The sequence below is a fragment of the Stegostoma tigrinum genome, chromosome 16, assembly GCF_030684315.1.
Source record: "Stegostoma tigrinum isolate sSteTig4 chromosome 16, sSteTig4.hap1, whole genome shotgun sequence".
Lineage (NCBI taxonomy): Eukaryota > Metazoa > Chordata > Chondrichthyes > Orectolobiformes > Stegostomatidae > Stegostoma > Stegostoma tigrinum.
Window position 1 is genome coordinate 40,848,844 of NC_081369.1, and position 72,089 is coordinate 40,920,932.

The 72,089-nt window shown below is 39.5% G+C and overlaps 3 protein-coding genes across 10 annotated transcripts; 1 reads left to right on the top strand and 2 right to left on the bottom strand.

The window, feature by feature from the left end:
* Nucleotides 1-489: 489 nt before the first annotated feature.
* On the bottom strand, nt 490-33,504 carry atxn1l (ataxin 1-like). 5 transcript variants are annotated; one of them, XM_048546455.2, is made up of 7 exons: nt 33,350-33,504; nt 24,157-24,255; nt 19,232-19,349; nt 18,681-18,754; nt 16,442-16,488; nt 8,874-10,719; nt 490-7,079 (listed from the first exon to the last, which is right to left on the bottom strand). In XM_048546455.2, exons 6-7 carry the CDS (start codon nt 10,617-10,619, stop codon nt 6,582-6,584), a joined length of 2,244 nt encoding a protein of 747 aa, XP_048402412.1. In that variant the 5' UTR covers nt 10,620-10,719; nt 16,442-16,488; nt 18,681-18,754; nt 19,232-19,349; nt 24,157-24,255; nt 33,350-33,504; the 3' UTR covers nt 490-6,581. The 5 variants fall into 5 exon arrangements, with proteins under 5 accessions (XP_048402412.1, XP_048402411.1, XP_048402410.1 ...); XM_048546454.2 differs by lacking the exon at nt 24,157-24,255 and having other exon boundaries at nt 19,248-19,349; XM_048546453.2 differs by lacking the exon at nt 24,157-24,255.
* A 2,056-nt stretch (nt 33,505-35,560) lies between these two features.
* nob1 (NIN1 (RPN12) binding protein 1 homolog) lies at nt 35,561-49,666 on the top strand. 3 transcript variants are annotated; one of them, XM_048547160.2, is made up of 9 exons: nt 35,561-35,655; nt 38,672-38,804; nt 41,058-41,191; nt 43,003-43,074; nt 45,255-45,440; nt 45,646-45,852; nt 46,802-46,899; nt 48,122-48,266; nt 48,993-49,666. In XM_048547160.2, the coding sequence occupies exons 1-9, from the start codon at nt 35,587-35,589 to the stop codon at nt 49,260-49,262; spliced, it is 1,314 nt and encodes a 437-aa protein (XP_048403117.2). In that variant the 5' UTR covers nt 35,561-35,586; the 3' UTR covers nt 49,263-49,666. The 3 variants fall into 3 exon arrangements, with proteins under 3 accessions (XP_048403117.2, XP_048403119.2, XP_048403118.2); XM_048547162.2 differs by having other exon boundaries at nt 45,649-45,852; XM_048547161.2 differs by having other exon boundaries at nt 45,258-45,440.
* On the bottom strand, nt 42,319-63,730 carry cog8 (component of oligomeric golgi complex 8). Of its 2 annotated transcripts, none has more exons than XM_059651732.1 (4): nt 62,808-63,730; nt 59,499-60,317; nt 55,530-55,698; nt 42,319-43,069 (listed from the first exon to the last, which is right to left on the bottom strand). In XM_059651732.1, exons 1-4 carry the CDS (start codon nt 63,348-63,350, stop codon nt 43,059-43,061), a joined length of 1,542 nt encoding a protein of 513 aa, XP_059507715.1. In that variant the 5' UTR covers nt 63,351-63,730; the 3' UTR covers nt 42,319-43,058. The 2 variants fall into 2 exon arrangements, with proteins under 2 accessions (XP_059507715.1, XP_048402461.1); XM_048546504.2 differs by lacking the exon at nt 42,319-43,069 and adding an exon at nt 53,962-55,377 and having other exon boundaries at nt 62,808-63,725.
* Nucleotides 63,731-72,089: the final 8,359 nt, after the last annotated feature.

Here is a 72,089-nt window from a genome sequence, read left to right on the forward strand (position 1 = left end):
CGTGTTATACTAGTATTGAAACAAAATTATTTATCAGAGATGGACTTATTAGACATGTACTTCTGAAATATATGGATTTAAGGCTTGTTTACATAAAATATAAATATAAACATGCAATTTGTGACAGCAATATTTGTGCTTCCTAGCGCAAATGGTGACAGACTATCATGGGGCTGTTTCTTTAAGAAATAATTTAGCACAATACTTTAGCAAAAACGTTTAGTACAACACGTTGCGGCAAGTTAGAAAGTAACCGATTAGAGAAAGAAAAGGTGCTCAATGCAAAAGAAAACAGTGAGTCGTTTCACCCTCATGTTGCAGATGATGATTAGAACAAAGAGAAAAATTGATCTGAAAAGACTAAATGGGATTAACGGCATACCCAATGACTGTGAGCAGATAATGAACCCTTTCAATAACTTCCAAGACAAAAGTAAAATGTAGAGTTTATATTATGCAGTGTATACATACCAACAAATTAATGCAATCATACATAAGTAGTTAGGCTTGACAATAAAAATACATTTTCTTTTGCAGTACACAAAATCAACATTAAACAGCATAAAAGGCCACAAAAATACAAATATACAAATCTAAAACTTTAATTTTTTTTAGAAAAAATGGTTACAAAAACACACCAAGATATAGATTAATGCTTTCAAGGATTCTGATAGGAATGCAGTAATTCTAACACTTAGAAGATGACCAATACCCATTTAACTAAAAGCAACAAAAGCAATCCTGAGTCTTTCGTTGGCCCATGCAAAACTTTTACCATGACCACTTCTACAGATAAAGCTCTGTAGTTTATACAGATAATCACTATTATGTCAGCAAATTTAATAAAAACGTACTTCACCAGCATGATAAGTATTTTGAATTTGAGTATTGATTTTAGGATAAGCCAACACAAAAGAATCATTTTCAAGCTTTGGAACAGATTCTAAACGTTCAAATTTTTATAGTGGCATTTGCAATCCATAAAATGATCACCAAATGTCACAGCTATCTAAAATTAATAGGATCCTGCATTTGAACCATTTTCCCCATGTAGCAACTGTAGGTTAATGTACATTAAACCAATTCCTATAATATTCAAAACACAATGAAAGGAAGGAATGTCTTGGTATACATGTGCTGCATCAATGAGCATTTGAAATTCCGGTACCAATTTTGACGGGTATTGATCAAATCCTACAACTAATGAGAGAGTTTAAATTCAGCAAATCTGAAATGGCATGATGGTCAATTCTGCAGCCTGAATCCATGGCTGCCACAGGTTATGCTGAGGAACCTAATTTACTGAATGCAAAACCAAATAAATCAGAGGATGCTGAAAATCTGAAATAAGAACAGAAAATGCTGTAAATACTCAGAAGGTCAGACAGAACCTCTGGAGATGCAAAAAGAGTTAACATTTTGACCAAAGGTTAACAAGACGGAGAAGCTGCTGCCTGACTTGCTGAGAATTTCTAGTACTTTGTTTTTGTTTCGATTATCAAAAACTTTGGTGTATTTGCAAGGGCTTTATTTGAAAATAATAGTCCAAGAATAGTGTGAACATAATTATAAACTCCACAGTGTTAAAAATAATAATTACTGCAAATCTTATAAAATAAAATTAAAAAATGTGCAAATCTTAAAAGCTGCAAATGGGATTCAGTATTCAAAGAGTTAACAGCCATCAGGTAGAGGGAATCTCAGCAGCCTCCCTGTCCTGGGCTGTGGGTGAATTTATTTTCCAGAAATAAATGCCAATTACGAAAGCTACTGATCAACTTCAAAAAACCCAGCTTTTGAAACAAACAGGAAATACTTCTTTCTTCCTTTCTCCCCCATTCCAGGATCTGATATATCATTTAACAATACATGTTGTCTCAGCAATCACATTTCAGAAAACCAGCTATGAAAAATTTCACTATTTTAAAATGTTTAAAATAGCATTAAATCCCCCAAGTGCTAACCCAATAGATTATTGAAACAGTCGCCATCTGTTGAACCATAGTCTTCTTGTACAGAGTATATGTTGACTAACGTTAAAATATATTTTAAGCTAATATTTTAGTTCTGTAGGTTTTAAAGACAATCTTCACTTGTGTTGAACTGCAGACTAATTAAAACGTACAAAAATTAAACCTGTCAGTATCCATTTATGAAATCTTAAACAAATAAAACAGTAATTAGTGTTACCTTTATATTCTTCACACAGGTTAAAAAAAATTGGCAAGGTGTATTAGCAAACAGATGTCTAGTTTTAAAAATCTTATTTTAGCACTTTGAATAAACTTTCCTGTTATACAGACATACATAATGTACATATTTTTGAACATTTAAACTACAAAGAATTTGTTGTAAATGTCATAAAACACTACAGACTTTTATGTGGGTAGTTTTCAAATTCAGCCAAGTTTGGCTTTTCAAAAAGGATACTGTCAGCTTTAAACATGAATACTGACCATGCTGACACACCGACACACAAACAGAGGAAAGATTTCCTACTTGTGTCTAAGTTGGATTTTTTTTTGATCAAGTAGTCTGAAAGGAATCTTTCATGCATAAAAACTTCCTATAGAACAAATATATAATACTAACATTTGTTAAAGTAACATTAAAATATATTATGCAAACAACAAATAATGTTATTAGCAGGTAAAACTTATCATTTCTATTTCTATTGGCAATTTTATGAATTTGAAAAATGTTCTGGTAAAAAAAGAACTTTCTGTCCATCTCTTCAAATGTTATCATAAATGTAGAAGAGACATTAGGTAATCCTGCACAAAAATGTATCACACCAGGTAACACATCGCAAAACAAATTAAAGTCCATTCATATCTTGTTTAGAATGCATCTTATTGGATAGGGCCTAAAGGGCTTGAAAAATCTCAGGTAGGAATCATGACGATAATGCAACTAAGTTGATATGGGATTTTGCAATCTGTGATGTAACACAAATTGATTTTAACAATCAATGTTTTAAATTACTAATGGCTGATACAGTTTCTAAAGAAAAAGTGTTAAAGCTGCAGTTACTGCGGGTAAGAATTATAAGCAATGCATTTTCTAGTCCAAGGATTAGAGTATTTGTACTGTGGGATTTGGCTTTAGCTCAGGTTTGTACTTTTGGACCCAGTGCTAGTTTACACAGGTAAAGGTCTTTTGACCTCTGTAGGCCCATAACAGCCTGCTAAAACAAAAAAACCTTTGAACTTTGGTATAAATTCTGAACCTTTAAAGTTCCCTTTTATCCTCCCCATGTCAGTTCTTAGCAAGTGCAACTTCCAAATAAACTGTAAATGTGTTTTAAGATATAAATACTGCATGATCTGGGCAGTCATTGACTTCCAGTGACAACACCAATGGTAGACATTTTTCAAAAGAGATTCCAAATACCACAGTTGACAATGGGCATTCATTCCCGGGTGACTAAATTAGTTTCAATCTAGGTATTACCAGTGTACCAGTAAACGTGCCATGCCTTGGATTGAAAGATGCTTTTTGGCACAAGAATACAGCCTTTCACCCAAGAACATGCCTTCAGAAAAGTTTTGTTTTTAAGTTGCTAAATGCTTTGTTTCAGGTTATGCTGCAAAGTAATTTAACCATGGATAAGTGGGGGAAAAGAAAATCACAGTAACATTACTGAGGATGCAACAGTTAATTTTAAAAACAGATGTCTTCTCTGGTATATTCATTAAGATGTGCAAAGTTTGATAGTTTTCACAGCTCTGTGCATGAACCTTTGCAAGTCCGGTCAGTAGTGATTAAACACATGGTGTTTCTAATAGTACTGCTCAAATACACCCATAGTTTCACAAAACGAGTAGAAGAATCACATTTAATCAACTAACATGAAGCATGTCATGCATAAATTTCTCAATATTACATTTTTAAAATTCCTGCTTCATTAATTGCATATTACGTTATGAAAAGTTGCTTGTTTTAGTTTTGGTAATTTCAGATAATTTGATGTTACTCGATTTGCTTCTGTTTAAACTGTCAAAATGCATTGATACAACTAATTACATGACAAAAGATGATGGGTATGCACAGCGATACCAAAAAGTATGTTAGGTGATCTAGTTATTAAACCTGATGTGGAGGTGCCAGTGTTGGACTGGGGTGGACAAGGTCAGAAGCCACACAATGCCAAGGAATAGTCCAAGAGATTTATCTGAAATCATAAGCTTTCAGAGCGCTGCTTCTTCGTCAGGTGGAGCAGCGCTCCAAAAGCTTGTGATTTCAATAAACCTGTTGGACTATAACATGGTGGCGCGTAACTTCTGATTTAGTTAACAAACCTATATGAAGTAAAACACCATAATAATTTAAAAGTGATAGTTGATAATACAACACACACTAAATTCTAATTCTAACATTCTTCCCACATCATCTTTGTGTAATTAATCATATTACACTAGGGTCCCTAGTCACCAAGTGAATAAAACCACACTTCAGAATAATGTACCAACTATTCTCAGAAACAGGCATTGGAATCCCTCAGGCATTCTTTACCTTTGCCTAATTTTCTCTTTATCCATTTTTTAAAAAATTACACTGTTGATTATTGCAACTTTCTATTTTACTTTCATGAACACATTAACTTTGAAGAGCAGTAGCAAATGCAATAAAACAGTCACTGCAGTATATCTCTATAAATCTGTCATGTCTATTGCAAGAAGATTTGAACCACACAGTTCAAGAGAATTATTTCAAAAATTGTGACAAATTTGGATTTTAAAAATGAATCGAAACTATGGCACAAGTTAAACTTTAAAAAAGCAAAAATGCATGCACAGAACTTGAGCACCACACTGTAAAGACAGTAGCATACCAAAAGCACACTTCTGTACAGCTTAATCAATCATTTGCTCAAGTAACTTCAATCTAACTACATGTATCAATGAGGCCAAAAGTGGATGCAATTCCATCAGATTTTTTTTGCCTACACATGAATCGCCACTAATACAGAAACATCAAATTGCTTTTCATTGCTTTAAATAGCCAATCCATTTTCAAAGTTTAACTGAAGTTTTGTTTCCCATTTCTGTTTAAAGTAATTAATTAAATCACTGTTGCATCTCAAGCTGATTTTAAATATTAAATGGAATCTTGCAAAAATAAGAAAGTGCAAAGAAAATTAAACATTAATAACGTTAAGTCTGATTTATGTGTGTGCCCTTTGGAATTGTACTAATTTGAAAGCTCTTTCTCACTACCACAGGACATCTTAAGATGACACCTCTACCGTCAAAAGACTTAGATGGGGTAATTTCAAGCATCAGTAACTTGGTACAGAGTGTGCCAGTTCTCTCACTGTCACACCAGAGTACCTAAACCTTTCATAGCTAATCTGTTTAGGCTCTTTACCTAACTTAATCTTGTTAAGAAAAAAACAAAAACCTTAAAACACCAGAACTCAGTGCTATAAAGTACTTGATCCTCTTTGAAGGTTACAAAACAATGCTCTTAAAGCATAAAAAGGAAAATTGAATTACCCTTTTGATTATGTTAATTGTATCATAAACACTTACATTATTTTAAATACCTTAAAATTTTAAACCCAGGTTAAGAAAATCAACGTATCATTTGACCATGTGTTAAATCCAGCTTACATAGGTCAATTTACTCTCTTTTGTGAGAGTAAGGATCTGTCCAATGGACATTAATAAGAAACTGGGCTATGTTTGTTAAATGTTTTGTTCAGTCATTTAGTGTCTGGGATATGCATAGTTCACTAAGGACAATATGAAAGAGTCTTTCTGGATTTAAAACCAGCAAGTCCTGTTAGTTACAAAATTAGTGCTATATCTGAAAGGGATAAATGTTTTGAGTTCAGTTTCTATGAAAATGGAGGCCACAACACACAGAAGCCGAGATCTCCTGCGAATCAACGAACCTTTGCAAATTATTTCTGAAGAATGTGCATACTTTTCTGCCTGAATGGTACCTTGTGGGCTTTCTTCAATTTCTAATTTTTGTAATTTCCTCACATATCAAAATTACATTTTTTGCTTTGCAAGTAAAATCCCCTGTAAAATAGTCCACCCTGAAATTGGTCACTATCAGTTTAACACTTAATTTACCTTAATTGTTGTCATTTGTTGAGAACAGTTAAAACTTAGTTTGTTGATTGTAAAAATGATCATGAATTTGTCATATATAATGTACTTCAAACAACATATAGCATTTTACTGTTGGGTCCTCAACAGTTCAACCTTTTCATTCTTTTATGATAACTGCACCAACCCTCAGACATAACAAGCACTGCACAGGGATAAAATAGAGAATACCAGATTATATCTAAAGTCAGAAAATGTTTTCAATATCAGAAACACAAATATTCATGTAAAATGAGCCTTGTATGGTTAGTAGCACTTTCATTTAATATTTAAGAAAAATCTGTCCTGTCACACATTCCCCATTAATGTTCCAATGGAAGATCCTATCTCTTCTGTGTTGCAAATGCATGATGAAAACTATCAAAGTATATTTCAATCAATGCATTACTGTAACTGGCATAAGGCTGTCATAGCAGACGTGAAACTGTCTCAATTTATACTCCCGCAGAGTTTATCCAATTAGTTCCCAGCGTTTGAACGTCCCTCAATTGAAAGTTTAACTTCCTGCGGTATGAAGGAAGGCCGGGAGGAAATTTTTGCCTCCTCTGATTGAAAGCCATCTCTTTGGAAATCCGGAGTGGCCCAACGATGTTGATAATTCAGTCGGCTGGGATTGCTGTCAGAGCCTGTATGCAAACATTGCATGACTGAGTCTTTTGAATGGTTTTTAACCTCAGAGTTTCTATTTATATGGATTGCGACTTCTGGAGGAGCTAAGACAATTTCAGATGTTCCCACAGTCCTTGAGTCATGAACTGAAATAGTATTGACTGGAGATGAAGGTGGCTGAGTAGAGCTCCTGCCAGATGTTTGGACGCCAAGTGATACACAGACATTACCCACCGTGAGTCTTTGACATGAAAGTCCAAAGATGTGTGCAGTACGTTCTGGGTTACAAGAGGACCAACCCTGACCAAATACAAAGAAGGGATGCTCTGTGGTGACCTCTACACTCACCTACATGGGAGAAAAATCACAATGCCTCAATCCCATTTAACACATTCACATTCATGAAATAAAAGCACAAGAGCATAAGACACAGCAGCAGAATTAGGCCATTAGGCTCATCGGGTCTGCTCCACCATTTGATCATGGCCAATATGTTTCTCAACCCCATTCTCCTGCTTTCTCCCTGTAACCCTTGAGCCCTTTATAATCAAGCACCTATCTCTGTCTTAAGTACACTGAATGATTTGAGCCCCATTGCCTTCTGAGGCATGAGTTTCACAGATTCACCACCCTCAAGCTAAAGAAAGTCCTCCTCAATTCAGTTCTAAAGAGTCATCCCTTTGTTCTGAGGCTGTGACCTTGGGTTCTAGTCTCTCCTACTAGTGGAAATATCTTCTGCACATCCATTGTATCCAGGTATCTCAATATTCTGCAAGTTTCAATCAGATACCCCCTCATCCTCTAAACTCCATTCAGTACAGACCCAGTTTCCTCAGTGACACGCCCATCATCCATGAGATGATTCTTATATAGGTCCTCTGGACGCCCGCCAACACCGGTGCATCCTTTATTAGGAATACGGGGCCCAAAACTGCTCACAATATCCCACATGTGGTCTGACCAGAGCCACATACAGCCTCAGCAGTACACTTCTTGTATTCTACCCCCCTTGAAATAAATGTTAATATTGCATCTGCCTTCCCAACTGCCAAGTGAACCTTCACATTAATCTTAAGAGAATCCTGAACGAGGACTCCCAAGTCCCTTAGTACTTCAGACTTCCAAAACTTTGCCCATTTAGAACACAGTCTACTCCTCTCTTCTTGCAATTAAAGTGTACGACTTCATACTTTCCCACATTGTATTCCATCTGCCACTTCTTGGCCCACTCGCCCAGCATGTCCAAGTCCTTCTGTAGTCTCCCGGCTTCCTTAACACTGCCTGTACCCCACCCTATCTTGGTCTCATAGCCAAACTTAGCAACAACGCCCTCAGTTCCTTTGTCCAGATTATTAATGTATAACGTGAATAGTTGTAGTCCCAACACTGGCTACTATGGAACTCTACTAGTCACTTAGAACTTTTATCTTTCTGCTGGTCAGCCAATCTTCCATTCATGCTGTTACCTTGCCCCTAACACCATCGGCTCTTGTTTTATTTAGTACATTCCTGTGTGGCACCTTGTCCAAATAGATGACATCGTCCAGCTCTCCTTTGTCTAACTTGCTCCTTACCTCCTTAAAGAATTCTAACAGCTTTCTATCAGGCATGGCCTTCCCTTGGCAAAGCCTTGCTGACTCAGCCTCATTTTACCATATAATTCCAAGTACTCTGCAATCTAAGCCTTAAGAATTGACTCTAATTTCCAAACACTGAGGTCAGGCTAACTACCTGTAATTTCCTGTCTTTCGCCATCCTCCTTTCTTAAACAGGGATGTTACGTTAGCCATTTTTGAGCCCTCTAGGACCCTCCCTGACTCCAGTGATTCCTGAAAGATCACCACCACATTCTCCACTAGCTCCTTCAGAACCCTGGGATTAACTTTGGAAATAAAAAACCATTTGCTATAGCGAAGAATTTTTTAAAACTGGTTTGACTCTATTTTACAAACGTTTTGTCTTCAAAAATGCCTAAACTCCATTGCTTCACCAATTTTATGGGACAGCACAAATGCTTGGTCTACCTGTGATATCACTGGCAACCATATTAATCAAAACAGGAATGGACTAATTCAGTGTGTAGCTTATGATCAACAATTTTTGCTTTACTAAGATTACTCTCAACTGTAATTGCAGACTCACCTTTGTTTGAGGCTCTCCTACAGAGAAATGGACGGTGACATGGCCAGGACGCTGGCCTTCAACAATGTCAATTACTGTACTGGAATCAATCTTTAACCCAGCACTAATTTCTGCACTATGCACAAAGTCCTGCGCTTGCAGGTCTTCTACACGTTTCAACTCCCCGTTTGCTAACTGGATGATTGCACCTTTCATAAAGTGTGAAGGAATGTGAGCTGGTGGGGACTGTTGGACCAGGACAGGCTGAAGGATTGGTACTGTGGATTGAGATACTGGAAGTGGAACCACTGTCTGCCTCTCAGGATGACTTTGAATTGTGGATTCTGTAGTTACAGCAATATTATTAACCAATACATCCTCCTCATGTACAGGGGTATCAATAGGCATTAATACTGGCTGCCCATTGGCTAATACTATTGTTTTATGTAAATATCCACGCTGGCCATCTAATGATTGTCTTTTGAGTCCTGTGGTAACATGTTGTTGAGCAGGCAGACATGGAGATTGTGGTAATTCTTCACTGGAGCAAAATTCTGTAATGTTTTTACCTGGAATGATTTGAGAGTGGTACTTAACTTGCTCTTGACTTTTGAATGAATTCTGTGAAGCTTTAACATTACTTAACACATCTTTTCTAACAACCACAGGACCCTGACACCCTTGAGTGCCCAAACTCCCAACTACTTGTTGGACCTCTAGATCTGTGTCGGGTGTACTCCTCTGTGCTGGAGAGATAACTTCATTTCTTGGTTCCCGGTGAGCAGAAAAGTGGGGACTGCCTCTTGGGTTTTCCATTGCTGAGGCAGAAAGCTGAGCTTCCTTTCTGCTGCCAACATAATGCGGTGCCTGAAGTTCTATAAATCTCTCATGTCGTGGTTGTCTCTCATAATTCTGATGATCTGAAGTTCCTTCACTTCGGTTTGCTGAGACATCCAATGCAGTTTCTGCAGTTTCTTTGTCTTTTGCCATTTGCAGGCTATATCTATTTTCATGACATACTTCTGGATTTTGCACTGCTGCAGAAAAAGTTGCATAGGATGGTGTTAATAGTGAAGGTTGAAAGTGCAGTGGGACCCTACCATGGGCCACGCCTTGTGAAAGGTCTGCGGTCGTTAGATGAGGCAGCGGTCCTTGTGGAGTCAAACTGTGTACAGGAGATGTTTGTGCAGGAGATGCTGTCCGCGGAGGAGGAGTGCTAGTCTCAGCCAACAAGGAAGGATACGAAACAAGTTGGGAAAGATGAGAGGTGGGGATTCCCACAGCAGATGAAATCAATGGATTTGGCAGTATCCCATGAGAAACATATGGTACTGAATATGGAGGTCCTACAAATTGTAGTGATGTGTGGGGTAGTTGGGTGTAATGAACAGGTGTGTACGGAACTCCAGGGTGCTGAATGAGTGGAGACGCAATGCTGTATGCCGATGAGAGATGTCCCATATTCACCAATGAATGTTGAGCACTTAGTGAATAGTTTGCAGAAGGTAAAGCCAATTTGTACATCATGCCATATTGATCCACTGCAACTCCTGGTGAGCTTTCACCATTATCTGCTCGGACTCCATATCTCACTGTTGTTTGGTTCTCTTCAGTGGCACTTCTTGACCAATCAGCATCACTTACAGTCGTAATGTTGGTTGGCAATGTATTATTTTTTAAGACATCCTCGCCTCCAGCACTATTCTGTAGTAATTCTCGCTTCTTTGGTGGCAGGCATTCTTGGTTGCGTTCATAAGCAGGTTTCATATTGTACTCCGGAATTTTTTTTCAGAAGTATCCCTGAAGAATGTCAGCACAAGAACAGAGATATTCTAGAACTTTCCTCAAACCATCTGCTGACAGGACCCTAATCAGTCAGAGAAGAAACAAAAAATATAAGTGACAATAAAACTATATACAAATTGCTTTGATTCCTTAAAATATATATATGACATTCTCCTCTGTGTAGGGATTTATCTTTATTGTTGCTCAGCAGACTCAAGGATGGCATTGTTAATTTTTTTTTATATTCGTTCACGGGATGAGGGTGTTGCTGGCGAGGCAGCATTTATTGCCCAGAGGGCAGTTAAGGGTCAAACACATTGCTTTGGGTCTGGAGTCACACGTAGGCCAGACCAGGTAAGGATGGCAGGATAATAAAGTGTGAAGCTGGATGAACACAGCAGGCCAAGCAGTATCTCAGGAGCACAAAAGCTGACGTTTCAGGCCTAGACCCTTCATCAGAGAAGGGGGATGGGGAGAGGGTTCTGGAATAAATAGGGAGAGAGGGGGAGGCGGACCGAAGATGGAGAGAAAAGAAGATAGGTGGAGAGGAGAGTATAGGTGGGGAGGTAGGGAGGGGGTAGGTCAGTCCAGCGAAGATGGACAGATCAAGAAGGTGGGATGAGGTTAGTAGGTAGGAAATGGAGGTGCAGCTTGAGGTGGGAGGAAGGGATGGCTGAGAGGAAGAACAGGTTAGGGAAGCAGAAACAGGCTGGGCTGGTTTTGGGATGCAGTGGGGGGAGGGGACGAACTGGCTGGATTTGGGATGCAGTGGGGGGGTGGGAGGGGAGATTTTGAAGCTGACGAAGTCCACATTGATATCATTAGGCTGCAGGGTTCCCAAGCAGAATATGAGTTGCTGTTCCTGCAACCTTCGGGTGGCATCATTGTGGCATCGCAGGAGGCCCATGATGGACGTCGTGTAAGGAATGGGAATGGAAGTTAAAATGGTTCGCGACTGGGAGGTGCAGTTGTTTATTGCGAACCGAGCGGAGGTGTTCTGCAAAGCGGTCCCCAAGCCTTCGCTTGGTTTCCCCAATGTAGAGGAAGCCACACCGGGTACAATGGATACAGTATACCACATTGGCAGATGTGCAGGTGAACCTCTGCTTAATATGGGAAGTCATCTTGGGGCCTGGGATGGGGGTGAGGGAGGAGGTGTGGGGGAAAGTGTAGCACTTCCTGCGGTTGCAGGGGAAGGTGCCGCGTGTGGTGGGTTTGGAGGGGAGTGTGGAGCGAACAAGGGAGTCACGGAGAAAGTGGTCTCTCCGGAAGGCAGACAAGGGTGGGGTTGGAAAAATGGGTGGTGGGGTCGGATTGTAGATGGCGGAGGTGTCGGAGGATGAGGCATTGTATCCGGAGGTTGGTGGGGTGGTATGTGAGAACAAGGGGGATCCTCTTGGGGCGGTTGTGGCAGGGGCGGGGGTGTGAGGGACGTGTTGCGGGAAATGCAGGAGACGCGGTCAAGGTCGTTTTTGACCACTGCAGGGGGAATGTTGTAGTACTTGAAGAACTTGGACATCTGGGATGTGCGGGAGTGGAATGCCTCAAGCTGGGAGCAGATGCGGCGGAGGCAGAGGAATTGGGAATAGGGAATGGAATGTTTGCAGGAGGGTGGGTGGGAGGACGTGTATTCCGGGTAGCTGTGGGAGTCGGTGGGCTTGAAGTGGACATCAGTTTCCAGCTGGGTACCTGAGATGGAGACTGAGAGGTCGAGGAAGGTTAGGGATGTGTTGGAGATGGCCCAGGTGAACTTGAAGTTGAGGTGGAAGGTGTTGCTGAAGTGGATGAACTGTTCGAGCTCCTCTGGGGAGCAAGAGGGGGGCGCCGATACAGTCATCAATGTAACAGAGGAAAAGGTGGGGTTCGGGGCCTGTGTAGGTGTGGAAGAGGGACTATTCCATGTAACCTACAAAGAGGCAGACATAGCTTGGGCCCATGTGGGTGCCCATGGCCACCCCCTTTGTCTGTAGGAAGTGAGAGAAATCGAAAGAGAAGTTGTTGAGGGTGAGGACGAGTTCAGATAGGCGGATGAGGGTGTCGGTGGAGGGGGACTGGTCGGGCGTGCGGGACAGGAAGAAGTGGAGGGCCTTTTCATCCGCCTCGCCGAACACGTCTTCATCCTCAACAACTTCTCTTTCGATTCCTCCCACTTCCTATTAACAAAGGGGGTGGCCATGGGTACCTGCATGGGCCCAAGCTATGCCTGCCTCTTTGTAGGTTACGTGGAACAGTCCCTCTTCCACACCTACACAGGAAAAGGTGGGGTTTGGGGCCTGTGTAGGTGTGGAAGAGGGACTGTTCCACGTAACCTACAAAGAGGCAGACATAGCTTGGGCCCATGTGGGTGCCCATGGCCACCCCCTTTGTCTGTAGGAAGTGAGAGAAATCGAAAGAGAAGTTGTTGAGGGTGAGGACGAGTTCAGATAGGCGGATGAGGGTGTCGGTGGAGGGGGACTGGTCGGGCGTGCGGGACAGGAAGAAGTGGAGGGCCTTTTCATCCGCCTCGCCGAACACGTCTTCATCCTCAACAACTTCTCTTTCGATTCCTCCCACTTCCTATTAACAAAGGGGGTGGCCATGGGTACCTGCATGGGCCCAAGCTATGCCTGCCTCTTTGTAGGTTACGTGGAACAGTCCCTCTTCCACACCTACACAGGAAAAGGTGGGGTTTGGGGCCTGTGTAGGTGTGGAAGAGGGACTGTTCCACGTAACCTACAAAGAGGCAGGCATAGCTTGGGCCCATGCAGGTACCCATGGCCACCCCCTTTGTTAATAGGAAGTGGGAGGAATCGAAAGAGAAGTTGTTGAGGATGAGGACGTGTTCGGCGAGGCGGATGAAAAGGCCCTCCACTTCTTCCTGTCCCGCACGCCCGACCAGTCCCCCTCCACCGACACCCTCATCCGCCTATCTGAACTCGTCCTCACCCTCAACAACTTCTCTTTCGATTTCTCTCACTTCCTACAGACAAAGGGGGTGGCCATGGGCACCCACATGGGCCCAAGCTATGTCTGCCTCTTTGTAGGTTACATGGAATAGTCCCTCTTCCACACCTACACAGGCCCCGAACCCCACCTTTTCCTCTGTTACATTGATGACTGTATCGGCGCCCCCCTCTTGCTCCCCAGAGGAGCTCGAACAGTTCATCCACTTCAGCAACACCTTCCACCCCAACCTCAAGTTCACCTGGGCCATCTCCAACACATCCCTAACCTTCCTCGACCTCTCAGTCTCCATCTCAGGTAACCACCTGGAAACTGATGTCCACTTCAAGCCCACCGACTCCCACAGCTATCTAGAATACACCTCCTCCCACCCACCCTCCTGCAAACATTCCATTCCCTATTCCCAATTCCTCCGCCTCCGCCCCCAGCTTGAGGCATTCCACTCCCGCACATCCCAGATGTTCAAGTTCTTCAAGGACTGCAACTTTCCCCCTGCAGTGGTCGAGAACGCCCTAGACCGCGTTTCCCGCAACACATCCCTCACACGCCGCCCCCGCCACAACCGCCCCAAGAGGATCCCCCTTGTTCTCACACACCACCCCACCAACCTCCGGATACAACGCATCATCCTCTGACACTTCCGCCATCTACAATCCGACCCCACCACCCAAGACATTTTTCCATCCCCACCCTGTCTGCCTTCCGGAAAGACCACTCTCTCCGTGACTCCCTTGTTCGCTCCACATTCCCCTCCAACCCCACCACACCCGGCACCTTTCCCTGCAACCACAGGAAGTGCTACACTTGCCCCCACACCTCCTCCCTCACCCTCATCCCAGGCCCAAGATTCTTTCCATATTAAGCAGAGGTTCACCTGCACATCTGCCAATGTGGTATACTGTATCCATTGTACCCGGTGTGACTTCCTCTACATTGGGGAAACCAAGCGGAGGCTTGGGGACCGCTTTGCAGAACACGCCTGCTCGGTTCGCAATAAACAACTGCACCTCCCAGTCGCGAACCATTTTAACTCCCCCTCCGATTCTTTAGACGACATGCCCATCATGGGCCTCCTGCGATGCCACAATAATGCCACCCGAAGGTTGCAGGAACAGCAACTCATATTCCGCTTGCGAGCCCTGCAGCCCAATGGTATCAATGTGGACTTCACCAGCTTCAAAATCTCCCCTTCCGCCAACGCATTCCAAAACCACCCCAGTTTGTCCCCTGTCCCCACTGCATCACACAACCAGCCCAGTTCTTCCCCTCCCCCCAACTGCATCCCAAAACCAGCCCAGCCTTTTTCCGCCTCCCTAACCAGTTCTTCCTCTCACCCATCCCTTCCTCCCACCTCAAGCTGCACCTCCATTTCCTACCTATTAACCTCATCCCACCTCCTTGATCTGTCCGTCTTCCCTGGACTGACCTATCCCCTCCCAACCTCCCCACCTATACTCTCCTCTCCACCTATCTTCTTTTCTCTCCATCTTCGGACCGCCTCCCCCTCTCTCCCTATTTATTCCAGAACCCTCTCCCCATCCCCCTTCTCTGATGAAGGGTCTAGGCCCGAAACATCAGCTTTTGTGCTCCTGAGATGCTGCTTGGCCTGCTGTGTTCATCCAGCATCACACTTTATTCTCTTGGATTCTCCAGCATCTGCAGTTCCCATTATCTCTGATACATTATCTGGGTTGTTGGATTAACAGTCCCACAATAATACCACTCGGCCATAGCCTCCCCATAAAAGCAGAAATTACTTTAGTCTTTTTGCAAATAAACCCATTATCAAACAAACATTCTCAAGTTGCATAAATCTCCTGGTAGAGCGAATAAGAGTTCTTGAAGCTCACCATTATAAGGATACAGAGGCAAAAAAAAAAGGAGTAGCAACAGACCTCACAGCCCCAAAATCCACCTCTGACATTCAACAAGAGCCAAACTTCTACATCAACTTGGGCCTGTTTCCACACCGTACAGATTTTATGAAATCTACGAAAATAAACTTTTTCACTCTATCCCCATATCCTTCAACTTCCCTAGTACCCAAAACTCTTGATCACAGTCTTCAAAATATTGATCAACTGATTATCCACATCTCTCTATGGAATGAAGTGAGGAAGATTCACTACTCCGCGTGGGGATATTTTTCTTCATCTCAGCCTTAAATGGCCTACCCTTTATCCTAAGATTCTCTATTCTAGATTTCCAGCAAGGGAAAAAAGCTCTCAGCGTCCATATTATCTCATACTCAAATATTTTAAAATGTTATAAGAAAATTAAATCTCACTCTTCTAAACATTAGAAAATACTGACCCATTCTACTCAATTTCTCTTCAGAGGACAGGCCTCTAATTCTAGTGAACTTCACTGCATGCCTTCTAAGGCTTCGTTCTTATCTTTTCTTGACGAGCAGATCAAATCAGTACATAGTACTCTAGGTGTGATCTCAAAGCAATTAATTGCAGAACTTTCTTACTCACATAATCCAACCCTCTGGCAGTAAAGGCTCATGTATTATTTGCTTTTTGAATTGCTTGATATACTTTCACGTTAATTCTCCATAATGTGTTTCCAAGGGTACCAAGGTGCTTACTACTACTTGTACTTATTAATCACTCACCTGTTAAAAATACTTCTTTGTTCCTTTCTTAGCCCCAGATTGGATAATTTCACACTGTAAAATCGGTGATCAATATGAACTGGGGTAAGATTCAGCACATGTAACTGCCAGGAAGTCAGAAATGAAAGTAGAAAATACTGGCAAGGGCCCAAGGGAGAATAAAATCGGGCAAACACAACAAAACTATACCAATGTCGTGTTCTGATAGAAGATTTATATGTGGAAATATAAACCAACCTACCTTCTCCTTGACACTGACAAGTTCACTCACATCACTAGCATCACTTTCTGTTTAAAAAAAATGAAAGAGATAAGCAAGGTGTTGTATTACTGAAGCCAGTTTTCAGACGAGAGGGCTGAAGAATGCCCAAAAGAAAAATTAGATACTGTTACTCTAGCTAGCATAGAGTCCAAGCAAGCCTCTTTATTTCTGGCCTTCATTGTTCCAGGGACGTCAGACTGGGAACAAGCCATAGATAATCTGCTCAGACTTGCAGACAGAATTTCTATATTTGTAGGTTCTTGCACTTTTTAAAAAAACCTTTTGTCCTCAATTTTGCTCAATTTTCTTTCTGTGGGAATTGTTTCTGTTTTTGCTACCCTATGTACCTATTTGGAATTTTTTCATGTTGTATATCTCCATTGTCCAAGCATGCGTTGAACAGCTGAGTGAAAGTGCAACTTATTAACTCCCTGTCATTGCAGCATGTGTTGCCTTTCTTCCTATCCTTGAACCAAACTCATAAAATACTCAGTTGTCTATGTATTTCCAGTTCTGATGTTGTAGTTAGTTTAAGAAACATTAACCTGTCTTTTTATTTTACAGTTGGTGGCTCTTCGGTTATGTATTTGCATTATCTGTTTTGGCTTTGGATCTCCAACATGAGCAACAAATTTTCTATGACCTGATATCACTTGATATTACCAAAAATGGAACAAGTATTGGATTCACGATTCTCTCATCTTTGTAGTTTAATAATCATATCAGGCATTACATCCAACACTGTAACCATTCCAGTCCAGAAATATATTACTTGGACAAATCAATTCTTTAGAACAGACACAAGCCCTATGGTTCCTTTAGTTTCACCAGTCTCATTTTACTTTGGTAAATATGTGAAGTAAAACCCTTTTTAATCGCTTTTTAGGGTTTAATCACTGTTTTATGTCTTCAATAAATATTTGTATCTATGGTGTTTTCCAAAATCCAGGAAAGATTTTATCCTATGCAGTCTGAATAGTAGAGAACTACTGTGTAAATCATGCGGAGATTTACACTTGTGGTATGTTTTGCAGAGGTACAGACTAAAGCGTGCAAAATAAAACTTTCGTATTAAAATTCTAGGTCTCAAGCTTCTCCCAATCTGTCAGTTTACTTTCTTGCATTAATTTTAAACGACAATACGAATGAAATTTCAGGGCTTTACCTTTCCCTGGCTGATACTGCTTGAAGGAAAATTGCTATAGTCAATAGAATGCTTCTGTTCTGTGGAAGGGTCATCAGAACCACGTTAACTCTGATTTTTCCTTCACAGATGCTGCCAGGCCTGCTGAGCTTTTACAGCAACTTCCGTTTTTGTTAATAGAATGCTTGTAAGTTGTTCACAAGAACAGGAAGTACTAGAGAAACTCATTGGACCCAAAACCTTTACCTGTTTTTTTTTCTCTCCACAGATACTGCCAGGCCTGCTAAGTTTCTCCAGCACTTCCCATTTTATTTCAAATCTCCACTACTTTGTAGAACTTCAACACAGCATGCATGCTTAAGATTAAAGTGCCAGTAAACTTGAGAGACAGTATTATTTTTCATTTTTTCAGTGGATGTGGTTTTGCTAATTATCCATCCCTACTGCCCTTGAGAAGGTTGTCATGGGCAACCTTGACAACTGAATGTCGTCCTTGGCCATTTCATAGGGCACTTAAGGCTCAGTTGTGTGACTTGAGATTGGAGTTGCACATAGGCCACAGCAATAAGGACAGCAGATTTCCTGTCTCTGGAGAACATTAGAGAACAAAAAGGATTCTGTGACAGTCTGTTAGTTGGATGATCATCATTACTCATATTGGCTTTTTATTCTAGACATATCAAATTAATTAAAATTAAATTCCTGAGTGGCTGTGGTGGGATTCAAACTCATCATCTTTGCAACATTAGTCTAGGTTAAACCAGTTTAATTTTCCAGCAATATACCGATATGCATGGCTTCTCAATGAGAGATTTAGTATCACAAAATAAATTTGAATTTTTATTAAGAAATGTATCAACATGTGATTAATTTTGTTTTAATGTGACTTTATCCCATTTTACAGTATTTTGAATGATTGTACTTTACCTACCTGCTTTTAGCAGGTTACTGTACGATAAGTAGTTGTTTTGCATTGCCTAGTTGCATTTTACCAATTAGGATTAAATTAAGCCAAAAACTTCAGTCGTCATGTCCAATCTACATATTCAACATCTAGACTGTTGAAAAAATTACCTGCGAGTGTTTCTGTGTACACTGAGTGCCCAAAATGGAGAAGGGTTGTGTTTCCGAGCACTGACATCTTTCACCTTTAATGAGCAGAAGAAAGATTAAATGCAAGTAATATTCTTTCTCAGGGCAGCACAGTAGCACAGTGGTTAGCACTACTGCCTAAAAGCACTAGAGAACTGGGTTCCATTCCAGCTCTAGGTGACTGTCTGTGTAGAGTCCGCACATTCTCCCCGTGTCAACAAGGGTTTCCTCTGGGTGTTCCAGTTTCCTCCCACAGTCCAAAGATGTGCAGGTTAGTTGGACTGGCCATGCTAAAGTGCCCATAGTGTCCAGGGATGAGCAGACTAAGTGCATTAGCCATGGAAAATGCAGCGTTACAAGGATAGAGTAGTGGTGGTGGATTTGTATGGGATGCTCTTTGGAGGGCTGGCATGGACTCAGTGGGCTGAATGGCCTGCTTCCACACTGTAGGGATTCTATAGTATGTATTTAAACAATAAGCAACACAATTTCAAGAGTTTAATGTCATATTTTATACTCAAGTTTATACTAACCAGAAGGATGAATTACCTCACATGTTACACCTTCCATAGTTTATATTTAGCTAATGTAATGGCAATCTTTCCATTATCAACTAAAGTAGTATCCAGCAAGGGCACCTCTACCTTGATCCTAAAAAGAAAAAAATAAAATGTTTCTGTTATTATAGGTGTATATTGATATGTATTGTCAGTAAAATTATAGTGAAGTATAATAGTAAATCTAAGACATTTCACTCAAATTTTGTAAAACAGTTTTGAATGCAATTCCAGAATTAATGCTTCCAAACCTTAACAGCATTTAAATCAAACAATGCTTAAGTGGTGTGATGATGGCTACATTTTTGTGTGTATCTGTATAGAGCGATTTATAACAATTTGTATTTTTGTAATGGCTTCAATATAACAAAATGTCCAAAGGAACTTCACAGAACAATATATAGCCAAATGTGATACTGTCACAAAAGGCAACATTAGGGCAGATAGCCAAAAATGTTGTCAAAGAGTCAGGGTTCAGGGATTGTTTTAAAGACAGAAGGAAATGGAGGGTTTTTCTGAGAGAATGCCTATACTCAGAGCACTGACAGGTAAAGTCACACCTGTGACAGCAATTAAAATGGGGAATTCCCAGGAGGTCAGAACTGAAGAAGCATGAGTGTCTTGGAAGGTTATCAGTCTGGAAGAAATAACAGTGCAGGGTAAGTGAGGACATGGAGAAATTTAGAATCAAGGATAAAAATTTTAATCTCAAGGCACTGCTTAACCTGGAACCAATGTAGGTCAGTCAGCAAGGGGAAAATGGATAAACAGGACTTGGTAAGAGTAAGGATATGGGGAGCAGAGTTTTAGATCACCTCAATTTACAAAACTTAGAATGTAGGAGGCCGACCAGGAGCATTTTGGAACAGTGAGCTGAGTCTATTAATGTGAGTTGCAAAATTGAAGGAGAGATTAAGGGATGACGAGAATGCAGCAAATTCAGATGAAAGAGAGCATAATGAGTTAAGCTGGAGATTGAAATCACTTGCAATGAGAGGATCTTGGTGCAAAGACTGAGGGAGAAAAGCGGTGGAGATATATCAGTTTGAAAGGGTCTGCAGTATCTCAGTGAGCAGTGGAGGCTGAGGATGTTAAATGAGAAGGGAGAGAGGTGAAACCAAGCGAGATACTGAAAGGAGGAGGAACTGCCATGCCAAAGTAATTTGTGATTATCAGTTTAAGAAACAAAGCTAATAGCATTTCCAAAAATTTGCTGCAACTGTGGAGGCTGGTGGTTAAAACTCTGGCAAACACCACAGAATTTGTATTGTTACCTTTTTTAAAAGGAAAAGCTATTTATTTAACCATTAAATTCATTGCTGAGCCTGACAGCATCTAAAAAATAAAGGAGACGGTTTCCAAGTTCAACTCTTTCTGACAAACGTCTATAAACAAAGTGTTAAAATATTTTAGATAAAATACCAGATGGAAAATACACATTTGGAATTATATCCAAGGACAGAGCTGATGAGAAAAGATGGCAGGGGGAAAAAAAAGTGGAAAATGTGGGGGAAAAAACCCCTGAAACTAATGTGATGAAACGTTAGGTGTTTCAAGATTATTCTAAGAAGTAGAAAGAACAATCATAGCAATGAAAAGGAAGAAACTCAGCATGACATTAACAGAGACTGCCAGTCTACAAGACAGTAATTATGTAAGTTGCCTACTGTTCATAATCATGGCGACAGCAACATAGTTGTCAAATTCGAAGTTTTTTTTAAATCTATCAGGTTGTATTTTTGTAATGGCTTCAATATAATAAAATGTCCGAAGGAACTTCACAGAACAATATAAAGCAAAATGTGATACTGTCACAAAAGGGCAGATATAGGCCATTTTTATTTTGATGCTATCAAATTAAATTCAGTACAGAAGGGGACTAATTCCTATCTGGGAATGCCAAATAGGCCCATGAGCTGAGCCTAGGCAAAGTAGGCAACAGAATTGTGCTCAAGTTTGCTGGAAAAAAGACATTTTGTCAAGGTCTTTAATCTTGCACTCAGACAATTTACAATAATACCAATTCAAGGAGAAAACCAACATTTATAATGGCATGAGTGGAGAGTGCTGATTGTCCATTGCAGTGCCTCTATCAATCAATGCACCAAATAGTGATGATTGATTGTTAACTGCCAGGCTTTGTTCCATTTTAAATCAGGCAAGTTGTCTATTATAACCTGTGATCCCATTTCACTGCCTTTGAAAGACAGGAATTCAGAGAATCAACTATACTCAGTTAGGATTTATATTGTTTTCACCCCGATTTGCATTATCATAGATGTGGAAGCCAAAAGTATTGCTCAGATTTTAGGGGATAATGGGAGTCTGCAAACAGCAGCGGCCAGCAACTGAATAGAACATAGAACATGGAACATAGAACATTACAGCACAGTACAGGCCCTTCGGCCTTCGATGTTGTGCCGACCTGTCATACCAATCTGAAGCCCATCTAACCTACACTATTCCATGTACATCCATATGCTTGTCCAATGACGACTTAAATGTACTTAAAGTTGGTGAATCTACTACCGTTGCAGGCGAAGCATTCCATTCCCTTACTACTCTCTAAGTAAAGATACAATCCCAGGATCCTCAGCCGTTCATCGTATGCTAAGCCTACCATTCCAGGGATCATCCGTGTGAATCTCTGCTAGACACACTCCATTGCCAGTATGTCCTTCCTGAGGAGTGGGGCCCAAAATTGGACACAGTATTCTAAATCGGACCTAACTAGAGCTTTATAAAGTCTCAGAAGCACATCACTGCTTTTATATTCCAACCCTCTTGAGATAAACGACAACATTACATTTGCTTTCTTAATCATGGACTCAACCTGCAAGTTAACCTTTAGAGAATCCTGGACTAACACTTCCACATCCCTTTGTACTTCTGCATTATGGATTTTTTCACCATTTAGAAAAGAGTCCATGCCTGTATTCTTTTTTCTAAAGTGCAAGACCTCACATTTGTTCACGTTGAATTTCATCAGCCATTTCCTGGACCACTCTCCCAAACTGTCTAAATCTTCCTGCAGCTTCCCCACCTCCTCAGTACTACCTGCCTGTCCACCTAACTTCGTATCATCGGCAAACTTCACCAGAATGCCCCCAGCCCCTTCATACAGATCATTAATATATAAAGTGAACAGCTGCGGCCCCAACACTGAACCCTGCGGGACACCACTTGTCACCGGCTGCCATTCCGAAGAAGAGCCTTTTATCCCAACTCTCTGCCTTCTGTCAGATAGCCAATCCTCAATCCAAGCCAGTAGCTCACCTCGAACACCATGGGCCCTCACCTTGCTCGGCAGCCTCCCGTGAGGCACCTTATCAAAGGCCTTTTGGAAGTCTGGATCGATAACATCCACTGGGCTTCCCTGGTCTAACCGACTTGTTACCTCTTCAATGAATTCTAACAGTTTTGTCAGGCATGACCTCCCCTTACTAAATCCATGCTGACTTGTTCTAATCCAACCCTACATTTCCAAGAATTTAGAAATCTCATCCTTAACGATGGATTCTAGAATTTTACCATCAACCGAGGTTAGGCTAATCGGCCTATAATTTTCCATCTTTTGTCTTGACCCTTTCTTGAACAAGGGGGTTACAACATGTTACCTTTCCACAATCCATTCCCAATCCTATTGCTTCTTCCCACTTGTTGCCCTACTCCTGGGAAGATGAGGGGGAATCAGGAAAGGCAATGTGAAGAGATGGTCAAATTTCAGAGAGGGAGATGGTGAATGGGGCAGGTAGTAGAAAAATAAAATCGAAGGAAATTGGTGAGTGTGGGACTGGGAGGAGAAATCAGGAGAGCTAGTGTGCAGGAGACAGTCAGAGAATCAGGATAGAGTGTGTTGCAATAAAGAAGTGAAGGAGAACAAGAGAAAGCGATGGAAATCAGGAGAGTCAGTGAGCGAGAATGGATGAGGAGAATCAGAAGAATGGCAAACAGGAGAGGCGGCAAGTGAGAAACGTAAGGGGGGAGTCAGGGGATCAGGCGAGCAGAAGACAGTACGTGAATTAGGAGAACCTACAATGTAGTTCTTGCTGTCCGTTCAGCAACAGTGCTAAAAATTAAAATTGGGCCAGCACAATTCAAATTTACAAACAGTGCTAAAAATGTACTATTAGAGTATGCTTTAAATGCAGGATACATGCATCCCGACAATGGCTATCTTGTTTAGGAATGTGGGCTAATCTACAGGTGAAGAAATATATTTTGTTCCCCCATCACCACACTTTCTCCCATTTCCTTCTCATGCTAGAACAGTACATTTTCTAGCGAGAATCCTGCAGTAATTACCAGAAACGATAACCAATCATGATTCAACTCGGTTTGAGATCACTTATTATTTCACTATTTGTTTATATTAAGCTGAAGGGGGTTCAGAAGAGATTTACCAGGATGTTGCCAGGTATGGAAGGTTTGAGTTGTAAAGAAAGGCTAGAAGGCTGGGACTTTTTTCACTGGTGTGTAGAAAGTCAAAAGGAAATCTTACAGAAGTTTATAAAATAATGAGGGGTACAGATAAAGTTAATGGTAATTGTCTTTTCCCTAGGATGGGGGTTTTGAAGACTAGGGGGGCACATTTTTAGATGAGAGGAGAGAGATTTTAAAAAGGCATCAGGGCAAATTTTTTTTTACACAGATGGTGATTCTTTTATGGAATGAACATCCAGAAGAAGTGGTGGATGCGGGTACAATTACAACATTCAAAAGACATTTGGATAAGTACATGAATAGGAGACGTTTGGAGGAATATGTGCCAGGAGTAGGCAGGCAGGATGAGTTTAGTTTGGGATTATGGGTGGCATGAATTGGTTGGACTGAAGGATCTGTTTCAGTGCTATAAGACTCTATGACTTTAAGAGCTGGCTCAGAATGTGCCCAATACTTACCAAGATGTAATTTCCAATACGGAACATTCACTAACTTCAACCCCACCCTCCACAATCTCTTCCATGGATCAGGGGTACTGAAGTTAATTATGGAGCTGCCTGGAAAGACCAAAGATTAACATTCGAGTTTTTTGAGTCTACGCAGCTCAGATCAGTTCCAAGCAAATATTTTCCTGAAGGAGAGACACTAGCTTTTCAGAAATTGAATTATTTTGAATAACCGCAACGTCTTGAGAACCAGGAAGCTAATCGGTGGTAAGGAACTTCTAATAACTGGTGCCTGGCTGGATCTTCATATAATTCAACTCAAACTGAATAAATGATTAAAGACTTCATGCACTGAATATCAGGGCTATCACTAATGTGTTTTCTGATATCAGGGTAGGACATTAAGAAATTCAAATATCTTGATCTGTGGGCAAATATTTCAGCATTTTTATTAAAGCCATTCCTGACTTAATATTTTCACAGCAAATGGATTATTTTGCTGAAAAGCATCATCCAAAATTAGCTGATTGACAGTGTGTTCTTCGACAATACTGTACTTTAGCTTCAAGAATATCAACGTTTTAAGATGTAAAGATCAGACAATTTAATTTACAAAAACTTATTTGCAACTGAATTAGAAAATAAAACATCTATAACTTAAAGTGAGTTTGTATAATGAACGCCTGATAAAACCAATCCGAATCTTCCAGTATCTACCTCAACTGGGACTAAATCACACCATATATGAAACTGTACTCACATAAATAGGCCAAAAATCACCAGCTCTGCTCTTGCTGATAACAATCCACTGTATTAGCTGCAGCAAGCAACATCTAACTTCAAAAAGTATTTACAATGCATCCTGAAGCTGTTGCAAATAAATTTATAGTAATTTACATTATTTTCAGAATCATTGATTAAAATAAAATAGATTTTAAATACAGTCTAAATTCAAGGCTCTCTTCATATCAATTAGCATACTGTACGGTTAACTAAACAGCTTGAAAATTGCTAATGGAAGGTACTTTCGCCACATGACTAATGTTTAAAATCAAAAAGAAAAATCTAGGTGCGAAACGTCAGCTTTTGTGCTCCTAAGATGTTGCTTGGCCTGCTGTGTTCATCCAGCTCCACACTTTGTTATCTTAAATTTCATTAATATTCTGCTTTTTACATAAATTGGGCTTCCCAAAATGCTCCACAGTGCAAGCACTGCTATTACATAGATAAATGTAAGTCAATTTGCACATATCAAGATCTGTCAGACATAAATAAGAGAAATTATTCCTTCAGTGCACTACTGGAGTATCAATTGGCATCACGTACTCAAGTCTCTTCACTTGAAGCTTGAACCCATGAACTTCTGACTTAAAAGCCCAGACTGACATTAATGTTTTTCTTCAACAAACTGGTTTCTAGAGTGCTGAGAAACTGACCAAACAAGGTCACGGTCAATAAGCCAGACCACTTACAAAATAGGTTATCAGAAAATATTCTAAATTTTCATGGTAAATCAAATCTGCATCAATGGGCATTCAGGGTTTATACAGGCATTGCAAACCATTATGGATCAACACTTCCTTAACAAGTTAGCGACAAACTGTGAAATGGGGACAAATAATAAGGTTTTTTTTACATCCAATCTCCTGCTGTCAAATGGAATACTGGGATTGGGTAGGAAACAGCATGCAGCAGTTTGGCCTTGCATTCAATCAACCCTCTCAGACGAGTTATACCACACCTTTAGGGTAGGAAGAACTTTAACTCAAACCAGAGGCTGGGACACTACCACTCCCAGTGAACAATCCTGCATTCTTTCCCTATATTATTATTTTTCTATGGGGTGTATAAAATACAGATCTTCTAGCCAAAGTTGAAATGCATGAAAATGATCTTTGACACTGGCTTTCTCTCTTCCTCACTCTCACTTATTTTATATATCTGATCAAGACTCTTGAGTCAGATACTCATGTCAAGTATTGCATGACCAGATACAAGGAAAAGTTCACGGTGCCATGAAACTACAGCTTCAAATCCAGAACAACATTCCTACTGTACAAGTATGACTTTCCCACTACTTTTGACATACATACAGAATACATTTAGTAGCAATATGTAGTGGATCACAATGAATATTGCGCTGTGGATCCACACTTACCAGGCACTTAGAGCTGAGCTCGCCTAAAACACAAAAGCCCAATCAGCTTGCAGACCTTTGCCATTTCATCTGAGCTGCTTTCAAATCATATGTTCACCTGCTGCACCAGCTATTTTTCCCCTCCTTTAAAAAAAGTATTCAAAATGGTATGTGGGCAAAGGTGTCTCACATTATGTTACTCATGCTCTGTTGCCAGAGCTGCACTATGCTGACTAGAACAGATTTGCTTGTGATAACTAATTTTGTGGAACTTCGGATTTTACTCCGAATTTCCCATAAATAACAAAATAAAAGAGACTATTGCAAATGAAGATATGTACAATTCAAAGACAGGCACTTGAAATAAGCTACTTCGATCCACATATTGTTGTGTTTGCCTCTGTACCATGCACTAACAATTAACATCATGTTACTGCTGGAGAAGAAAACACTACCGCAGTTTATAAATAATAGCAAACTGAAGCAACAGGCAAACATTTATCGTCCATCCTTAACTGCCGTCGAGAGATCAAAAGTAGTCACAAGTATTTTTAAAAATTAAACACTTTATAGTTTAATTGAAAAAAAAATAACATTGTACTTATGTGGCACTAAATCACAGAAAGGTCAATCACTCCTGAGCTAATGTCAACTCAGGTGCCAGTGGCGAAGCTGGTTTTGGCCTCCCATGAATTGTCAATCATGGTGACCACTGTCCTGTGAGCATTCATGAAAATAAATGTGGGTGAATAGGACCTGAGGGGATGCATCCTAGGATATTAAAGAAAGTGGTTACACGGAGTGGATGCGCTGACAGTAATATTCAAAGAATCCTTTGATTCTGGAAAGGTTCCAAAGGTTTGGAAACTCCCAATGTAGCACTTTTGTTTAAAAAGTGGGGGCGAGAAAACAGGTAACTATGGGCCAGTTAGTTTAACGTCTGTTATGGGAAAATGTTAGAGTCTATTATAAAGGATGTAAAGCAGAGCATTTAGAAATATGGAAAAAGATACTTAATAAGATAATAGCATATAGTGTTGAATGTAATATATCAGCATAGATACAGGATTGGCTAACTAATAGAACAGAGTTAGGAAAAGGGAGAATTTGTAAGATTATGCACTTTGGCAGGCTGAGAAATGGAGCTAAATATTAATTAAGTAGAGAAAGCTACAGAACAGAGGGATTTGGGACTCCTCATGCTTGAATCAGAAAAAGCTTACATCAAAAGTTTGGTGGGTAATTAGGAAGACAAATAGAACATTGACCTTTATTTCAAAGGGAATGGAGTATAAAAGTAGAAAAGATAAATCTATATAATGCACTAATCAGACCATAGCGTGAATACTGTAAATACCTTTTGGTCCCTTATCGGAGGACAGATTACTGGCATCAGAAGCAGTCTAGAGGAAGTTCGCTAGGCTGATACCAGGTATGGGGGGGGACCTGTTTTATGAGTGGAGTTGAATACATTTGGCCTTAACTAATTGGAACTTAAAAGAATGACAGATGACCTTTTTGAAACATATAATATTCTTAGGGGAATTGGCAGGGCCAATGTAGAGAAGTTGTTTCCTCTTGTGTGAGAATCTAGGGCCAGAGGGCATAATTTCAGTGTAAGTGGTTGCACATTTGAGAGATGAGGAACAATTTCTTCTCTTAGTTGGTAATGAATCTGTGAAATTCTTTACTTCAGAGGACTGGTTTATTAAGTATATTCAAGGCCAAGATAGGCAGATTTCTAATCAGAAAGAGAATCGAGGGTTATAGGGAAAAGCCACAGTCTCACTGAATGTCAGAGCAGTTATTTCTACTCATGTCTTATGGTCTTATTAGGAAAAGAAAGAATAAGGTTGGATACATATCATTTATGATAAAGATATTTTGCCAACAATTCCAATCCATCTTTCTTTTTCTGTGGAAATGTGCTAATTTTTATTTATATCCCAACATTTGAGTGATCGGAAACCGTTCAAATGACGATCCGAGTAGTCCTACTTCAGTATTACACAAACTTACAGAAGCTGCCATTAACTCTCCAACCATGCAATTCCATAGAAGGTCTAGTTTAATTCAGATCAACAGTAACGTCGTCTAGCAGGCAATTCTAGTGGCTAACTTGCTTCCCACATCACAGCCTGTTGGAAGTGTGATCCTGAATACTTCATGAATGTACTGTCTTTGTTTTGGACATTTTCAAGGTCTACCATTGGGTCTATCATAAGGGATTTCTTTAAAGGTTAGTATCACGGTAGATGTGTATCACATTTAATTTGTCCTGAATCTCTACATATACTATGGTCTAATCTGTGTCTGCAAATTGAGGGTCCCCAAGACTATATTCTCTCTCTTATCCTATCCCTTTAAATAATGACTCCTCAATCCATATACAGTTATATCTAGTATAATTCCACTTTACCTTCATTAACTGCTTTAAGCTTTTATGCTCTCATTAATCAATGTAATTAATGATTTTTTAAAATTCCTTATCACTTCTATGCACTACATGCAACAATTAGACGCAAATTCTGGGCAGCACAGTGGCACAGTAGTTAGCACTGCTGCCTCACAGTGCCAGGGACCAAGGTTTGTTTCCAGCCTTGGGTGACTATGCATGGATGCTGTGATTGGTTCACTTGCCGAGCTGGTTCATTAGTTTGCAGATGTTTCATTATCGTGCTGGGTAACATCTTCAGTGCAGCCTCCGATGACCTGCTGTTGTACTTTTCCGCCTGGTATTTAAACTCGAGGCTTTTGGAGTTGATTACCTCATTTCTGGTTTTTCTTCACAGTGGTGTATATATAGGGTCTAATTCTACATGTTTATTGATGGCCTCCTTGGTTTGGATGGAGTTTGCGCATTGTCTCCATGTGTGCACAGGTTTCCACAGGTGGATGCTACGGTTTCCTCCCACAGTCCAAAGATGTGCAGGTTAGGTGGACTGGTCATGCTAAGTTGTCCCACTGTGTCCAGGGATGTGTTGGCTTGGCCATGGTACATGCAGGATTATGGGACGGGGAGTTGACTCTGAGTGGGACACTCTTCAGAGGGTTGGTGCAGACTTGATAGCCTCTATCCACACTGTAGGGATTATATGATTTTTCAGTATCTCAAAGGCAGTTCCACCAAGTCTCCAAAAAGTCTAGTTTCTTAGCTTTATGAGCTATGCATTTTTCCCCTAAGCACAAAAACATCAATCCCTGATCCTTGCAACTGAAAGCAAGCTAATGCTCTTCAATGTTTACGCTGTCTGACTGTAAGGCTCTCCCATTGCAAACAAATTTAAATTAACATTCCACGAATTTGCTCTCTCATACTAATTTTTGTTTTGAAAGAGAGCATGGCTCGAGAAATAGTGACAAGTTAGTCATAAATTATTAAACTGCTTCACAAACTCAGACCCCAAATTTTTTCTCATTTTTTCCTTCAGTCAGTAATGTCATTAAATTAATGGCACAAAAAGGACCAGAATGATTGAAGAGGAAAGAGATCATTTCAAACTAAGAGCTCACTAAATTTCAGATGACAGTTCTTTACAATGTGAAGTACTACTACTTCAAAATCTAAATAAAACAAATGACAATAAAACATATACAAATCACTCAGCTTACATGACACTGGATACATTCAGAGTTTCTGTGGAAATTGGAAGAACTGACAGAAGAGTCCTTTGGTGAGTGGATGTGTTGCAGAGGACCGAACAGCAACTGAGCCCCATTTCAACAGGGCTAGACATAAACTTGGTTAATTACAGACAAGTTAACCTAATGAAGACAGGAAAAGAAGGCAACAAGAAGAGTACAATACTGGCTCATGAGGGAACTGTTGCCTTGATGGAAAATAAAATGCAGAAAAGCTTGAAATATTGGACCTGCTTTCATCAGAATAGAGAAACTGTAGAGGTTTGATGGAGATATTTAAATAAAATCAAACAGAGAAGGGTTGACAGTCCTTCAAGAAAGCTATCAGTCACCCTGAACTGATCTGCAATAGTTCCAGTCCGATACAACATGACTGATACTTAATCTTCTCAACAACCATGGACAGTCGAGAAATTGCAGCCTTGCTGCCAACATCCACATCCCAAGAACCAATATAAAATGAAATAGATAAAACTACACTGCAAATCTGAGTTAGTAGAAACTGCAGATGCTGGAGTCAGAGATAACACAGTGTGGAACTGGAGGAACACCGCAGGCCAGGCAGCATCAGCGGAGCAGGAAAGTTGACGTTCCGGGTCGGGACCCTTCTTCAGAAATTTCTGAAGATTCTGGCCTGCTGCGTTCCTCCAGCTCCACACTGGGAATCTGGAATGAGAAATCATAAATACAGGATTAAATGCAGAGATGTAGAAAAGGGCCACAGATATTTTTCTTTTGTATTCTAAGTTTATGCAATGTACCAGAGTTTGCATTTAAAGTAGAAACTGTGTTGACTTAAAGGATTAGGTTTGGTCTACTTTTGGATGTAAGTGAGGATAATAAAAGGCTATGGGAATGGAACAATCAAATGGGATTAGGAGCACTCATGTGAAAGATTGGCACATGGCTAAAATGTCTTTGTCAGCATCATATTTTCTACCTAATGGAACAAAAGGAGTTTGTCTTTAAAGAGCACATAAAGGCAGTAAAACACACTGAGATACACAGCAATACTATTAAACAAAATTGGATAATCAGTCACATAAAGAAATTTAAGAATGGATGAAGAGTACGTTTTCAAGAGTATCTTAGAGTATTCAATAGATGGAGAGAGAAGGAAAAGTTTTTTTTTCCCCTTACATGGAATGTAGGCATTGCTGGCATTTGTTACCCATTCCTAATTGTGTGGCTTGCTACGTCATTTCAAAGGACACTTAGAAGTCAACCACATTACGGTGGGTCAGGAACTACATCCAGGCCAGACCAGGTAAGGACCCAGAATTCCTACCATTCGTGGGAGGTCGCTCATGAACCAGATTTAGTTCCATGGCAATCAGCAATGGTTACATGGTTACCATGAACATAAGAAATATGTTCAGAAGTAGGCCATTTGGCATGTGAAACCTGCTCTGCAACTCAATTGGCTCATGGTTGATTCAACATTTCTTACATGCACTTTCCTGTCCTTAACCCAGAACCATTGATTGTCCTACTGATCAAGAAGCAATATGCCAGAATCTAGGGCCTGGGCAACTGAAAGCAAAGGCCACCAGTGGTGAAGCGGTTAAAATCAGGGATGTGCAGGAGATCTTAAGAAGGTTGTTAGAAGTTATAAGGATGGAAAAGAAAGATATGCATCTGTACGGCACCTTTAGTGGGATGTTTCAAAGCATTTGACAGACAATTAAGTACTTTTTTTAAAAATGTAATCATGTTTGTAACGTAGGAAACATGACAATCAGTATGCACTGAAACTGCCACAAACACCAATTTGATAATCACCAAATAACCTGCTTTCCATTAATTTGACAGTGATAACTATTAACCACGACAACAGAGAAAACTCTCCTGCATGTCTTTGAAATAGGTTCATGGGATCTTTCACATTCACCAAAGCAGCAAATGGGGGATTCGGTTTAACATCTCATCTGAAAGTAAGCATCTCCAACAGTGCAATGCTCCTTCAGTATTGCACTGGATTGTCAGCATAGATTTTCACGTTCAAGCACTGGAATGGCACTGGAGCCCAGAACACTGTGATTCAGAGGTGAGTGCACTGCTAGATAAGCCACAGCTGACAAATAAGAATGGAGAGTGAGTGTTATAATGATAATTAAAACAAGGATTAGAGTTGTAAAATTAAATGTTTCTGGATCAGGATGTGTGAACATGAGACACTGTTAGGAAATACGCCCAGATTTTTGGTGAGGGTAGAACATGGGATGTTAGATGGGTGATAATTGGAATAAATAACTGTAAAGGTAACAAAGCAAAGAATGAACATCCGAACAATAGATTAACTGGTGCAGGGGTAGAGATAGGTGATGTTAAAAAGGTGAAAGTATGTAGTCTTGTTGATGAAACATATATGTAGTCAGAAACTTATCTTGGGGTTTAAAATATAACAGTAAGGTTGTTAATAAGATACTTGCTATCGAGAGAGATGGAGTTGGTAGAAGATTCCAACGGTAACGGATGTTGGAAAAGCACTGTGTCAAATTAAACAGAGTGAAGGGATCAGGAAGGGCAGTGCTGAATATTGTTAATATTTATATGATATCTAAAGTATGTTTTCAGATGAAGCCATCAAGTTGTAGCACGTAGATGAGAAATTGGAGGATAACCAAGGGTATATCCCTGACAGACTGCAGAGATAATGGATGGGAATGATAGGAAGTTATTGCTCTGGAATTTTATTGTTCCCTAAGAGATTGAAATGTGCTGCATTACACATGATGAAATCAAGAAAAATGCTGTAGCTTCCTAATCTGAGTTATTCTTTCCAACTACTCCACTTTAAGACTATAAGGCACCTGGTTCACTCCTGTTCTGCAAATGTCATGTTTTTAAAGACATAGTTATGGTGCACAGAACTCGACTCACTTCAGCTGTCCACTGGTACAAGTGACCAAATATGTTAGGCTAAGCTGTAAGCGTCAGTTAGCTTTTCATCAAATTCAAGTCCTGAGAAGTTATCAATATGCATGCATTGTCAAAAAGGCAGATTAAATTTTCTCTCCATGTTCTGAGGCCAACGATGGTGCCCTCCTAGAAACAGTTCAGTTTAGCACAAACCAGAAAACAAGCATGGTACCCGCCTGGCTTTTATAACACAAAACTACCCCGTCCAGCGTCCCCAGAAACAAAGTAATCAGGAGATCATTGCGGGTGACGTCCATGAAATGATGATGATATTGTCAGTACCATTCAGAGAAAAATCACAACACTCAAACCAATTTATTTATGCAGTGTACTAAAAGAATGACCATCCACTATCGTCTCACCTTAACTAAAAAAGCAGCATTTCTCAAATTTAAAAGTAAAACCACTGTCAGGCCCAGCAGGAAACTAGATTCTTCCTACAGGTTGCTAAACTTCAGCAAAATAGGCTGAGAGATCCCATTCTTTAGTTGATCTTTCTTTTACCTGCAAACTTCATCCTGATTCCAGCAGTTTCCGCGAATTCGTGGGCTTTTCCCTTTCCGGCAAGTCTTACATTTCCTCTCACCTGAAGATTAGAAACTCAACAGCAAAAAAAACTTTACAGCGACAGACACCACAGCGCAGGCTGATGGCGTCACTCAAAGCGTCCGATCCGAGGCCAGTGGCCGCGGTCTTCCACTGACAGCGCCCCCTCTAGACGGGAGGGCTGCTCGGGAACGACAGACTGTTACCGAGCCTTTAACTGGTGGAGGGGAACTCACCCCATCGCAAATAAAAACAGAAAGTGTTGGAGAAACTCAGCAGGCCTGGCAGCCTGGAGAGGTAGACGAACAGAGTTAACAGTCCGAAATTACTCTTTTTCAGAACTTCGGGTTAACCTGTTTCCTTCGGCTTGCTGCAGTGTTCCGGTGAATCACAGCGCAAACTGGAGGAACAACATCCCATCTACAGATTAAGTACTTTATAGTGTCCGGATTTAATCTTGAGTTCAACACCTTCAAATTGTGAATCAATTCCCATTTCAACCCGTTCTTTTGGCTTTACTTGTTACACTCTCCCATTCCTTCACTTTATTTTCGCTTTACATGTAACATTCTCTAATATCCTGTCCTCCCTGTCTCCCCTCCGCCCACCCCAGTGGGACTGCCTGCTCTTTCAAGTCTGGCAGTTAGACACACCGTTGTTCTGCCATTCTCCCATTCGAATTACTCAATCTGAACTATCTACATCCTTTCTGCACCAGCACTCTACATCACCACCAACTATATCGTAAATGTTTTGCTCCCTTCACGCCGCTTCAGTTCTGATGAAGTCATCCAAACGTTAGCTGGCTCTTTCTCTCTACATGAATGCTGTCTGACACGCTGTGATCTCCAGCAGTTTTTTTTAGTACAGATTCCAGTATCTGCAGTCATTTGCTCCCTCCCCACAGATGCTACCTGACCCGCTGAGTTTCTCCAGCAGTTTGTTTTGTAATTCAAATTTCCAGCATCCACTTTTTTTTCATTTAAGAATTATTTGTAGAATTAGACCAGTGCCGCAAAAGGTGCTCAGTAAATAGTGAAGCAAAGATTTCGTTTGCTTCACTATTAGTCCAATGATCTGTCAGAACTGAAAAAAGTAAGAAATGTAGCAAATTGTGGGCAACCAAAGAGATGGCCAAAAAGCCAGATGCCACCTAGAATTTTTTGTTTGCTTCACTTAAAACATTTCAAATAAACCATTTCCCCTGCAATGCATTGTTCACTCCTCAGTCCAACATCCTCTACCCTTCCTGTAGCATTTTTGGGCAGCAGTTGCGATACCTGTCCTTTTAAATTCTTAATACACCAACTGTTCTCCAGCAGAAGTACTGATATACTTGTTTTTATTTCATTCTAATATTCGCATTACCACTCCCTTAACTGGCCTCGCACCGTGAAACGTTTTGCCATTAAATTTTCCACTTTCCACTTACACAGAATTCTGCCTTTGTACTTTTCTCCACCGCCTCGTTTCACTTTTTTACTACTACATCTCAATTTTTACCCAATTTCAATGAAAGACGAGCAACCTGTAATTTCAATTCTCTCTCCAGACATGCTGTCAGATTTAAGTTTTTCCTTTTCTGTGTTTTATTTCACGAATCACAAATTCGTTTTCCTAGAGATGAAAGATGACTAGGTATTGGAATATTTGGTCTGGGTTCAATGCCGATTTAAATAAATAAATGTGCTGTCAAAATACTTTCAGAAGAAGCATTGAAGATTTTGGTATATTTATAATTCCGATCAATTAAACAAAGAAATATTTTGCATTTTCAATTAAATTTCCTTGGCACCAAAACTATTTATAAATCATTTTGGAAACTGTTCATGTTCTTTTGTCAAGTGAAAAGGAAACGTAGATTAGCAAAGTTTCCTTCGACATGAGGTACTAGGAACTGCAGATGCTGGAGAATCTGAGATAAGAAGATGTAGAGCTGGATGAACATCTAAGCCCGAAACGTCAATCTTCCTGTTTCTCGGCCTATTGTTTTCATGCAGCTCTACACCTTGTTATCCTTTCCTTCAACGTGGTCAGCTTTGCCGATTTAAAATAAATACATGCGCCAACAACAATAAACCAATGTTACGCTGCTGTGTTGCCCAGGCTTGTTGCTTTGACCAATGAACAGGTAGTTTACTGATGAGTATAGTTTGAGTAATGCTGTAGTTGATTGGGCAGTGTTAGAAGGGAAGATGGCGGTGTGTACGGTGGAGCATGTTGTGGCGGATGCTGGGGCTTTCTTAAAGAACGCGCCACTCCAGGTCGGTGATCCGTGTCTATGGGCTTTTGTGGACAGGGTAGCACAAATCTGCGGTTTTGTTTTGTATTTGTTCTCGGGCCTTGGGTGTGGGACTAGTACTGACTGAACTCAGTCTTTTCCCATCTTTTGCAACCTCCCCACATAGTTACAATGTAAACGTTCCGAAACATTCACTGTAGCAATTCTGGTCTAAACACGTGTCCGTTAATATTATGAAAACGTGGGCAAGCGAGTATAAAGGCCAAAAAAAGGATTTGAGAAACAAAAACTTTCTTTCTGACAGCCCTCGAAACAGGTGACGATTTCCCAACGACTGGAGTTGTATATGAGCGTAACTTGGTCCTTTTACTTGTACACTTTGCTGAGTTTCATAAATGATCAGCCTGGTGTCAGATATAGGCGACAATCCATTATGGATCTCAAATTACTGATTAATTTATTATCATTGTCTCTACCTATCTCTCTCTCTCTCTCTCTCCCCCTCCCTCCCTCTCCCCCTTCCCCCACTCTCCCCCCCCCCCCACAAAAACAAACACACACACACAAAATTTTGTGGTGATTTTGCATTTGCAGATACAGTCTATTTTGTTGAAAAAGCACACAATTTGTAATCAGTCAATGTGGCATTTACAAATTCCTACTTTGGAAATAAAACAGTCTGACTCCAAGTTGATGCACAGCCAGATTCTAAGCAAAGCCTCACACCTAAAATGCATTGTTTGACCTGAGATGTCACCTTTATATACTGATAAAACCTTTAGCTATCTCAGGGCAGTGACTTGAAAGAAATTCTGGAATTTGCATATTAATCCTTTCTAATTGATAAATCTTCAATCTGAGGTTTGTTCAATACGTTTGTGTCAGTCCTATGACCTTTTGATCTTTTGCTTATAAATTCTGTGTTTGATGCCAGCTCTTACTGACACCTGAAGAAGGAGCAAGACTCCGAAAGCTTATATCTTCAGGTAAACTTGTTGGACTATAACCTGGTATCTTGTGATTTTTGACCTTGTCCACCCTAGTCCAATGCTGGCAACTCCACATAATAACTGATTAGTCATTGCTGAAAATTGCCACGAAGTATTCTGGTATCAGGTGAAAGAGGTTGTCAAAAAAGATATTTACTTTATATCTTCTACTGCCAGATATTATTTTGTAGTTCCAGATGAAGTTATTGACAGTTTATTTTTATTCTAGCTTGACTTCACATCACCTCATTTTGTTTGAAATACAAATTTCCATTTAAGTTTTAGATTTTATCTTCACATTGTGCTGACTTCACCTGATGTACAGTTCATTTTTGCCAGGCTAATTTCACCTCATGAATGGTAGCTTTTCATCTGGGTGGCCCTGACACCAAGTTTTGGCAAATGATTCAGCTGAGGATCAGAATTGATCCCAGTTCGTCCACACACCCTTGCTCATTGGCTAATGTGGCTGCAGCCTTTGGTCACATTCAGGCTGGATGTCTGGATCTATGCAGATAAGTGAAACAGAGCATTCAACTTTTGCCACGATAATAAATCTATTGATTCTATGATTCACATCATCAAACATGAAACAGCAGAAAGAAAACTAACTTGTATTTTGTAAGTTAGACCTCTGTCAAATTAAGTTTTGAGGTTAAGATGAGACACATGACAACCTTAATGTTGTCACCCAGGCTGTAAGATGAAACTTTTCTTTACCCCTTTGCTTGTAAACACTGAGGCAGTTTGTATCATCTTCACTCATGCACTGAAAATTAGTACATCCTAGATTCTGTCTCTAGGCATTGTAAAATATATTTAGTCATCAGGTTATTGAACAGTCAGGTGTTTACAAAGTAGAATTGTCCCTCAAGGTAGACATTGTTGAATCAACCTGTTTAAAGATGCTATTATCATACCTCTGTAGGAGGTTGGACTTGAATCCAGACCTCCTGGCACAGTGAATGTTGCTACACACTATGGATTGCAGTGGTTCAAGAAAGCAGCTCACTGCCAGCATATCCAGGCGATAAGCAATAAATGCTAGCCTAGCCAGTGACACCCATATCCCATGAGTGAATTTTAAAAAAAGACTTTTAAAAAATATGAAGTAATAGCTCAATTTCAAGTGAGAAAATAGCAATGCATTAATTCTGCATAATTTCCAAATGTATTTGAATATTGTGATTTATTGAAGTTATCTAATGTGAAACGGGACATAAATTGGGAGTAAATGTGTGAATGCAAGTACTGTTTGTTCATTTGCATGTGTTAAGACTGTACTTGTAATTTATTCATTCTCTACCTGTAAGAAAGGACAATGGAAAAAGACATTCTAACAAAAAAACGCAGTAAATACTAAACAAGTCTGGGAGGGTCTATGTAGAAAAGAACAGAGTTAATATTTCAAGTTGAATACTTTCATCAGAACTTGAATTTAAAAGGCACATGTCAAGAGAGTCAATAAATGTCAGATTTGATAAACCATAAAATTCAGTAAAACAAAACTAAGATAGAAGAAAGAGACGAATGGATGGTGAGGTGCCAAGAAGCAAATATGTTCTTAAAAAATGCTAAGTAGAAATATCTTGGCAAGAAATTGTAACTGCTTCAATTGTAAAGCATTTAACCATGTTCCATGTCTAACTTTGAAATAATCCATGTAGGCAAATGTGGACTTTAATTTGTTTCGAGCAAGGAAGCACAAATAGCAAAAGTGGTGAAACTGTGTTGAATAATAGTTGAAGGAGAAGAGATGGACATTGAGAAAACCCTTCTTTTTGCAGAGTTCCATGCGATCCCCAATGTCAGTCTGTATTCAGCTGTCCGTCTTAATGTTGCCTGCACTCATCCGCAACAAAGGGTATTTTAAGATGCATTCTAGGCTTTCTGCTTTTGATGGAACCATTTGGCAAAATAAATGAGATATTTAATGTTTCCTTTCAACATGAGCTAGGTGTTAACCAAATGAGCAATGTTTGATTTGTAAAACAAAATCAACAACATTGCTATTCTTTGCATTATACCTGTTAATCTTATTGACTTTAGGAATTTGGAAAAACCATCTACACGTTAAAGGAAGTTGTGAATGAAATACGAGACAAAGAAACTAAGCGAAGACTAGCAGTTTTACCATATCAACTCCATTTTAAAGAACCATTCCCTGAATATATTCGACATGGTGAGTTTTTTTGATCACTCCTCACCCCACCCACCAAAGTTGGGGGATATATTGTGTTAAAATAAATGATAAAACCTTCATTTCTTCTATAAAACTCATGTTAAGGCCTTTGCTTGTTTGATTTTATTTTAACAGAATTGATTTTGATAGTGAAGGAAGGAAAACTCTTGCATTATGTAATGCAAGTTGTTCTCATTTAATTGAAAGAAATTGCTGGAATACCTCAGCAGGACCTGCAGCATCTGTGGAGGGAAAGTAGAGTTAATGTTTTGTGTCCAGTCACCCTTCTTCTGTGGCCATTCTGAAAAGAAAATTGTTCCCTTGAGAAGTTGTTGGGGTACTTGTCTCTACTACTTATCATTAGGTACTAACCCCATACTGTTGTAGAGACATTGTGAGACCTTACAAAACCCAACAAATGACTCTAACCTCTTCTCACTGAATCATTACTGGAACTTGGATTATTAATTGGTAATGGAACCAAAACCAAACTAAATACTGTGTTGCAGACCAAACATCTAATACGTGCCTCAGTTAACTACAGATCTTAGTCTGCTCCCTTTGTCATTGAGACTGAACGCACATTGAAGGGCTTCAGGGATTTGTTGGTGCAGATGGTGCTAGAATTTGGAGATTTTTTCACCTAGATGGAAACTGATCAATCTTAAAAAACAGAGAACAAAATAACCAGTAAACACATTGTTAAATAGGAGCTGAAGTAGGCCAATTGACCTCTCGAGTCTGCTATGCCATTCACTGGAGCTCACATAGTGCACGAAGCTGGCTAGGAACAATCTCCATATTCCTTGACAACTTTAATTTAAGGAAATCTATCAATTTCTGTGTTGGACAGGCTCAGTGACTGAGCCTCGACAGCTCCTTGGGTCATATAATTCCAAAGGGAATCTTCTAATTCTTCCTCATCTTTGTCCTAGATAGCTTATCCCTTATTCTGAGACCCATCCCTGTAGGCAGGGGAAGCATCCTTATGTTTACCCAGACCCATTTGGGACATCTAAAAATTTTGTACATTTCAGCGAATTCACTTCAATTTGTCCTAGACCCTAGACAATATAGACCCAAGGACGGCTTGGTGGCTCAGTGGTTAGCACTGCCGCCTCACAGCGCCAGGGACCCGGGTTCGATTCCAGCCTCGGGTAACTGTCTGTGCAGAGTTTGCACGTTCTCCCCGTGTCTTCTTGGGCTTCCTCTGGGTGCTCCAGTTTCCTACCACAGTCCAAAGATGTGCAGGCTAGGTGGATCGGCCATGCTAAATTGCCCGTAGTGTTCAGGATTGTGTGGGTTATAGGGGGATGGGTCTGGGTGGAATGCTCCAAGGGTCGAAGGGCCTGTTTCCACACTTCAGGGAATCTAACCTAATCTACAGAAACTTCCTCAATCTCTCCCCATAGGGTAATCCCACTAACCTAGAATCAGTCTGATAAACAATAGCCTGGAAAATCTGTTGCTAGGAGGGTGGCTTCACGTAACGCTATAGGCCGGTATCCCAGTGGGTGGAGTGGAGAAGTACTTATGAAGGCAAAGGCCCCACAGACTATCCACTGGGCAAGCCTGCTCACCATTGCCAGACAGCACTAAACAATCCATCAGAATTAACAGGCAGAATGCTGCTACCTTTGAAATTCCAATGAGGTAATAGCTGACTCCAAGCTGTAAAGTATCAGCCTTAATCAGGACTCCACATTCGGCTTGTTCATTTTATTTATGTTCAACCCCATTGTTGCAAAATTGATCTCTCAGTTACATGTTGTAACAGTAGTATAGACTTTGCTTTTGAAACTGAACTCACACATCTTTCACTAATGCCATGTTGTACATGTGGGAAACAGTCTGGTTACATGGAAATCAGAATTTTGACCTGATCTCTTACATGGACTCAGCCCAAGGGTTGCATGTCAGCGACTTACATTTTAGACTCATTTTGCAGATCATCTGGGGGCTGCTCACAGACACACTTCAAGAACCTCTAGTTTAATGGAACTTAAAAATCCCAGATTTCTGTTTGGTGAAAGACCGGGAGTTCTCCCAGGGTTGTGAGCATCGAAGTCAGCAAAAGAGACAAATCAGTCTCGTTGCTGTTTGTGGAACCTTGCTGTGTAGAGATCAAATGGTACACTTGCTGACATACACTTAAAAACTAATCTATGGGCAGTCCTAAATTTTTGAAAGGTGTTGTACAAATACAAGTTCATTCATAAGATTCAAATATTATTTTTAAACATTTCTTCACAGTAACTGAGTTTTGTAAAAAGACAGGAGACTACCCTAGTCTCTCAGCAACTGATATTAAGGTTCTGGCACTAACCTATCAGCTCGAAGCTGAATTTGTGGGAATTGGCCACTTAAAGAACGAACCTGCACAAAATGTAAGTAATTTATCACATGAAAATTATTTGCTGATTCGCTGTCTATATTTCTTTCTATACAGTAAAAAATCTTGGACAGTGACAGCAGAAACTTTGCTATATTACAGAAAATGTAGAGCTGTGTACTGTAGTACATTTAAATGACTTCTGCAATAAAGATGCATAAAATACCTTCATATTTGGAATTTGGATTTTTAAAGTAGAGGCAAATGGCTTATGGCTTCAGTTCTGTGAAGACTCTCTTCCTTAAAAAAAATCAAAGTTGTTTAGAAAGATGACCAAATACATCAATTCCAAGAAAACATGTGATTCAAGTAGGTGCCTAACAGATTACTTCTGCTGTTAAGTTACATAGTATTTTTACTGCTAAATTCACCATATACAGTGAATACAGATCCATGGCCACGAATTATAGATTTTGACTTTAGTTTAGAAGAAGAATCAGAGATTCACTTTAAGTTTCTTCGCTGAACAATCAAGTTTTCAATTCAGGAGAACAGTCATCCTAGCAGAAGTGTTTTAGTTTTGGGGTGCCTCTAAACTGTGAGAGTTTCTACAGAAGTTTTCAAATTGTCAGAACTGGCAACACAACTCTTAAGTTGTAAGGTTATCTCAGCAGTCCAAGAAGAACTAGACAGAGTCTGTTAAGTAAGAATATAGAGTTTGGTAAAGCGTGATATTTCTCCAGGATTTGAGCATCCACAAAACACATATATTCCTGGGGAAACAGGTTGAAATTTCTTTTGTTTATGTTAAAGATCTTTCTCAACTGTCATATATAGCTTTGTCTTTTGTTTTTCTGTATGTGATAATCTTGCGTTCTTTGCATTCCTGTAGCCTTGTGTGAATAAACTTAACTAGCCACCAAAGCAGCTGACTATAGAGAATTAACTTATGATCTGTCAAGCCAAGTTTCACTTTGGGATCTGACTTATTCAGTATTACCATTAACTGAGATTATAAATATAAAACTGTTTCATTATGTACTGTTGATACTTGTTTTGAGAAGCAAGTACTGGTAGCACAAATAGATTTGGCAGAATGCTAAGCTTTGTTGCCCATATTTGAATGTAGCAAATGATTTGTAGATTCTAAAAATGATATCCTATATGAACACAATGAGCAGAAAAAGACCAGTTCATTTAATAAATTTTGCTCAATATTTCAAGTGGAAATCTAATATACAGGCATGCACAATCAATTTAAACACGTAAAATTCTCCTTCAGCCATTGCTGGAGTGTTAATCTAGAGACCTAGGTAATATTCTGGGGATTCTGATTCAAATCCTGCCAAAGTGGAGGGTACCATTTGAAGTCAGTAGAAATCTGGAAGACAAATAATGGCTGTTGTTAATTGTCAGAAATCCCACCTGGTTCTTAAAAGCCTTTACCAAAGGAAATCTGCTATCCGCACCAGATCTAGTCTGCATGTGACTCCAAACCCACAGTAATTGGCTTGACTGTTAACTGCCCCCTGGGAAATTAGGGAAGGGCATTAAAAGCTGTCCTGGCCAGTGATACCCACATTCTGTTAACACATTTTTAAAAATTAACATTAAGCCCAAAATTGAAGGTGTGAAACAGAAATATGGATTTAAGTTTCTTGTATACTTTGTATCAAATGATCACAGGTGAGAAAGGTACTGTGTTGATATCACAATGTCATTGGTGATATTCTCATTGGTTAAAAATTTGTGTCTTGTGTCCAATGTTTTACTTGTGCAACAGAAACGTTAGGTAGATGTACTTGCCAGTAAAATATACATAATCAGTATTTGAAAATCCAACTTGTTTTTGCTTTATTTGGTTAGGTTGAAGTGAGTACCACTTTAAGACACCCAGAGTCAATGATTGACGTAGCAGGTTTTCATCTGCCATCTAAGGTAATAAAAAGCATAGATTAGAATCATGTAAAGAATTTGAATTGCATTTCTAAGAATTAACATTGATAGTTATGTATGTACTGTATTCCTAATCTCCATCGAACACTGCAGAAGGAAGGGATAATCATTTGGAAGCACAGAAGCTGAATATGGCTGGACAAAGAGATTTTATCGGAGTTTATTATCTTACAATCATCAGGACAATATAAAAGAATAGCAAAGAGGAAATGACATTCGTACCATCTGAGCAGAATGTGCTGATTGTTTGGCAAGTGGATTCTTGTCACTTGGTTGACTAGTAGTTAGGGAGTGTTACTGAAGAGAGTGCACCAGTTCGATTTTGATTGACAGTTAACTACCAAGTCACTTTTAAATTTTAGCAGTCAAGATATTGCTTTAGACGGGGGAAATGAGAAACGAACCAGTGAATGGCTGTCCCCTATTTATTGAGTTGATACAGGTGCGGTGTGTGTGTGTATGTGTTATTTCTGTTCGAAAGAACTAAAAAGAAATCTTAGCAATTGAAGTTAATTTGTCAACCAATTAGCACATTCCACCTAACAGCATATATGTTGTTTATACAGTTTTTGAGTGAGGTACTCATTGGTATTGAATGTGTGTAACTGAGCTATTAATGAAAATGATGGTCACTTTGGTATTATTGTTCACTTGAGTTGTTCTGTGGCAATGTATACTTTCCTATGAAACAAAAACAGAAATTGCTGGCAAAACCGAGTAGGTCTGGCAGCATGTGGAGAGAAAGCAGAAGTGTTTTAGAACCAATGATCTTTCTTCAAAACTGGGGGTTTCCAGCGATTTCAGTTTTTGTTTCTGATAATTCCAGCTTCTGCAGTTCTTTGGTTTTTATTTGTTTTATGAACTGTCATAAACATTTTATACATATTTTTAAAGAATCTGTTTAGAAACACATCTGGAACATGTGAGACTTGAACCCAGGCCAGGTTGCTCAGAACACTAATGCTGTACCACAAGAGTCCCAATATATATTACATTGTATGGAGCTGTGAATAGCAATAGTACAGGCTCCAGTGCTCTTTCTCTCATGTAGATGACCAAGAATTTCGTGTCAGAAGGGTTTGCAGGTTATTACCCAGTCCATTTGTCCATGTTTTAAATGTACCTTTTCTTGACCATCAAATCCTAGGGTGGGACTTGAACCTGCAACTTCTGGCTCAGGCGCCCTACTGGTTGCAACAAAAAAATCCGATATGTATTAAAATCAGAAACTGGGGCAAAGAGACGTGAAGAGGAAGAAGGAAAAAAGTTTGCCATTGAGATAAAAGTACTACTGAGTCAAAATCATCGCTATTTAGAATCGATTGTTAGTCCAGATTAATCTTTAAATTTCTTGTTCTAAAACAGTTCACAACTATCCTCCTTGCTGCTGTAACACACCGAGGCACTACACAGGCCAGCTGGTTTTGATTTGATTGCCTGAAAATGCTGAGTTAGCTTGTTCAAACAGGGCCAATGTATCAGGCACCAGAGGGGTGATAGATATAGGACAGATGTCAGAGATAGGTTCTTTACTCAGAGAGTCGTAAGGGCGTGGAATGCCCTGCCTGCAACAGCAGACTCGCCAAGTTTAAGGGCATTTAAAATGTCATTGGATAAACGTATGGATGATAATGGAATAGTGTAGGTTAGATGGGCTTCAGATTGGTTTCACACCGGCGCAACATCGAGGGCTGAAGGGCCTGTACTGTAGTGTTCTATGTTCGTCCATGCTCAAACATGAGTGAAGACAGAAACCTATTTTACTGCTGTGTCTCTGGAGTTTTAGAACAAAACTGTCCATAGACTGCCAAACTGGAAGGAGTTACCTCCTTCAGAATGAGAAAACAACATTGAGGGGAGGAGCAGGGAGTTATTGCAGAAATAGAATTTCTAGATTGGTCAAGTTATCAAAACCACTAGCAACTGCAGAAACTTCATGCTGAAATATAATGTTACTAATGTCAAACTATTCGTTGTAGCCCGAATCTGAATTTGTTTGAATTGAGTCAGTTACAGTTACGTTGACATTACTGATTCAATCAGACCTACATTCCTTGTCCTTCCACCATATTAACCATTGTTGAAAATAGTGATTTAGAAACTCCTGTCAGGTTTGTTTCTTACATTTTTGAATGGATACAATGAAAATTATTTTTACACAGCAGCATTCAGAACAAGATTGCCCAAAGGAAGATTATTCACTCTCTTTAGGATCAGAGGAAGCTTGCCATCCAAACAAAACAAAACATTCTCGTGAAGTGCATGTGGCTGATGCATCAGAATTTAGTACCTTTCATTATTGGAGAAATCCATTACCAAGCATTGAAGAAGATCTGCAAGACTTTTTGGTAAGCTGGTATTTTGATGTTGGGTCATTGACCTTCTGTGCCTTTTTCAGCATTTTCGATGTTTAATTTAGCTTTTGGGTTTTATTGTGTTAAATTAATGGCAGAGTACAATGCAAATTCCTCTAGTAAGTGAGGAACAAATCTAGGTATTCTGAAAGTAACTTGTACACCAGAAATTGATGTTCTAACCTGCATTATTTAACAGAAGAAAGAGAATGGCTGTACTTTGAGTGAGACTTCACTCAAGCAGCACCAAGAAGAACAGTATGAAAGTGAAAGATTTGAGGAAAAAGACGATGACGATGGGTGGATAACACCTAATAACATTCAGCAGATCCGCCAAGATATGGGCTGCTCTGAGATGATGGCAAATGTCAAAGTTGGTTGTTTGACTACAGATTTTGCCATGCAGGTAATAGTTTTTTAAGCTTGCTATTGAGTCTGAGGGGTGTTCTTCTAGAGGTTTCTAAAATCATGAGGGGCATAGATAGGGTGAATAGCCAAGGTCTTTTTGGTGGGTGGCGGTGTCCAAAACTACAGGGCATAGGTTAAGGTGCGAAGGTAAACATTTAAAAAGGACCCGAGGAATAACAGTTTCGTGCAGAGGGTGGTGTGCGTATGGAACGAGTTGCCAAAGGAAGTAGTGGAGGCTAGTACAATTACAACATATAAAAGGCATCTGCATGAGTATATGAATAGGAAAGATTTAGAGGGATATGAGCTAAATGCTGGTAAATGGGACTAGGTCAGATTGGGATATCGATCAGTGCAGAAAGTTGGACTCCAGGATCTGTTTGTCTGCTTTTTAACTCTGAGTTGAAGAATCTACCAATGATCGAGATGCCAGTAAAGACCACTGGAGTCAAATGTGAACATATGAATTAGGGACCTGCTCCATCATTCAATAGATCATGGCTGACCGAAGGAAAAAGTAAAGTTGATTGAAGTAAGATTTAAGTAGCGAGATTACCACATTGAAATTTGTGCCTACATGAAGTAACTACATTAGTATTCTAAGTACACATATTTCACAGTAATTACTGAAATTTTTATTACACTTATTATTTCTCCTGGTTTCTTGGCCAAGAATTTTCTGTTCACCAATAACACTAGTTTAGATATATTTATTTTATTATTTGGCTAATGTTAAAATTCCTTCTAAACTTTGCTGAAACAGGAAAGTCCCTGCAATGGCCACCTCCTATGAGTTACTACTGCCGATAGTTGCATACAAACTTAAAGGAGCCACACACTTAAACAATTGACTTGTGCAGTATAGTAAAATAAAAGTACGTTGGCCATCATTTTGGCCCATCCTATAACATGCTGCGCTAAATCTGAGTCCTTTGCTTATTTCTTAGAATGTCCTTATTCAGATGGGGCTTCATGTGATTTCATTAAAGGGAATGCTTATAAAACAAGCACGAAACTACATCTTGCGGTGCCATGCATGTTTCAAGTAAGTATTGATCAGCTATACGTTGAAATGTTTGTCTAGAATCTCAAACTATACTATAAGGATCAAAAATTGGGCATCTCATGGGGAATTTAAAGGATAAATGCATGCCTTACTGCCAAAGGCGCATAAACTGCAGTTGGAAATCTTAAACTGTCAGCAGCTTAACCAGCGTCTGGAGAACAGAGCTCATGTCATGCATGTGAACTCTTTATCTTAATAGGAAGATATTAAAGATGAATAATATTGAAAAATGGGACCATACAGATAAGAGAAAGTAGTCCATAAAGTACTTAAGTGGCTATCAGGAGTTGGTGAAATGATAAAAGTGATATTTAATAAAAGATAGAACCATTTGAGAGAATATGTGAATAACTGATGATAGATGGCAGAATGGAACAGCTTCCACAAGCCAGAAGTATCGAATAAACTCTAAACCACACTTCCAACATGGTGTTCAGAATGAAAATCTACTTTGCCAAATATCAATTAATCTTCTGATATATTTAACCTGAATCCATTATTAATTGCAGTGGTTAGGGTATTTCTCTGAAGCTCTGATTTTAGAGACAGTATCAACGTCATGTAGTTGCTGTGTTAAAGATAATAAAAGTATCCTCCCTGAATCAATGTTGTGCTTTAATTTGAAACCCAAAATAACTCTTCCTGTGGAAGAAAAATTTGACATCGCAAGGGTAGATGGGAATTTAGGCCAAGACAGAAAAGGCAGCCATGGGAGAAACTGATGGTATAGAGAAAGAATTTTAATTAGTTTAGCATGTGGGATTTTAATGAGATTAGCAGAAGTCAGGAGATAGTTACACTGTGTTATCACTGTGCATGTTATCTTCTCTAGGGTTAGAGAAGAATCTTTTGATATATTGTCACTATGCTAATGTTTTAGGCTGAATTAAAGATGTCCCTTCCATCCCCGTGGATCCTAGTTACTGATAAGCTAGAGTTTTGATCAAACTGTATATCACTCCCTATGCTAACTGTATGCCGAAGGTCTTTTGAAGAAGTAATTAGTAAGGTATCTGTAAGACAGCATTCCTGTTACCTCCAACAGCGTCTGTTTTCTTTAAACTTGCAATGAACGATTCAACAAACACAAGAGGTCGCGGGAACACCCTGCTCCCAAAATGTGCCAAAAAAATCAAAGCATAATGAAGATAGGAACATTTACAAAAGACTGGTTTCTAACTATCTGGTTGATTTCCATCAGGACCACAACTAACATGAACAAGACATTCTGCCCAAGCTGTGGTAACAAGACACTGAAGAAGGTAGCAGTGACTGTAAATGAGGATGGCAGTATTCACATGCATTTCTCAAAAAACCCAAAAGTGTTGAATGCACGAGGATTGAGGGTAGGTTGCTCCTTTTGTTATTTTTTTGAAAAACCCACCACTTAAACAAATTGGTTGCTTCTTTGTTTATGCTATTGAATGTGACACACATTTGTGATGGTAGCAAACTTCTTCTATTTCATCCTTTTAACAAAAATTGTTTGTTAGGAGTGCAGTACATATAAACATCGACATTAGTGAAATCTTTACTGAAATTGCACTGGGAAATAATATACTGTTCATATTCATTTCATGTGATCGTTTTAATGTTCCATAATCATTGGATCAAATACTGACAAACTTCATCTCATTTAATTTTGAATTTGCATTAGTTAATAACTGTCCCTAAGTAAAATGCAGTTGCTCTACTGGATTGTTATTCCATAACATGTGGGAGAGAAGGTAAATCAATTCTTCATGATTACTGGAAATCCTGCTTCAACCATCTGAAGGGGAGTTGATAGCCATTTACCAATAGAGTCTTTCGTTCTGATTTTGTAGTGGGACAAGGGAGAAAGGAGTGGAAGTTAAAAGCTGCATTATTCAGTATTTATCTGTTTCAGTGTGCTGGGGTAAATGCTATTGTGGAACGGAGGAGAGACAAATAAATATTAAAATACAAATTAAGTGGGAGCAACATTTTCTTTAGTCAACTAGTTGATCATATTTTCAAAACTAATTGTTAATATCTTGTCTGGCGACACTCTTATGTCATGACCATCCTGTTAATTCTTTTTCATCCTGTAGTATTCACTCCCATTACCACATGGTGGGAAACATGGCAATAATCCACATTTGACTGAAGACCAGAGCTTTCCTCAGCAAAGACTATCCAAAAAGGCTAGGCAGAAGACAAATGTCTTTGACCCAGATTACATTGCTGGGATTTCTCCCTTTGTGGAGAATGACATCTACAGCAGAGCTGCTAATTTAAACATTCGGGACAACAGAATTGGAGCAGGGAGGAGGAGGATGAATCCAAATGCTGTAACAAAGAAGTTTGTTAAGAAGAAATAATTCTTCCAACTGAGATACTGAAAAATTGGAGTATAATGGTGTTTTTGATCACTATATTGTAAAACTATTTGTACAAAGTAAATTCAACAAAAATTGTTAATGGATTTTTATTGTTGAACTTTAAAAAAATCAACAGTACTCACCTGAAGGAATATAATACTTGCAAACATTTTCCGAAACTGGTAACCCTACTTGCGTATAATGTTTACACTCAAAGTATATTTATATTAATATTGCTAGAGGAAGATGGTTTACCAGTCAACACTGTATACCTTTTAACTACATGGTCCTCTTGTCTCATTTTGTATAAAAATACTCCTCTGGAATCTAAATCCAGATTGTCTTTAGTTGAAACCTACTATGTTTGCAACTTCACTATAAATAAATTTAATACATTCACTTTCTTTTTCTTGTTTTGCTTCATCAAACTTTGTTTTTGGAAGTTTCCCCTAAGATCTATCTCAATTGCACTCATACTTGTTTGTTCAGTAACTTCCAAAATTTATGTCTTCATTATGATTATTAGATTTTTAAATATTTAAAAGTAAAGCTTAATGGTATAATATACCCATGATACAGTCATTTGAGAAATGTTGAATTAAGATATATTTAATTATTTTGGGAAGGAGTGCAAATGTGCCTAAATTTGTTTAATGTCTGCCATAATAACAAACATTTTTGTACATAATGCAAAAGTTCAATGCATAGTTTAATTGATGTAATATCAGAAAATGTTGAGGCTTTGCACAAGAGTAGTCTCATATTTTGCAGCAAGCCTCAGGGCCAGCATTTGTGGCCCATTCCTAATCTTCCTCGAACTGAGTGTTTTGCTAGGCAACTTCGGAAGACAGTTAACAGTCAAACCACATTGCAGTGGGTCTGGAGTTCACATGTAGGCCAGAGCTGTAAGAATGCCAGTTTCCTTCCATAACGAACTTAGTGAACCAGTTGCCTTTTACAGCATTCAGGGGCAGCTTCATAGTCACCATTACTGGTGTTTATTGGTTTTAGAATCTGTATTTTTATTAATTTAAATTCTAAAGCCTCCAATTGCTATGGTGAGATTTGAACCTATTTCTATAAAGCAATGGATTACTAGTATAGTGACAATACCATCATTACATCATACGAAAGTAGTATTGCTACAGTGGTGGTACATGAAGCAGGTTAATTTAGCCTAAATATATTTTATATTTATACTTTGTTTCATGTTAAGGCAACAATTATTAAAGTGTACATCAAGGTTTGAGAGAGTTTAAACTAACTTAAGTACTTCAATGGGAAGAGTTAAATGCTGTTTTACATTTTTTAAAAAATCTCTTGTATTGTTGATTAAAACTAGATAAACCTATTCAGTAACAATTATTACATTGATTTTATTTATAGTCATTGTGGTGTTAAATGTGGAGTTAAAGTTTTTTAACTCACGGTACAGTATTGATACATAGATTTACTGCTCAGAATGGTGGGACTGGGCGGAGGGTTTAAAGATTAACAGATGCAACTATGTTAAGCTGAATTTAATCTGCTAAATTGTATTTCCAGTTTATCTTAAACATATTCATCATTTGTGGGATAATAAGGTGTAGTGCTGGATGAACACAGCAGTCCAAAAAGCATCAGAAGAGCAAGAAAGCTGACATTTTGGGGGAGGGGGGAAGGAGATTCTGAAATAAATAGGGAGAAAAGGGGAAGCAGATAGAAGATGGAGAAAGGAGAAGATAGGTAGAGAGGAGACAGACAGGTCAAAGAGGCAGGGATGGAGCCAGTAAAGGTAAGTGTAGGTGGGGAGTTAGGGAGGGGATAGGTCAGTCCAGGGAGGACGGACAAGTCAAGGAGGTGGGATGAGGCTAGTAGGTAGGAGATGGGGGTTGGGAGGAGTAGATAGGTGGGATGAGCTGGGCTGGTTTTGGGATGCTTTCAGGAGAGGGGAGATTTTGAAGCTCGTGAAGTCCACATTGATACCACTGGGCTGCAGGGTTCCCGAGCTAAATATGAGGTCCTGTCCCTACAATCTTTGGGTGACATCATTGTGGCACTGCAGGTGGTCCAGGATGGTCATGTTATCCAAGGAGTGGGAGGGGGAGTTGAAATGGTTCACGACTGGGAGGTGTCGTTGTTCGTCGCAAACCGAGTGTTCCACAAAGCAGTCCCCAAGCCTCCACTTGGTTTCCCCGATGTAGAGGAGGCCACATCAGTACACAGTATACCACTCAGCAGATGAACATCATATTTGAGTTTTTTTTCCTCCCTTGCTTCATTGTGTTTACTTTTGTTTACAATTTGATAGTTGATTTCTGTTCTATTACTAACTTGCAAAATATGCAAAAATCCATATTCGTCTTTCAAACAATGAGAAATGCTGATACACCAGGACCAGCATTTTTGATGTGGGTAGGAAATTGAAGCCTCATTTTCAAAAGGAATAACTCGTTCTACCACAGATTCAGCAGCCTCACTTTTACAATTGTACGATTGCATAGAATCATAGAAACTTGTCATTGTGGTCCATTGGGCATATGCTGATTCTGAGTTGTCCAATTAGTTCTGTTAATCTCATTTGCTCCTCCATGGCCCTGAAATATTGCTAAGCCAGTTCCCTTTTGAAAGTTGATTGTGAATCCACTCTCACCACTTTTGGACACTGCATTCCACATCATACCAGTTCAGTAAGAAAATATAACTCCTATTTTCTGAAAACCAGAGTTGATTTACCCCAAGCCCAAGAGAGGTGACATAAGTTTACAGATTGTGGTTAAACACATTTCTATTTCTGCTGCTAGCCCATAGCATCTCATGCATTCCTAGTTTTGAACGCTACATCTATTTGAAATCTGCCCCAATAAGCATAGTGGCAGTGCCATATCTTCAATGTGAAAATGAGCCTTTTTCTAGATTAACTGTGCAGAGGTCATTTCTACAAGTTCTAATCATGGATAAATGCATCTGTGATAGATAAATTGATAAGGATGAGGTCAAGCAGATTCTTTCCTGTAGTTGGTTTCTTCACCATCTGCTGCAGACCCAGTCTAGGTGCTAGGAGCCTGTCAGTACTCTGCTCTGAATACTGTGACAGGCCTTGATACTGGTCGACATAACAGCCAAACTTAATACTATCCTCACCACACTTGATAGGTAGCAATAGTAATTAGGAAAGAAATTCCAAAATAATTCCACTGCCTACGTTTGGGATTTCTCATAATACTTGAATACAAACCAAAAGCCACCTTGATTTGTATGGCTCAATTCTACAGGAAATAGTGTTCTTAAATACACAAATTCATATTTTACACTTCACTAAACCATCTTAGTTAAAATAAGAAAGAGTATGAAGGGCAGTGTACTTGGATTTCCAAAAAGGAATTTGATAAGGTGCCACACAAGATAATACACTAGTATTGGGGAACAGTGGTATTGTATTAGCATGTATAGATGATTTATCCTGATTGGCTATTTAACAGGAAAAAATGTCATTTTCAGGTTGTTAAAATGTAACTAGTAGCATATCACACAGGTCAATGCTGGTGATTCAACTATTTTATCTCAAATCCGCTACAGAAAAGCAGAACCAACCCACAGTAACCCAATCTGTACCTCAAGGAGAGCAAAGAGGTTTGTCCTGAATCTAAGCCAGACAGACATATTTTGTTGGCACAAGTTTGATGCACACTGACCCTCCATCCAACTACCGGCAAGGAATCAGTTGCTACAGACACGTACACTTTTATAAGCACATTATAGTCACCCACCTATGCTTGACAGCTATCTCTCCAAACATTGCTTATTCATGTACTTATTTACATGTCTTTTAAACAGCGTGACTGTATCTGCATCCACTACTACCTCTGGAAGTTCATCCCACACATGAACCACTAAAACAAAATTGCCTCATTTTTAAAAAAATCTTTCTTCCCTCCCCTTAAAGATATGACCCCTAGTCTTGAAAACCTCAACCTAATGTGAATGGCAGGTGTATTTTCCTTTTGATTTTCTAAACCTCTGCCAAATCACCCCTCAACCTCTTACATTCCAGTATGAAAAGTTACAGCTTTTCTTCTAATTCAAACGCTCCATTCCCAGCAATATCCTGGTAAATCTCTCCTGAACCTACTCCAGCTTCATGATATCCTTCCTATAACAGGGTAGCCAAAACTGGACACAGTACTCCAAAAGAGACGTCCTCAACAACCTGTACAACCTCAACATAACATCCTAACTCTTATACTCAAAAGGTCTGAGCAATGAAAACAAGCATGCCAAACAACTTCTTAACCACCCTATGTGTGATGTAAACGTCAAAGAATTATGTACCTGAACTCATAGGTCTAAAAGTCCTGTGGTGGTAAATTCCGACTTTTTCCAGCACATTTAACCAGAAATCTCTCTTGCTTTTACCATGTATTGGCAAATATAGGAAAAATGTACAAATTTATGATCAACCAGTTGTTCATATTCTGAATGCAACTTTCTTGGCCATCAGGGTTTCCTTAGTCTTGACTGGGACCTAAACCTGAATTTTCTGACTCAGCAACATGAGCAATATTCACTCAGTTATGATCTTACATGCAACTGGATGTTCAAAATTTACACAGCCTTTTACATGGTACAAAAATATTTACCTTTTTACATGATTTTTGATAAGTTACATGAATTAACAAGTATTAATAAAACATTGGCTATTTGTAAATTCATCTGGTTTTCCCAATCCACGTGTTAAAAAGCATATACTTGCATGCTGCTTGTAAGTCAACTAGTCTTTAATTGATATAAAAGCAAGTAAAATAGCCACATTTTGTACAATATTTATACCAAAGTAAATTACAAATCAGACAAAAGTTCGCTATTGCTAAGGACAGGACCTAAACATTCATTTAATGTTACCCACTGACACCTTATGAAAAAAATTCTTAGAAGCCCAGGAATAATTTTAGAACATTGCACCTTAGATTTGTTATTTACAATTCACAAAGGATGTTTACATTGATTAATATAATTTGTCAAGTTTCACATTTCCTGCAAATTTACAATGATAATTTACAAAATTAGCACACCTCAATTTCAAAAACTCCAGAACCCTTTTAGGTTTACCAAACTATTTCAGAATAGCTTTCCATGTTAATAGTATGATAGCATCATACAACTAAAGTCTGTGAACACATTATCTTTCAAAAGTTATCAAAACATTCAACAGCATCCGAGTCCTTAAACAGGCAGCATTTATGATGATCCCATATTTAGGAGACATTAAATAAAACTTAATTTGCCGTTTGTCAGACCAATTTATTTCCAAGTGATTTTCTAATTCCTGGATTAAACTTGGAATAATCAGGTGTTGAAACAAACTTATTAGCTACTAATTCAGTCCTTAAGTGGTTGCCCTCAGCAGTAAATATTAACATGGATTTGCCAACAATTTAAGAAAGTCATCAAGCCAAAAATGGAACAAGAGAATGTGGTGTGTCAATATTGAAAACAGTATCATTGTTAAGAGACAACCATTTGTTCTTTCCTCAATTCTCATTTATACCATCCGCTTTGGGAAAACTATATTAAGTTAATAAAACATAAAATATTAACAAGTTTAAATAAAGGAACTGCACCAACAAAAAGTAGAACTTACCTTGGTTGACTGTGTCGACTTTTTCATTACAATATATTCTCCATTTTAAGATCAACTAAATCCAAAGAATCTAATTTTTCAATATTAAACTTAGGGAAAAGAAATCAATCATTTATGCAGTTTGGACCACTGTTTGGAGTAAGTGATAGGAAGCCCATGTACACATAACCACATTTGCTAAATTAAAAACATGCTACAGTCCAGCTTGCTGTGAGTCACCACCTGTTGCCTGGCCATCCATATTTAATGGGTCTGGTTTCATTTCCTCTGTTGTTTCATTTGACACAGATGAAAGCAATGTTGGTGGATATTGTTCAATTCGTGTATCTAATCCAGGGCTCTCTAAGGTTTGTTCCACTGGCAAGAGTTGGATGGAACTGTTTGGTGGAATTATAATCTCCTTTTTAGGTAGGAGAAAATCAAGCATTTCTAGAATAACACTTGTGTTAATGCACCCAATGGAACCATATTTATGAAGGTGAGTAGGAGGAATACCTGCGAAACATTAAAAAAAATATAAATTTTTGAGTCAGGATATAGCTATCAGTGGGCTATGATTCAACTGAGTTTATTCAACATCAATAAAAAATAATACATTTACACTATGTAAGTGGTGACTGGAGCCTGAGCAGTAGCTGAGTACATACCTAAAATCTGCGCTACTTGTGCCGGTGGAAAAAGAACCTGCAAGCATCGGTTCAGGTAAGGCACTAAGTCTTCAGTAAATGTAATGCAGAACTGGACAAACAGCTCCCGTTCTTTCACACTGAAGGCAGTTTCCTCTGCTCGATGAAAACTGAGAATTAATTTTGTAACCTACAAAAAAAAATCTGCATTAGAAAAACATAAATTTTACTGAAAATTTGCTCAGCATTGAACATTTCTGCAAAGAAAGTTAGGGGTGTAGGCTTCTCCAGATCAGTCACAGTTATCACTCATCACTTATTTTGGAGAACTACTGAACAACAAGTCTAGTAATTCAATTCCTTCTTTCCCTTAATACAGTGTGATTTTTTTTGCACAAAAACCATTTTTGACTAACTATCCTGAAAAATCTAATATTGATCACTTTTGATGATCTTATGGCAGTCATTCCTTAGGCACTGGTCATTCCACTAGTACACCACTGAGCACAGAATTATTATGGGATAGAAGGAGGTCTTTCAGTCCATCAATTTCACCCTGGCTCTGTACAGCACTGCCATTAGTTCCATTCCCTTACCCTCTACAAATTTGTTCCCATTACTGCCCATAAAAATCAGTCATTGGCTCAGGTTCCAATACCTTCATAGCGAGTAAGTTCTACATCATTCACAACTGTGATAAAATCTGTGGTCACAGTTTGTAACTTATCATGAAATGGACTCCAACTGAATAAGAAACCAGAGAGCAAAGAAACTGACTAAGTTTCTCAAGAGACAAAAACTGAAACTACAACTAGAAACCAAAACTTGCGAGACGGAACCTGATCAAAAGGACACCAATCCAAGCTCAGTTGAAGCTAATTAGTCTAATGGGACAGTACAGACAAACTGAAGATGTCAGAGGCTAGATACCAAAGTTGAGAATAACAAAATGCATAGTTTGTGGCTGTTTCTGTTACTTGAAGGTAACATTGGTGGGTCTATGCCATCCAAACTGAATTAAGGAACTTAAGTAGATGTGCCAGTTTCACTGAAGGCTGTGGTCATGGATAGTTGTGCGCTGTCAGCTGGGAATCAGATTAGCAGCAAGGGAGAAAAGCTGAAATTCTTCATGAGGACAACAGGGTCAGATTGATAATGTTTATGTCATATGACTGCTATACCAATTTGTACGATCTGCCTTAATCATAACTGTTATTTTGTGTGGAATTTAGCATTTATAATTGATTGTAGTCTGCCTGTTAAGTTAAAAATGCATTAAGCGATTCTGAATTTGAGATCCACTTGCATATTTTGCCCAAAAGCTTAAAAGGAATGTCCCCTAGACCTTGCTCCTTCAGCTAATGGCAACACTTTTCTTTGTCTGCCTTATCTAAAGCTGTCAAAATCTTGCACACCTCTTTCAACTCTCTCCCTCAATCTCTTTAACTCCCAAGGAAAGAGAACCCAGTATGTCTGACATAACTTTTTAGCTAAAATCCCTCATCACTCGAATCATTTTGGTAAATCTCCTGGGATCGCCTCTTCCTCCTCAGTGGTTCAGAAATTTTAGCAGGTCCATGAGGACCCTCACGAACTTCTAACGATGCACCATTGAAAGCATACCGTCCAGGTGCATAATGGCCTGGTATGGCAACTGCCCTGCCCAGGACCTTAAGAAACTACAGAAGGTGGCATTCACAGCCCAGACCATCATGGAAGCCACCCTTCCACTGTGGATTCCATGGATGGAGCTGCAGAAAGGCTGCCAACATCAGAGATCCACCACGCCCAGTAACGATCTCCTCCAACCACTTCCGTCAGGCAGAAGATACAGAAGCCTGAACCATGCACAAGCAGCCTCAGAAACAGTTTCTCCCCAGCCGCAAGTAGACTGATGAATAAATTCTCTAGCCTCAAATAATGTTGTTTTCCTTAACGTTGATCTCGCCTAGCACAAACCCTGTGCAATGTAATCTGTATGCCTTTAAGTCTTTTGATCTGTACATCCTTGCTTGCTACGAACTGCCTGTATTGCTTGTAAACAAAGCTTTTCAATGTATTTTGGTAGACGTAACAATAAATCAATTAACTTTCTTAAACATCTTCACAGTCTTTTTGGAGCACAGTGACTGGAACTGGATGCAATACATAAGTTGTGTTCTAACCATGGTTTTAACAGGTTTGTTTTTTTAATAACTTCCAGCTTTGTACTCAATGCCTCAATTTCTGAAGCCTAATATCCCTTTTGCTTTACTCACTGCTCTATCAATATGTCCTACTTTAGTATCCTCTGTCCCAACACTCTTTTAGGACTACACTTTCAGTCTATATTGCTTTTGCCAAAATTGCATCAACTCAGATTTCTGTGTATTAAAACTCATCTGCAACTTGTTTGCATGTTCTGATAGTCAAACAGTCAACTGGTATCGTTCACATCATCAGCTATGTTCCAAGTTTGGAATGATCAAATTTTGAAATTTTACTTCATATTCCAAAAACATCTAGTTTCATCTTCCTTCTTTGAACTAATCCTTCATCCAAATTACAGGTTATTCTGCTACAACATGTGTTCCGGCAATGCAAATTGGTTATTTCTAAAACGCGAACGTGTACTGGCTGTAACGTGATTCCTTCAAGTACGTGTCGACATTGTGGGCTTTGTCAATAATATAGGTGCTGTTAAAACATGCACCCGAGTGTAGTATTTTTTGCCTAGATTGTTATGTCTTTAACATGAAAGAACTTTTGAACTTGCTCACATAAATAATTTATACCATAAGTTGCCTGTGTTACAACCTGCTCTTTTCCAGCACTATTTTGAATACAATCTACTCAGGTTTATAACACATTTTAATCCCACAATCAAATTCAATGTCAAAAGGCTACACAGGAAAGAAAGGTCAGATTCCTCTGCTTCACTTATGTGAAAATCTATCCAGAAGTCTGTGCCAATGGAATGTCAGGTCACATGAGATCAGCAATGGGCTAGGCTGTGATGCAGACTGCGTTTCAGGTGAATAGTGTCAAGGCTCACACAGGTGACAGGCATGGTGCCAAAACTTATAGAAAAGTAGTAAGGAAGAATTTTGAGTGATTGAGTGATATTTTTTGGTGGTCTGCCCCTAATCCCACCTTTCCATTGGCCTTGTTATTTCTATAGCATGATTTTCTATGACGTGATATTGCGCTGGAATGCTACTATTGCATTATAGCAGAACCCCCTGTAGTGTATTAACCTCTATTCCATTGGATGTCATCTTTCATCTTAATTTTTTGGGCAGTACCTTATCAAATGTTTCTTGAAAATCCAAATATACTACTGATAGTTGTATACTATACTGATAGTTACAACCTTAACTTTGTCAAAAGTATTCCTTTCGTGAAACCATATGACTCTATCAGGTCATATTATAACCTATTATAGCACTACCAAGACTTTCTTAACAATAAAAAGCCTGAACAGATTCCAGTCTTTTACTCAACAGCTGTCAAATCAACTGACCTATACAAGTCCGTTTCCTCCCTGTTTGTGAGGCTTTATAGGATGCGACAAATTTTAGGAGCAATGTTGTTGATAGACAAGATATCAACACTATACAGCGGATACAACAACTTCAAAGTATTTTCTTGTGGCAATAACCCTTTGAAGGATATGCGATTTCCATTTTAAGAATACCATGTATCATCTGCATTGTTTAAAAACTAAATTAAATATGGGAATACAGTACTCTCAAGTTCAAACTGTGATTATCTGCATATTTTTGTGGAAACTGTACAAATTTAACCTTATCTTTTTCCCTTTTATAACATATGTCCAGGAAAATGGTAAATGTTGGTAAGGTGTGGTAAGATTATAGCGAAACAAGTGTTATAATGAAGGAAATGTGAATTTCGTACTTCTAATGAATTCAAACTGTAAGAAGACAGCTGTGTGTGTATTTCTAAAATGTCTTCATTATTCTTTTAATGTGGTAAGAACAGATAAAATACCTTCACAAGTGCATCTTCCAAGCACATGGTTACTTCCTGAGCCAGTGCTATGGGACAACAAAGGCGAAGATCATTAAAGGCTGCCAAATTGTTATTTAGAAAACATGCCAGTGGAGGGAAGTCCAGAAGTACCATTGGAGGTTGCAGAGTGCCTGGCTGATTAGTTGGTAGAGGAACAGGGATCGTGCTGCCTAATATTGGTGGGGCAGAGGTTAACGTGTACAGATTCATGTCGTCCTGAAACTTCTCCACAGCATCCCAAATCGCTTTCTCAAAAGTATTCATAGCAACTTTTTGAAACATAGGAGCAAGCTGTCCTCGAAAATCTGCTCCCACACGACTGAAAGAAAGCCCAAAATACATACATTGGCCCAGCAACGAATCCAAGCGGCCACCCACACCTTTCTGGAGATCAGATTCCAGGGTCTGCAGAAATTCAGAAACCTTTTGCACCACCCAGCCATGAAAAATAGCACTTTCATTCACAATGTGGTCACTGGAAAGCAATAAAGGATCTTCATCTGAGAAAATAGCACGATACTGAGTGATAATATCAAACAGATGAACTCGGCAAGCTTCAATTGTTTTAGTTATGTGAAAATAAGGATCACTGTCCATTATGGAGCCAAGCATAGATTTCAACCAGGCATCTCGAGCTTGAAGAAACTTTATTCTTAATTCCGCTTCAGTGAATACATCCATTCTTCTCAAGTACCCTATGACCCGTAAACACGCTGGAAGTTGGATATTGGTACGTAGCTGTTGGATAAGCTGGTTTAACATCAACTGAGCTGAAGAACGCACTTCATTCACTATTCCCTGAATGAGAAAAATGATAGTCAATATATTAAAAAGTTTCACAGATTGAAATTAGAAAGAACTATATGTTTATTTGCATTTCCCCATAACCAAAGATGAGAAGATAAACCAAAATGCGCAAAATGAGTGGAGTAATGAATATATCTTTTACATAGCACTTTTGTTACATTAAAAAGATCTTAAAATTACAGCTACTCACGACAACCCAGTTATTTCCATTATTACCACAAGGGCAATAGGGAGTGAGCAATAAATGATGGCCTTGTCACCAATATTCACATCAAAACCACATTTGATCAGGAGTGACATCCAGGAAACCTAGCATAATTACAGTCAATGTAAATCAAAGGAAAACTCTCTGCTGGTTGGAGTTAACACAAAGGAATATGGTTATGTACATCTATCTATCTCAGCTCCAGGGCATACCTGCAGAAGTTCCTCAGAGTAGTACCCTGGGCTCTAACATTGCAGCTACTTCTTCAATACCATTTCCTCCTTCATAAGGCCTCGCTTAAGAGTTAGCACGTAAAGTTGAAGTGCATGCAATTGAGGGTGGTGTACGGACATAGATATAGAACTAGCTGACAGACAAGAAACAAAAAAAAAGAGTAGAAATAACTGGGTCATTTTCTGAGTGGCATACAGTGACCAGTGGGATATCACAGGGATCAGTGCTTGGATCCCAGCTACTCAAAATATATATTAACGATTTAGATGAGGGAACTAAATGTTTGCAGACGACACAAAGTTGGGTGGGAGGGTGAAATGTGAGGAGGATGCAAAGGTGCTTGAGTGAGTAGCTGTAATTTTCAGAGTTCTCAGATACTGACGCAATCCATGCCTACATACAGCAAAACCTGGACAATATCCAGGCTTGGGCTGACAAGTGGCAACTAACATTTGCTACACAAGCAGCAGGCAATGACTATTTCCAAAGAGACAGAATCCAACCATTGTTCTTGACATTCGATGCCATTACCATCATTGAATCCGATAATACTAACATCTCAGGGGGTTACCATTGACTAAAACTGAACTAATTATATAAATACAATGACAACATATCCTCACAACCTTTACACCCTCTATTACTGACACACAATGGCAGCAGTACTAGTCACCTACAAAATACACTGCAGAAATTCACCAAGGTTCCTTAAACAGAACTTTCCAAACCCGTAACATTTGCAACTGTCACTGTTCCTTCAAAATCCTAGAACTTCCTCCTCAACATCTTTACGCATAGAAATGGTCTGCAGCAGTTCAAGAAACCAGCTCACCACAACCAACTGAGGATGGCAAGAAATACTAGACCACATCCTATTTATAAATATCTGTTTTTGTCATTTTGTGCTTATGGTTCAGATTTCCAACATATGCAGTACAATATTTTCTCTTGTGTGCCTAACTTTTTGAGTCAGAGTTATACAGCATGGAAACAGACCCTTTGGTCCAACTCCTCCATACTGACCAGATATCCTAGCCTGATCTAGTTCCATTTGCCAGCATTTGGCCCATATCCCTCTAAACCCCTCCTATTCATCTACCCATCCAGACGCCATCTAACTGTTATAATTGTGTCAGCCTCCACCACTTCCTCGGAAAGCTCAATCGGTACACACATCACCCTCTGAATGAAAATGTTGCCCCTTATGTTTCTTTTAAATCTTTCCCCTCTCAACTTAAACCTATGCCCTCCAGTTTTGGCCTCCCCTACCCTGGGAAAAAGATCTTATGTTATATTATGAAGAAATATACAACATTCAGAACACTTTGAAAACAATTCAGCTTGTGGCTGATACTGAAGACATTCATAAAAGGTAGACAAAGAAAGGCTGAAAGAACACAGCAGGCCAGGCAGCATCTGAAGGAAAGGAGCTGTCAACGTTTCAGGTATTGCTCTTCTTCAGGGCTGGATGTGGGGGTAGGAGGAACAACATCTTATCTTCCGCCTGGGCACCATACAGCCCAGAGGATAATACTTGAAACGTTGACAGCTCCTTTCCTCCAGATGCTGCCTGGCCTGTTGTGTTCTTCCAGCCTCCTGTTTGTCTATCTTGGATTCCAGCATCTGCAATTTTTTTTGTCTCTAAAGATATTCACTAGGACTGTAACACCTGTATCACAGGAATAAAGCAATGTAATCTTGACAGTGGGATCAGAAAATGAAACCAGAAAGTTCTGGAGAAACTCAGCAGGTCTGGCAGCAACTGTGGAGAGGGAAATAAAACGTTTTGACTCTCCTTCAGAAGTCCTGAAGGGGAGTCATATCAGGATCAAAATATTAATTCTGATTTCTTCTCACAGATGCTACCAGACCTGCTGAGTTCTTCTAGCAATTTCTGTTCTGAATTCCAGTTCTGAAGAATGTTTACTGGACCTGAAACGTTAACACTGCTCTCTCTACACAGATGCGGCCAGACCTGCTTATGTTTCTCCAGCGATGTCTGTTTTTGTTTGAGTTTCTGCGGCCCTTCCTGTTTTTTATACCTGTATCACGGGTATGGAAGAGTGTTTCTTCTCCAACCTCTTCACGTAAGCGGTCAGCTCGAGAGCCTCCTCGTAGTAGCCGTTCCTGACACAGGTGTCCATCAGCTGGGGGATCTCCAGGATCTCCAGGATCTCCGTGTGGCGGTTGAGGGTCAGGCTGTTCATCCTCCTGCTGGCGCCGGTCTCCTCCGTCTCGCGGATGAACTGCCTGCATTTCTCGCTCAGGCCGGGAAGCTTGTCCAGGAGGCTGGAGACATGCTTCTCCACCAGGCCGAAGTCGCGGTAGATCTCCTTGGTGCACTCGGCCGTTTTGATGAAGGTCTTGTAGTTGGAGAAGGCCAGCTGCTGGGTCTGCTGCAGGATCTGGGCCCTCTCCTCCGCCAGCCTCTCGGGTTCCCGGTTCAGCTTGTCCACACCGTACGAGCTCAGCTCTGACAGGTACAGCGTGAAATCCGCATTCTCCCTCCAGTTCTCCGGGAAACAATCCCTGAAAATTGACGCCAGGATACTCTCATCCTCCACGTCGATCCCCAGCGCCGCCATCTTGGTGACTGGCTTCACTTCCGGCTCCGACAACAGACAGGCGCTTCATCAGCTCAGGTCACCGCAGCAGTGTGTGCATGGATATAACACACAACATTGGGACCAGTCAAGTCGTACAGAATCACAGTCAATCAGCTCCTGGTGACCTGGGTTTATTTATATCGAATGGTTTTGGCCTTAGAGTGCTCTGCTCTTCTTCACTTTAGCACTATGTGATCTTGCAGTGCTCCTGGATAGAGCTTTGATTTTTATGTCTCATCCAAAAATACAGCATCATTCCCCTCAAGTTTTTTTTAAAAAAGGCTGAAGTCGCTGTAGTCTTACCAGACCACTGGATTGCCGTTTTCATTAGAGGAGGACGACTGATGGTGGTTTAACCCCAGGGTCACCACACTTAAACCAAGGGGAGAGGTTAAGAATCATTCATGGTAACCTGAGTTAGTGTAGGAATTAAACCCATGCTGTTGACATTACTCTGCATCGCAAACAATTGTCCAAGCCGATTGAAATGCGTCCCCTCAATATCACAATGCTGGCTGAAACTGTATGCCCAAAGATGTAGGGTGTGGGTTTTGAACACAACTTACCAAATTAGAGGAGAGAATGTTGCCTTTACAGGGAGCCTAGGCTGACATCAGAAAACATTACAACACCACGTACAAATCCTCAAACACAGTCATTTTGTTGTAGTTTAAATCAAGTTTGATTTCTGATATGATACAATAAAAAGATTGGCTACTCCGTGACAAAAAATGTGTTTGCAGATAAACTGTCTAATCTTATTTACTTACACTGTTTAATGGAAAAGTTCAGGATTTGTTGATGTTCTGCAAAATCTGCATTAACTGAAAAGTAGCCCTTTTCTGGTGAAAGGACTGGCAAGGGAAAAAAAATCAAATAAAAATGTAATTAAACAGAACAATTGCAAATGACAAGAAGAAGTAAAGTTAAATAAATCTACGCAAACTGAAAAATATTTTCTCTCCTCCCCTAAAGTGTGTGTGTGTTTCGGATAATTTAGAGGGATAAATATTTATACTTACATATTATTGACTGTGTATTAAACAGATATTGCATGTTAATTTAACTTTGTTTTGATAATAAACAAATAATTGCATTTATTAAAAAAATCTGGTTGCTGGATCTTTTTATTTAAAACCTAATATGGATAGGATATATATTTGGCCATCCTGGTAATTGGAAAGAGTATTTTTATGTTATGTGGCACAGTGGATTAGAATGACAGTACACTGCTCCAAGTTGTTCTTAAGAGTTGTTTAAAAAAAAAGACAAACATATCAATTCTGGGATGGTTATTGTTCACAATATCTACAAACAATGTAGAAGAAGATGTGGTGGAATGATAAGAAAGTTTGTGATGATACAAGATTGGCTGGATGGTTTACAGTGAGAAAATCGATCTCAGGTTACTGGAAGACATTGATAGAATAGTCAGATGGGCAGGTCAGTGGCAGATAGAATATACCACTGAAAAGTATGAGGTGATGAAATGTTAGAAGAAGTAACGTGACAAGAGAGTAATGAATGACAATACACCAGAAGGCTCAGAGGAGCAAAGGGATCTTGGGGTGCTTGTCTGTACATCTGTGAAGGTAGTTTATAGTGTTAATGGAGTAGTTAAGGGACATTTGCCTTTATCAATCACAGCATAGCTTGTCAGAACAGGGCGGTTTATGTTAGACCTGTACAAAACTTTCGCCACCACACAGAAGGAAGGATGTGAATGCACTTGAGGGGGTACAGAGGAGATTCATGAGGATGTTGCCTGGGATCGGGTATTTTAGCCATGAAGGGAGGCTAGATAAGCTCAGTTGTTTTCTTTAGAGCAGAGAAGGCTAAGCTTAAAATAAAGATGAGCAGATGTTGGATTAGATAAACAGTTGTATCATCTGGAGCTGAGCTATGATACTAATAGTGTGCATTAATAGTGTGATTACCTATGTGTATGTGTCATGTTACAAATTTGTAGACTTTCAAATTACATGATTATGACTTCGTACATCTTGCGTATGGAATGTTCCCCTTATGTTTTGTTATTACCAATATTCAAAATAAGAGCTTTCATATTTAGAGTTTGATGAAAATCACTCTAAAAAGAAAACTCCTGAAAAAATACAGTGGGCAATCAACATGATGAACATGATTTTAAAAAGATAACACACTGGCTCACTGTAAAAATGATAAAAATATAGGCATCACTTTGGTATATTGTGCCAATTCTTTTTCCATGCTAATATATTACCTGCATCTCCATAAACATTTGTCTTGTGCATTAATCTTTTATGTGGCACTTTTGTCAAATGCCTTCATGGAAATCCAAATACACTACATTGGCTGGTTCCCCTTTATCTAGCCCATTAACTCTATCCTCAAAAAATTCTAATTAATTTATCATCCTTCTTATCAAATCATTATTGATTTTGTCTGTACACTGTTAAAACATCCTAAAAAAGAAATCCCAGCATTTTTCCAAAAGCCTCTGTCAGGCTAATTGGCACGTGCTCCCTATTTTCAACTTTGCTGCATTCCTGAACTATGGAGTTACATTTGTTAACCTATATCCTGTACAGTTCCGGAATTAAGAGGATTTCAGAAAGTCATAACCAGTGCATTCATTTTCTCTGCAGCTAGTTTTTGATTAGAAACTTGCAATGTAGGCCATCTGATCCTCAGGATTTACCAGATTCTTAAATTTCTCCAGTGCTTGTTCTCTGCAGATATTATGTACTCAATATTCCTCACTTTCATTAGCCCTATGATTACCATCTATTCCTGGTATATAATTTGTGTGACAGCAGACACAGAATACTTTTTTCAATTTTTTGCCATTTTTCCATTTGCTTTGATAGTTTTACTTGTTTCTGCCTTTAAAGGACATTAGATATCCTTCTTTTCATATACTTATAAAAATATTATAATCTGCTTTTATATTTCTGACTCATTTATTCTCAACATTGGTATTTATTCTCTTTATATCAACATTTTGATTGTCCTTTGTTGGTTTTGAAAGAATACTGCTATTCTTTGTGATATTATATACCACTTGTTTTAATCCAATACAACCCTTAGCATCTCTAGTAAGTCACAGCTGAATCGTTCATACCAGGATTCCGCATAGGTCTTCACAATGTTTTCTCCTCTGCAACTGTCAATTGCTACATCTCCAGAAGGCCATATTTCTTTTCTCAGCCTCACTTCTGTGATTTGTGTTCTCTTCTCCAACAAAGAGGAAGAGAAGTTATTTATGAGTGAGTGTAATGCCATGTGTTGAATGAATGAATGAAGAGTATTTGTTGGGATGACAGTGAGCCAGAGGCATAACAAAAGGGTGAGAATCAGTGTGGATGGACAGATGGGAATGTGAGAAAGTGCATAGACAGTGAAGGATGGGTGAGCCAGCAAGGGAAGTTTGTGTGAGGTGTAATGGACTAGTTAAGGCTTGAGGAAGCAGAATACACTTGGAGTGATGCATTCATCTACATCCTGCTCTGTGTATCACTGCAGTCAATATTTCTGTCCTGTTGATATTATTGTATTATTTTTGATTTTGGATTCACAAGTTTGGCACCAACTTCCTTTTTTCATTCATTCACAGGATTTGGGCATTATTGGCAAGACCAGCACTGATTATCTATCCCTGTCTACCCTTGAGTAAACAGTAGTTAGATGGACTCTTGGAGTGATCGATATAGGTACACTCGAAGTGCTGTTAAGAAGGGAGTTCCAGGATATTAACCCAATGACTGTGAAGGAGCAATAGTATATTTCCAACTCAGGATGGTGTGTGATTTGGAGGGGAATGTGCATGTGATAGCTTCAAGTAACTGTTGTCCTTGTTCTTCTAAGTGATAGAGGTTGCAAATTTGGAAGATGCTGTCTGAGGAGTATGGGCAAGTTACTGCTGTGCCTCTTGTAGATGATACATCCTGTATGTTATTGTTTATCAGTGGTGAAAATAATGAATGTGGTGCCAATCAGAGGCACATTATATAATACCAGTACAAGAGAATGAAACAAGTTTAATCTCTGTATATGTCTTATTTTCCTTCAATTCTATGAAATCACTGAAGATATTAGCCTTGAATTGCCTGAATCACACTTATACAAAATTACTGTGACATTTAGAATGCTTTTGTTGATTTTGCCAATAGGAACCTATGCCAACATTTACTATTGAGCCAATATTTCTGTACTGGAATGCAAAATTCAATGTAAAACAAGTATATGTATGACTGCCCCATATCAGTGATGTGTAATACAGCTGTAGACATGAAATGCTTTATAAACATTCTTTAAACAATAATGAGCAGGAAGTCCTCCCCCAGTGAGCAATGGCAAGAATGGTAGGAAAATACAATGAAACTACAGTGTGGGGGCTGCCAGCAACTGTACACTTTACATTTGCTGGATAGCTGATGCTGACAGAGTCAGTTTAATTCTCACACCAGCTGGGGTTATCATGAAGGACTCTCCTTCTTGCCTGAAGTGTAGTAACCCTCAGGTTAAACCATCATTTTCCTCTCTCTCTCTCTCTCTCTCTATACTCTCTCTAATAAGAAAGTAGTCCTATGGTCTGGATACAACTATGCGATTTTAATGTCACATTACTTTCATAGTGCACATTCAGTGACTTCAGCACAAACCTGTGGGCTTCTGTCCTCTGTGTGGGGCATATTGTTTCCTTAGTGCTCAAGCTGTTTAGCATTTCAGTGTTGGTTTTATTTCTTGATGTCAAGATTCTGATTTTTCTCATTTTCACTCTACTGTGCCCACTGACCAGACAATCCATCAGTCAGGTAGAGAGTTTGCATATTGCTGAGTGGCACCGTACAATGTTAACATCAGATCTGTAGCATATGCCAGAATTTTACATGTGTTTCAAATAAATGGTCATGTGTAAAATTCAAGGGGGAGCAGTCCTTAGTATGATTGAATAAAGCTACAGTCAGTCAGGGGTACCATCACAGTCAGCCCAGGAGTTTGATTATTTCCATTCCAGGGGGTTGGCTACTGCCAGTCAGGCACTTGGTCCCACCAGATCCCAGGAATCTGTGTCCCTTCAGCCCGGGCACTGGGCCATGGTCAGTTCAGCTAGTCAAGTACAACTCGTCTGAGGACTACAGACACATGTAGTCATGGTGTTGTGGAGACATTGGTTCGGGAGTGGACCAGTTTCCCCCTCAATAAGGCAAAGGGAGGGACTGACATGATGGAAGGGCAGTTGACAGTGTTACAGGAGCAGGGGAGCTGGTGAGGTCACCCCTGTGAGAGAGTAGGAAGTGCAGAAGGCAGCAAGCATTAGAAGTTTGGGACAATAAGAAATAGACATGCCATAGTGAGTGTTGAGCCGTGGTGAGATGTAGGTGGTGGAGTTAGAATGAATGGTGGCCCTGTGAGAGTCAGGTAGTAGGGAAAAGAATGTGACACTTACCTTTGTGGAACACAGAAGATCTCTAATCTTCCTCTGGCACTGCCTTCACTTGGGGCAGCAGTGACCTGGGCTGTAATTAGTGCCCAGCCTGGCTGGGTCTCTGGCATGGTTTTCTGTGGTGATGGGCAGAAAAAAGGCCTAACTTCCTCTCCATCCCATCCACCAACATCTCTGAGGCCCTGTCTGTGAAGCAGGGACTGAGATTTTGTGTCTTTGGGCCCTGTGTTGAACATTGAGAGTCCAGTATCAGTATAATGACTGATTCCTGGCTCAGAGGATCTGAAATAGAATGCAGCTAAGCTTTAAAAATGGTGTTAGAGGAGGGAAGGCTGGAAAAATTTGGCAGAGGAGAGCTCCTCAACATCTCTGGCCATATAATTGCCCGAGAAAGACACAGAGGAACCAAGTTACACAATTACTGAGATTTTGAGTAGAAAATTGCACAAGAAAGGTCACTCAGTCAACATAGTCCAGGCACCATGAATTTTACTCAATAAGCTCTTTAACTTATAATGGGAAAATTCTGCCTGACATATTCCAAACAGGTGGTGAAAACTTTTGTAAATCTCCATTGCTGTTTAGAGCTTTTTGTTTTGAAAACATTTTTGCACTGCTTCACAACAAAAGTGCTACATCATGTAGAACTGGATGAACACAGCAGGCCAAGCAGCATCATAGGAGCAGGAAAGCTGATGTTTCAGACCTAGACCCTTCTTCAGAAGACCCTGAATTCATGCTTATCATTAATTCCATGGCTATCTCAATTCCAGATATTTGTTGAATTCAAATTCCACCCTCTGCCATTGCTGGATTCAAACCCAGCTCCCTCGATTAGCAGGCTAGTGATAATACCTCTCAGCCATCACATGCTCTTTACTCTGAGACTATGTCATTTATTCATAGACTGTCAGGGGGAACATCATCTCAGCATATACCCTGTCAAGCCCCTTTTTGTTCCAAAGAGATCTCCACATTCTTCCAAAGTCCAGTGAGTAGAAACCCCAAACTGTTTAGCCTTTGTTCATTAAACAATCCCTCCCACCATCATCAGTCATAAGGTGTCCAGCATTTCATCTTAACTCAGTGCCTTTAATTACATGTTCTTCAGAGTTCTACAGCAATTTACCTCAAATGATAATAAAGTAACTCCACCACCTACATCTCACCACGGTTCAACACTCACTATGGCATGTCTATTTCTTATTGTCCCAAACTCCTAATGCTTGCTGCCTTCTGCATTTCCTACTCTCTCACTGGAGCAGAGGTTTGAAGCGGGATCAGACAGTGTTGACCTTTGATACTTCAGTTAAGAGTCTTCTTAGTGTCCTTGAACTAAGAGGCCAGGGTTCGAGTCCCACTTGCTCCCCAACTGTGTAACAACATCCCTGAACAGGTTAATTAGAAAAATAAGGTAAAAAATAATGAGGTTTTCAGTGAGGGATTTCCCTCTCATTCCATGGAGCAAGTGACTCGGAAATTTATCCTGGTTACTTACAAATTCAAGCTAAGAGTTACATCACCCGTCAGAGCTCTCTTCTTTAAAAAAAATACTGGACGTACTTGACTAATGTTGACCAGTGGAATACGTCAAGAAGATTCTGCTATTGCTGAGGAAAACCAAAGCAGGAGGCAGGGACTGACTGCTCAAAGGTCCACATTCCAACTTTCCACGCGTCTGTTCGACCATTGGAGGAATCGGTGGAAAGTTGCCTCCAGTTGCATGGCCAGAGATGAGATGTATCTGAACATTACGTACATTAACGTGGAGGGACCTTAACCCTGAGGGAGGAACACCAGTTATCTAGACAAAAGAGTGCGCAGAGTGATGCTTCCTTGCGTCAGACGGAGGAGGACATCAGGGTTTTGCAGAAAGACAGGGGATTGCAGTCCAGTGGACACGCGATTCAAAAAGCTCTGAGACGTGGCTCCGGTTGGTTTTACGCTCGTACCAAGCTGCTGGCAACAGCCGGCACTCAGTCGCACTAACTCCACGCGTAACAGGTAAGTCCTAGCACTGTCTCATTATAAATACTAGCTTGGAGGCAGAGGAAAATCTTCAGGGTTTTACAGAAGTAAATCAAGTAAAATAGACTGAGTTTTTAAAAAGATCAGCTCTAGCTTCGAATCCTAGAACCCTTATAGCACAGAGGAAGGTGATTCGGCCCATCGTGTCAATGGCTGTTCTTGGAAAGAAGTGTCCAATGATTCTCATTCCCCGGGACGCTCCAACCGTCTCCCCTCCTCTTTCAGGTATATAGGTCTTATATTTAGGAAATGACTTCTCCATAATGTATTTGTTCTGATAAAATCCTTATTAATATTTTGGAATTCTACTTCAGAGAAACTAAGGTTACATTTTTGTTCAACTTCATACAGTACAGTACTGACTAACTAAAGATTATTTAAGTGGCTTTTCATTTTATTAATAAGGCGCTTAATTGAGAACTACTTTGAACTCTATTTCTCATTGTAAAACTAGTACGCGCTTTATTTATTCTTGCTTTCGGCATGAATGAATGCGATAAATTATTTACTTAACATGGGAATAAATTACAGCAATGCTTTGACTTTGTTGGATTAATTTGCTTCAAATATTTTGAACCTCACTCGAGTGTAAGTAGGAAATAATGTTGGACCGATAGTTTAACAAATCACCAGCAACAACCACTACTTACATCGCACTTTTAATGTAGTAAATGCCTCAAACCTTCCACCGCAAAAATCAAAACACGACTTAACTACAAGAGGTGGTTTTAAGTAACATGATCAGAAGATTTGGCAAAAGAAAAACTGAAAGAACTGCGGGTGCTGTAAATCAGGAACGAAAACAGAAGTTGCTGGAATCAGAATTAACATTTCGGGTCATTAAGGACCTCTCCCAGCTCTTTAGGCTCCAACTCAAATCGTGCACAAATTCCCTTTACAATCCTTGATCAGCCCTTTGTTTTGGAACAAAAGAAGTGAGGGAAGACCCAACTCAGGACTTAGATTGAATGGATAGGAAGGACCCATTTCTCAGAGACGTCAACTACTGGAGGGTATACCTTCAAAATAGTTAACGGTATGGTTAGAAGAGAATTGAGGGCACATTATTTTTTTAAAAGGGTGAGGTGGGGTCTAGAATTCACTGCCTGCAACAGTAGTACAGGCAGAAATCGCTGTTTCAAAAATGCTTGGAGATTCCCCTAAGCTACAGGCTATAGACCAAAAGCTGAAGTACTCATAAATAAAACTGTCAGCTAATTACTTGCACTGCCGGGTTCATTCAAATAATAGATCAATGCAAC

Bases quoted from the DNA above. Each gene is read 5' to 3' on its own strand.
- atxn1l (XM_048546460.2), bottom strand. From the start codon at position 10,619: ATGAAACCTGCTTATGAACGCAACCAAGAATGCCTGCCACCAAAGAAG. The intron at 7,080-8,873 runs GTGAGTCTGCAA...TCTCCCATGTAG, and splicing joins TAGGAGAGCCTCAAACAAAG to GTGAGTGTAGAGGTCACCAC.
- nob1 (XM_048547160.2), top strand. From the start codon at position 35,587: ATGGCGGTGTGTACGGTGGAGCATGTTGTGGCGGATGCTGGGGCTTTC. The intron at 38,805-41,057 runs GTGAGTTTTTTT...ATTTCTTCACAG, and splicing joins CCCTGAATATATTCGACATG to TAACTGAGTTTTGTAAAAAG. The intron at 45,853-46,801 runs GTAATAGTTTTT...CTTATTTCTTAG, and splicing joins CTACAGATTTTGCCATGCAG to AATGTCCTTATTCAGATGGG.
- cog8 (XM_048546504.2), bottom strand. From the start codon at position 63,350: ATGGCGGCGCTGGGGATCGACGTGGAGGATGAGAGTATCCTGGCGTCA. The intron at 60,318-62,807 runs GTATAAAAAACA...TTTCTCATTCAG, and splicing joins CTTCCATACCCGTGATACAG to GGAATAGTGAATGAAGTGCG. The intron at 55,699-59,498 runs GTATTTTATCTG...TTTTTTTTGTAG, and splicing joins TGGAAGATGCACTTGTGAAG to GTTACAAAATTAATTCTCAG.